Source organism: Chrysemys picta, chromosome 15 (genome assembly GCF_011386835.1).
Source record: "Chrysemys picta bellii isolate R12L10 chromosome 15, ASM1138683v2, whole genome shotgun sequence".
NCBI classification, from domain to species: domain Eukaryota; kingdom Metazoa; phylum Chordata; order Testudines; family Emydidae; genus Chrysemys; species Chrysemys picta.
The window spans coordinates 14,925,761-14,995,147 of record NC_088805.1 but is presented as its reverse complement, the minus strand read 5'-3'; the positions used below and the strand labels follow the sequence as shown (position 1 = coordinate 14,995,147).

Genomic DNA, 69,387 nt, shown 5'->3' with positions numbered 1-69,387 from the left:
ACGGCAAGATCTTTGAACGGACCTGGGCCCTGATGTGACTTGAGTCTGTAACTTTAGCTGAATCTCTCCCGCTCCCCATTGATGAGAGTAGCGATGTTATCTTATCTCGAGGAAGCTGACAGCTCCTCTGCTGCAGAAGTGTAATGAGGAGGGAGCAGTTATGAGGAAGTGGATTTTCTTGGGAGGAGCAGTTATTTAGGTGAAGTGTTACACTACACACCAAACTCTGCACCGTGTGACTTCTGTCTGGTGCTCCACAGAGCCTGATCTGTGGAATGAGAGGGCAGGTTTTTGTCTCACTTCCCCATCTGTCTGTGTCACAGTGAGGAGGAGCACTGCTACTCCCACTCCACACAGCACAGTAATAATCAGCCTCATCCTCTGCCAGTGCCCCGGAGATGGTCAGATAGCCGGCGTTACTGGACGTGTCTTTGGAACCAGAGAAGCGAGCAGGGACCCCAGAGCCCTGGCCCTTGTCAGAATCTGCCTAATTTCATTCTGCTTTAGCTATTCAATCTATACCATTGCATGCAGACACAAAATGACTGTCCTCTTCCTTTCTCTCTTTCTCCCCCCCTCAACCTTTTTTAATTTGAAATATATATAAACATCCCTGGGATAATCTTCCTTTTGTTTCTCCAAACCCAGTTCACCTGGCACAATGGACACAACTGACAAATAGCGAGAGGCAATTTTGAAGATTCCCTCCCATATGCCCTTGTGTCTTTGTATCGTGACGTGGAAGGAAATCTCTGGAGAACAAATTTGGTTTGATAAACCGAACCTGTCAAAACTTGATTACTAAAGAGTTACTTGTTTCCATATTGGTTTGGGGAGGGTGGAGCTAGACTCTATCCCATAATGCTCAGAGTCCCTACCTCCCAGGGGGCCCCCAGGGTTTCAGTGGGTTCTGTGCAGTCTCGTAAGCCACATGATGAAGCCAGTCCTGGGCTGGATAAAGGAGTTTGCTGATCTCCCACACTGGGTGCTGTGGCAGACTGGCCTGAGGCCAGTGTGTGGCGGGGGACTCTCAGATCCTTTCCCCGGTGTCCAGACTGCAGCAGGGTGGGGAGGGAATCAGAGCAGGACGTTACTGCCTACCGGCAAATATTTACCCCCAGTTTACTTCTGCGATGTTCACAGTTTCAAATCTGACTCTGCTCTCACCTGGAGGCTGGAGCTCGCCCCAGCGGCTCCTTGTCGGGGGCTGGTCCCCTCATGGCAGCAGGCAGGAGAGCTCTCCAGCATCACAGTGCACTTTTCAGGATGTTCCACATTTCAGCTGGACCCTGTTCTGTCATTTGGTCAAGCCAGGCATGTTTGGCAGTCCCCGGAGCGTCCATTAGCCGCAGGGACAGGACCCAGCTCCAGGAGCCCAGGAGTTCTAACCTCCCATCCACTTGTCGCTCCGTAGAGCTCTGTGCATGTCACAACCCTTATCAGTGACCATTGCTAATAGGACAGAGACAGACCCCAGTTTCAGTCATACTGCCCTTCATAGGAGGGGGGCTGTGTGTGGTCAGCATGTGAGAGGAATAGGACAGTCCTCCCACCAGCAGAGCTCCAAGCTCCTGGGTTGGGAATGGGGCTAATTCCACTGTCCTGCCTCTCTGAGGAAGGTTTATTTTGTGGGACAGACTGTATAACTTCTCTGTCGGGCCCTGAGGCAAAAGAGGGGTGATCTGTGTATGGAAGTGAATGTTTGGGCAATAGGTCCCAGCCATGTCCTTTTGCCAGGGGAGAGCTGACATCACCAGGGAGATATCTGAGCAGGCAGTTGGTGGGGCAATAACACAGAGCCAGACAGCAGGGAGGGGCACCAGGTTTTCCTTTCAGTGTTTATAAAGCCCGTAGATGAGGGTACAGTGCTTACAAAAACATCCCTCCTCCCAGCCCCCCCCGTCCTAAATACTGTCTGGATAAAAGCCCTGCAGTGTAGGGAGCTCTCCATGGGGACAGCGAGGAGGTGACTTGTACTCCAGAGCTGGCAGGAAAGGTTTCTGGGTTGACCGGAAACAATCTCCTTTCATGCTCCTTCCCCACCTCGGACAGACGCACTCAGTAAAGAAAATAACGTGACATGTTCCCTCTGAAACGGGAGGTTTGTGTCTCACTTCCCCGTCTGGCTGTGTCACTGTGAGCAGTGCTACTGTCACTATCCCACACCTGACAGTAATAATCAGCCTCGTCCTGCGCCTGGACTCCAGTGATGGTTAACGTGGCCGTGTTACCGGAGTTGGCACCAGAGAATCGATCGGGGATTCCGGAGGGTCTGCTGCTATCATTATATATAACGAGTACGGGGGCGCTGCCAGGTTTCTGTTGGTACCAGTGCACACCATAGTCTTCAATGTTGTTCCCTGAGCAGGTGAGTTTTGCATTTTGCCCTGGAGACACAGACACTGAAGGCGGCTGAGTCAGTACGTACTGGGCTAGAGAACCTGAGACAGGAGGAAAAAACACTAGGTTAAAATAACTCACCAACATTGACTTTATTCCCAGTTAACATGATCTGCAGGCAGCTAGGGGGAATTCTCCCCTTTGTAGTACCTGAGCAGTAAGTGAGCAGCGTGAGGAGCAGAGGGGCCCAGGCCATGGTGGGAATCCAGACGCGCTCGGCTTCCTGAGGCAAACGGGTCTTTGGCTGGGACCCTCCGATTCTCTCTTAAACCCCCGGAGCTGGAGAACGGCTCCTTCATGCAAATCAGCTCCCTGCTCATTGGCTGCTCAAGCATCTTCATTCACACATATGAGAGGGGCAGACCCAGGGGCCAATCTCTAGACCAATTCTTCTCTGTTTTTCACCAGTGTAAATCCGGGGTGACTCCGCTGAAGTTCATGCAGCCGAACTGTTTACAAACGGTGTAAGTGAGAGGAGAATCAGGGCCTCTCTGCGTAAATTCAAACATTTAACGAAGTATAAATATCATCCAGAGCCAAAGGCATCCTGCTGAGTCACTGAACCATACAGAGCCCATTGTTCATAGCCAGAAAAGGATCCTTTACACATTAGGGTTAGAAATATCCTATCCACACCGGCACTGCGTTGGGAGGCACTTTTATATACCTGGGGACCATCCACTGCCCCTTACAAAGTCTTCTGCCGTGTTAGCGAAGGAAGCTGCCGGTCTAATTGTACAGCAGGATAATAACCCATAATCTGTTGGATAGTTACACCCAGGGCAGTTCTGGACGCAAAGGGCTGAGTCCGATAGCGAGAGACCTGCACTCAGAGAGGGGATTTATGCCATTGGATTGTGGGCTAGAAGAGGAAAGGGAGGACTTTAGTTCCAGGGGAGCTCTGGTGGATTTCACTCTGGGCAGGTTTTTGCTCAATGCCCAAGTCCATATCCATGCTTAGCCTCTCTCAGCAGGTGGGAAAACGTATCAGGGAACCACCAACGAAGTATCCTCCCGAGAGATCACTGCACTGAAGGTATTTCTGTAGTGTTTACGGCGTCTGTATAAAGATGCAAGGGAATGAGGAGGTGCCAGCAGAAGGGACAGATCGTAGACAGGAAAGAGGAGGTGTGGGTGGTGGAACTCCAAAGCAGACTATTTCAGAGGGAGCCTGGCCTGCAGGTTGCAAGAGTGCTCTGGCAGTCAGGAGACAAAGGCTGGATTAGCAGCTCTGCCACAGACGTGATGAATGACGCTGGCCAAAGTCTAAACATCCCTGAGCCTAGATTTCCCCATCTATAAAATGAGGATCTTATCTTAGGGGTTCAAAGTGCCTCCCATCACCATCGTATCTGGGCTCTTTCCACAGAAAGTCCCCAGTGGCCAGCAGGGCCTTCCTTCCATTTTGGGGTAAAAACTATGCTTGGGGTAGGGTTTGCGGGTTTGGTTATTTTTAGAATTTATTAATTTTCTTTTCGTAGTTGGCTGCTTGGTTAATTTTTGTTTCATGTTAATTTGTTTCAGGGGATTATTTTTTACTTTTTATTTTTTGGTCAGCTGGGTTTTGTGAGGTAGAAGGAGTGTGTCGTGAGTGTCATTCGTCCTGCAGAAAGGCCTTCATAATACCTCGCATGGGTGTTGGGAAACTTAAATCATTGATAACTGTAAAGATCTTGAGGTTCCTAGTGGGAAAGTGCTCTATAATGAAGACCATTCGTATTCTAGTAATAGGATAAGCTTCAGGGGGAGTACTTGAAGCTATCAGGGTGAGATTTCTTAGGACGGATGAAAAGCCCTTGTAATCCAGACCCACTTCTGTATCTCAGCAGCTTGTAGTAGAAAGGGATTTTCTCACATCTTTCATACATTGTAGATGAAGAGCTCCCTCTAGTGGTTAACTTTAGAGTGCTCACATATCTGCTCTGACTGTTATCTCTTAACAGACAGTGAGGATCCCGGGACAGGGCCGGCTCCAGGGTTTTTGCCACCCCAAGCAGGCAAAAATTAAAAAAAAAAAAAAAGCCACGATCGTGATCGCGATCCGTGGCGGCAATTCGGCGGGAGGTCCTTTGCTCCGAGTGGGAGTGAGGGACCCTCCGCCGAATTGCCGCAGAATAGCTGGACGTGCCGCCCCTCTCTGGAGTGGCCACCCCAGGCACCTGCTTGGTAAGCTGGTGCCTGGAGCCGGCCCTACCCTGTGGGTATGGTAGGGGAGAGAGACCAAGAAGAGCTGTTTCCTTGCAGGCTGGGGAGGAACTGAAATACAAACACAAGAGACTCTCACCTGCTCTGGGGCTGCTTTACAAACTCAGAGCAGGGTCATGGAAAAGTCTGTGAAACCTCAGAACAACCCTGGGCCGGTTAATGGGTTGACGGTGAAATCACGGCAGACTCAGGGTGTCCAGACAAAACCAGCTGGAGCCCAGTGGCTGGGACTCAGATTCACTTTCAGAGTTTGGGAGTTCACTTGACACCGAACCGCGAAGGAAAAGGTGGAAGAACCTGACGCCACCAGCACCAGACCCAACAAACTCCTGACTCCCTGCACAGGGACACAGTGAGCGTCACGCAGTCAAGTCTCTGGTATCGACAGACGATGTCACAGCCAGACCCCACCCTCTGCAGCCAGCGCAGCTGAGAGCTCAGACCCAGGCCAGAGAGGATGCGATTTGCTCAGGGGATGTTTCTGTCTCACTTCCCCATGTGGGTGTATCACTGTGAGACACTCCCCCGCTGCTATACCACACAGCACAGTAATAATCAGCCTCGTCCTCTGCCTGGACATTGGTGATGGTCAAATACCAAACGTTGCTGGAGCTCTCCTTGGACCCTGAGAATCGGTCGGGGACCCCAGAGCCCCTGCTCATGCTGCTATAGTAATAGAGCAGGTATCGCGGAGGGCTGCCAGGCGTCTGTTGCTGCCAGGTCTGCTCATAGCTCTGCACAGTGACCCCACTGCTCATGGAACAGGAGATTTTGACTGTCTGTCCAGGGGATGCGGTCATGGAGGGCGGCTGAGTCAGGACAGGCTGGGCACTGGAGGCTGGGGATACAACGGTAAAAGGTGTTAGTGCCCAGTAAGGCCGGCAGATTGGATCTCTACTTGCAAGTTCTGCAAAATGAGAAACAGGAGTCTTTTAGCCATCTCCCCTTCACCTGTTCTCACCTGTGCACCACGTCCCCAGCAGGACGATGAGAGGAGCCCAGAGCATGGTGAGGAGATTTCAGGCTGTTGGAAGACTTGCAGCCAGGTACACTGAACATATAATACAGTATCTTGGCCTTATATTAACCCCCGTGAGTGATGAGCTTCCAAGCTCCACCTTTTATGTTAATCTGCTCTCTTCCAGTGGTCTATGTCACCACAGGGAGATGACCATGGGGGAGGAACAGTCTGTCAGCGACAAGCTTCTGGCTTATAAAAGCACTTTCAGTTGTGCTCCAGTAGTAACCACGGTGTCCCAGCCCTGCGACGGAAGCAATGTCAGCAGCTATTTTAATGATGAGACATAAAAATACGGAGCTCTGGACTTCACACTGATGATGCTTTAGGTAGGATGAGAGCCCTGATATTTTGGTGTCACATGATGTGCATGACCCAAAAAATGTAGCAGAACTGAGCCAAGCTGCCACAAAGGAAAAAGTCGGGGAGAGGCTGCCCCATGGAAGATTCCCTCATTACAATATCTAGAGCAGAATCACCCCATAAGTGTGTATTTCACCCCAGAGATTAAAATTAAACAAACAAACACCACCAGCAGAAGTTGTTCCCCAGGGATTCCAGACAGCCACATTTGTGATGTGTGATTGGTTGTCTAAGTCAGATGGTATTATTTCTGCTCTTTGACTGGATGGTTAAAATGTTATAACCAAGTGGACAGAAGTCAGAAAGATTCCAGGATGGCCGGGTGAACTCTTCTGCTGTGACTTGCCAGGCTAAGACAGTCACAGAAGAGTTTGCAGGGAGAGTCCATATAAGAAAAAGTGTCACAAACAGATGTTCATGGAGAGGAAATAAAAAGGTGTGTGAATCCCATATAGCACACATTGATGTCCATGAATAGTGAACTGCGCTATCCGTCCAATAGTACTAAAAGCAGCACTTCTACAGAGAAGGGTTGATTGGCCCCCGAATCAGTAACAGAGAGTGAATGTACGTGATTGTGAATTAACAGATGGGCAAGAGAACCTAATCAAGAGAAGAAAACACAGGGATAAAATGACTTAACATTGGCTTTATTGTCAGTGCAGGCTACCATTAGAAAAAACGAACCCTTCGAGTAGTCGTTTTCAATCTTTTTTCATTTGCACACCCCTAAAAAATTTTGAATGGCAGTGCAGACCCCTTCAGAAATCTTAGACATAGTCTGCAGACCCCCTCCCCCTGCCCTCCCAGGTCTGCGGACCACAGGTTGAAAACCACTGCCTTAAAGCACCCGAGCAGTAAGTGAGCAGCGCGAGGAGCAGAGGGGCCCAGGCCATGGTGGGGAATCCAGATGCGCTCGGCTTCCTGAGGCAAACGGGTCTGTGGCTGGGACCCTCCGATTCTCTCTTAAACCCCCAGAGCTGGAGAATGGCCCCTTCATGAAAATCTGCTCCCTGCTCACTGGCTGCTGCTGGCATCTCACTCAGCCTTCTGACAGGGACACAGGCAAAGGGGAGAGACTTTGGGTCTAGTTCTCATCCCACGGACACTGGTATAAATCTAAGGCCAGTGAAGCTATTGGAGAGAAATGGGTACAAGTGAGGAAACTCCCATATTGAATGAAGCAGAAAACGTTGCCTACTTTTCATTTACAAGGAGAAAATAAAAATAATCCCAGCACCCAGGATGTCCTGCTGGGTCACCTAATCACCCAGAGCCTGCCCCCGATAGGCACAAAACCAGCATTTATACATTATGGTTAGAAATAGCGGAGCCCCGCATTGGTGCTGAGCTAAGGGAAAAGTTTATATTCCTGGGGACCACCTGGTGCAGCCTTCAGAGCCTTCTGCAGCATCTCCAGCTACCAATCTCCCGGGCCAATGGGACAGGACAGAGGTAAACGGATTGCTGGAAATTTACATATTGGGAATGGGAGAAATAAAGGCCTCAGTGCAGAGGAGACAGAGCAGTAAACATAGAGGCGGCTGACAGCATCAGCCTGGAGGGAAGAAGCGGAGCAGGGAAAAGGGAGGCTGTTGGTCAGGGGAAATTCTCTTTCTGGACAGGATTTAGCTTGGAGCACAAGCCCCCAGACGGGCAGGTGCTTAGCCTCTATCAGCCGGCGAGAAAATGTCCTCAGAGAAATATCAAAAAGCATCTTCCTGAGAGAGGAAATAACGGCTTGTCGAGTTACTCGGGGGAGGAAAGGTTCTCCCTGGTTGAGGCACTGAGCAGGGATGTGTGAAACCAGGTTCAATTCCCCGCTCTGCCACCAACTTTCTGTGTGACTTTGGCCAGGTCACTTAGCGTCTGTGTGCCTCAGTGCCCCCGTCTGTGAAATGGGGGTGACAATGTTTCCCTACCTCACAGGGGTCCCCAGGAGGAGATGGGCACTGCCAGGGTAAAAGCACTATTGAAACATCATGAAAATCATGCCCCTATGGTCGCGTGGGTCCTGGGATACATATTGTTTACTGGCGTATGTGTGTTTCATAGGGGCCCTGACATGACCCGTGTCTGGCTGCACTTACTTTACCAGGGACAAGGAGAGAGAGTTGTTCATAGAAGGAAAGTAACTAGGAAACAGGGACACTGAGAGGCACCAGGAAAAAGGAGTTGTTATTATTTAGGGTCAGTTTTGTTATAAATCTGAGCTTCCTGAGGATACAGAAGGCTCCTAAATCTCCAACAGATTTCTGCATCCCCGAGCAGCTTCTAACCGAACGGGCCATTGCAACAGGCAATGGACGGTGGCTCCTCTCTGGCACGTCACAGACGACGAGCTCTCCCAGTATTTAGGGCTGCACTGGCAATACTCACTTACCCTACCTAACAGCTGTTCCACCACAGCCAATACCTCCCGCTGGCCCAGTTCTGCCCCTTGACTCTTGCTCCCAGGCCCAGATATTTCTCCCCGCAGACTTTCAAGCCCCCAGGAGCCACTCTGGACCTTAGCAGAACTCCACATTAAACCAACAGTTCCTGCTAAGCTCCTAAGGCCTGCGGCAGGCCCTGTGCACTTCAGAGATCCCAGAGAGAGACGGAGCTGGGACGGGGATGAGGATCGAGGTGTTGGGCGTTGGGCACCAGGGAAGGCTGGGAGCAGTGGAGACTCACTGAGGCTGGCTGGAGAGCGGTGGACCAGGTCCATGATCCCCGGCTCCCCATGATTCCCAGTGCCGCACGCAGCGCCCTCGAGTCCCCTCAGGTGACTTGAGCCAGGTCCATGGAGGAGTTGAAGATTGTGGCTGAATCCTTGAATTTTCTCCAGTCTTCAGCAGGAAACCAGCGCAGAGAGCAGTGCCCTGGGCTGGTGAGTAACTGGGCTGGATTTGTAGCCCCTGGACATTTGTGTGTGAGGAGACAGCACTACACCAGATTTGCCGTGAGGAAATGTCGGGATGGGGAGAAGCACCCTGCCCTTTCCTGAGGACGCCCTGGACTCCCATAGAAACATGCTCATATGAGCTGCTCCCAGCCCGCTGAATTGTAAAATAAGCAGCCACATCAGGGACCTTCTCCCCACTTGGCTTTCATGAGACCCCGCATGCTTAGATCCTACCTCCCGGGCCACTCTGTCAGCATCTCCTCTGGCAGCTCCTCCTCCTCCCTAGTCCCCTTCCCTTTGGGCATCCCACATTGCTCTCTGCTCCATCCTGTTCTCTCCTCCCTCAGCGCCTTCTCCCTGGGTAACCCTGTCCCCTCCCATGGGATCAGTATCACCTCAGCATTGACAACTCTCATCGAACACGCATCTCCACCCCAGACTTAGCTCCTGCAGCCCGCTCTTACATCTCACACGCGCTCTCTGGTCTCCCAGCCTGGCCTGGTTCCTGGCACCTCAAGCTCACCTTGGGCCAAACTGACTCACAGATTGTCCCTCCCAAACTCTCTCTTCTAGTCCCATTCTCCAGTCCTCCCTGGCATCCAGGCTCACGCTCAGGGGGCATTTTCCTTCCTAGCCTTCAGAACATCCAGTCATTGACCCCATCCAATCCCTCCCAGACCCTGCACAGCTCTGGGCACTATCTGACGTTCTCATCTTACATATACCCCTCAGCCAGTGATAGCAGCCTCACTGGTACTTCAGAGCCCTCCTCTACAACCCCAATCCCCTAACCATTACACACTCGCTCAGCTTCCTGCCCTTCCGGCCCTACTCCATTACAAATCTCAGCTCATAGATCCTTCTCTTTGCTGCTTGCCTTTGGTGAGATCTTTGAAGGACATGACCGGTGATGTCACTTGAGTCTATGGGAGAGGAGGGTGCAGGTCTCCCTCTCCCCTTTGAGGGGCTGCTCATTCCTAGGTAAGTTAAAGGCACAGAGCCCCCTCCTGCAGCAGGAGAAGGAAGAGGGAGCTGGGAATTGCTATGAGGCAGCGAATTTCCTTTGGATGAACAGCTGTATGATGTGTTATAGATCAAACTCTGCTGTCTATAGAGCTCCCCACAGAGCCCAGGCTGGGGGAGAGGAGGAGAAGGATGTTTTTGTCTCATTTCCCCATCTGTCTGTGTCGCTGTGACAAGCATTGTTGTGCCACACAGCACAGTAATAATCAGCCTCGTCCTCTGCCAGGGCCCCGGAGATGGTCAGATAGCCGGCGTTACTGGATGTGTCTTTGGAACCAGAGAAGCGAGCAGGGACCCCAGAGCCCTGGTGCTTGTCAGAATCTGATTTGTACCTCAGCAGGTATCGTGGAGAATTATCAGGTTTCTGTTGGTACCAGTGCACACGGTGGTCACTGATGCTGGTCCCACTGCTCAGGGTGCAGGAGAGTTTCACGGTGTTTCCTGGGGACACTGACACTGAGGGCGGCTGAGTCATCACAGGCTGCGAGCTGGAACCTGGGAAAAATATGTTGGAGACCTGTCAGACCCTCCCTGTCCATCCCTGGCCACTAGTGACACAGTTTGCACATTGGCTTCAGCAGCAACTCTAATGTGTATTGACCCCACTCCCCCCGTTCTCACCTGTGCACCACGTCCCCAGCAGGACGATGAGGGGAGCCCAGAGCATGGTGAGGAGATTTCAGGCCCTTGGGAGAAACACAGCGAGATCCACTGAGACTGCCTGACAGTATCTGCCCTTTATATTGAGCCTCTTGGGGAGGAGCCTCCAAACACCTCCTTTATGTTAATCTGCTCTCACCTGATTGGTCCCTATGATCCCAGGGAAATGGGCCTGTGAGCAGGAGACCATCCTTGGCGATGAGCTCCTGCTGTATCAGGTCACTAGTTCATCTTCATTCCAACAGTGACCACTCTGATCAGATAAATGTATCCTAATGTTCGCAGTCGCTTTTTGTGGTGTTTAGGCTGCATAAGAGTTTCCATTCTAACCCCTCATTTTCATTTGTTAGTAACTTCTGAAATCCTTCCCCTTTCAACCTGACATTTCCCCGCTTTGCCCGAACTCTATTATTCATTCACGATTTGAGCAAACACAGCTCAGGAGGTTTTTACAGACAAGGAGAGTGAAATGAATATACTTTGGGTATGATTAAAAAATTCAAAGTAATTGACCCCACCAAAGCAAAGGGAGCTAAAGAGGAAACGGGGGAATCCTGCAAAGTTATGAGCTCTCATCTTGAGAACCATATTGGAGGCTTTGGCTTTTCATGCTGGGGAACCCACCCGGTGAGTAGCGTTTTCTCGCTAGCAGTGATGATTTCTCCGATTTCCAGGCCCCACAGCAGGCTGCGTCCTTCAGTGTATTCCTTAGGAGTTTTTATTGGGGTAATGTGGCACCGCAGCCCCTTGTTGCTTGAGATCTATCGATGGAAAGTGCTTCATCGGTGTTAAGGGTTACTGTTAATGGTTAATAGTAAAGAGGAATGAGCCACCTCCCACCCAGCCTGTGGTGGGAAGGCATGGGGCAGAGAGAGTCTTCTTGGGGATACTCCGCCTCTTTCTCCCAGGGAAATGGGAACGTACCCACAAACACAGAGCAGCAACAGCCATCGAAAAGACCAAAATAATCTACTAGAAATAATCAACCCTGGCAGAGAGAGGCTAGCTGTTCTTCTGTTCACATGGCAGGTACACCTTGGAATATACATCTGATAGGGAAGAAATCACCAGGGCCAGGAACAGGAACAGATCAAGAATATTTATACACCCTGGCAGCATGAGGGACCATGTCCTAGACTTTATTTAGATGTGATAAAAATACAAATAGCTGATCAGTGGGGATCAGAGAAATGGAGGCTGGGTAGCTACCCTGATACCTCCAGTAACCTTAGCAAGCGCCTGGCTGGCATTGCTCATCTAAATATGGGGAGCTACCACCTCTTACAGAAAAGGGGGTTGTGCCTTGATGGGATCAGAGAGGAAGTGGAGGTTTCTGAGGTCAGAAAGCCAAAGGCCATTCCTTCCTCACCCAACACCCTGTGCAGTGAGATCCCCATGGGGACAATAACGAGGTGATGTGGATGCCACATTTTGAATGGGAACAAAAACAAAGAGTTTCAAAGTTTCCCACAAATTTCCCCATAAAATCTGGTTTGGGATCAAACGGTCTTGTTTCCATTTTGATTTTTTTCGTTTTAGATTATCATGCAAAATGCTTCACTTTGATCTTTAAAAAAAAAAACAGACACATTTTTGTTGACCTTTAGACACTGCTGTGGAAAGTTTCCATTTCAATGAAACGCGACTTTGTGACAGAAAAACAGGACATTTTGGTCCCGCTCTAATTGTGAGATTTTATTCACCAAGGTTTGTAAAGGGCTTTGGGGAAGGAAAGGGCTACAAAATGCAGAGCATTTGAATAATCATTATGATTCCACAGGATACTTTCTTAATGTTGTCAATATGAGCTATCTTAGTGTATATATAAAAGCCCCTATAACCCAGAAAGAGTTTGGTATCCTAGCAGGGTTAGTGTCTTACAATGGACAACGAGCACGTTCTCATCTTGGGCACATTATAGGCGGAGAGCTCTCCCTAGTGGTTAAAGTTACATTTGCAGTGATCATTTTTTCTGCCATCATTTCATTTTGACTATGAATATTGTATCTTAACCCATGGAGCTGCTGCCCTGCAGGGTGTGTCGGGGTAGCAGGTATAGCTCTTCCTCTACGTAACAGTGATGAGAGGAAATTCTCAATGAACTCCAGTGTGACTTTGCACTCCATAGCTTTTATGGAAATATGTTAATGAGTGTGAAGATAATAACAAGGAGTCCTTGTGGCACCTTAGAGACTAACAAATTTATTTGGGCATAAGCTTTCGTGGGCTAGAACCCACTTCATCGGATGCATGGAGTGAAAATACAGGCGCAGGTATAAATACATGAAAGGATGGGCGTTGTTTTGTCAAGTGTGAGGTCAGTCTAACGAGATAAATCAATTAACAGCAGGATACCAAGGGAGGAAAAATAACTTTTGAAGTGGTAAGAGAGTGGCCCATTACAGATAGCTGACAAGAAGGTGTGAGTAACAGTAGGGATAAATTAGTATTGGGGAAATTAAGTTTAGGTTTTGTAATGACCCAGCCACTCCCAGTCTCTATTCAGGCATAATCTGATGGTATCCAGTTTGCAAATTAATTCCAGTTCGGCAGCTTCACGTTGGAGTCTGTTTTTGAAGTTTTTTTATTGAAGAATTGCCACTTGTAGGTCTGTTATTGAGTGACCAGAGAGACTGAAGTGTTCTCCTGTTTTCAGTTAAGTTTGCAGCTTTGGGGGCGTGGTTCAGACCCGGGGTCTGTGTTGCAGCAGGCTTGTGTGTCTGGCTCAACAAGACAGGGTTCTGGAGTCCCAAGCTGACAAAGAAAACGGGTTCAGAGGTAGTTTCAGCACATCAGGTGATAGTCCCAAGGGGGTCTCTGTGACCGAACCCGTCACATCAGAATGTGTGAACTGTCTGCATGGAACCCCACAAGCAGGAGAGACTCTCATCTTCCCTGGGGTTGGACTTACAAACTCAGAGCAGGTTTATCAAAAGGCTGTGAAACTTCAGAGGAGCCCTGGATTGGATTGAGGGTTTACAGTGAACTCACAGGAGATTTGTGGTTTCCAAACAAAACCAGTTGAAACCCAGTGTGTGTGACTCAGCTTCACTTTTAGATGTTATGAGTTCATTTGACACTGAACCACAGAGCAAAAGTAGAAGGGCCTGACACCACCAGCATCAAAACCAGTGAAAACCTTTGCAGGACCCCTTGCAAAGGGACCAGTGAGTGGTAAGCAGTAAAACCTGTGATATAAAGGAGCAATGTTGTAACCATGCCCACACTTTACCCGGGGCAGCTGCCAGCTCAGACCCAGGCCAGGGAGGATGCGATTTGCTCAGGGGATGTTTCTGTCTCACTTCCCCATGTGGGTGTATCACTGTGAGACACTCCCCCGCTGACATACCACACAGCACAGTAATAATCAGCCTCGTCCTCTGCCTGGACATTGGTGATGGTCAAATACCAAACGTTGCTGGAGCTCTCCTTGGACCCTGAGAATCGGTCGGGGACCCCAGAGCCCCTGCTCATGCTGTTATAGTAATAGAGCAGGTATCGCGGAGGGCTGCCAGGCGTCTGTTGCTGCCAGGTCTGCTCATAGCTCTGCACAGTGACCCCACTGCTCATGGAACAGGAGATTTTGACTGTCTGTCCAGGAGATGCGGTCATGGAGGGTGGCTGAGTCAGGACAGGCTGGGCACTGGAGGCTGGGGATACAACGGTAAAAGGTGTTAGCTCTCAGACAGACCCGATCCTGGTACCTCACCTTGCAGGGGACTGAACAGGATTCTTTTAGCCATCTCCCCTTTGCCTGTTCTCACCTGTGCACCACGTCCCCAGCAGGACGATGAGGGGAGCCCAGAGCATGGTGTGGTGATTTCAGTCTCCCGCAAGAAACAAAGGTGGTCACACTGAGAATGCCTGGCAGTATCTGCCCCTTGTACTGAACCCGCTAAATAAGCAGTATGCAAGCCCCACCCCTTATGCTAATTGCCTCTCCTCTGAGCAGCCATGTGACCACCCGGAGCTGGCCCCATGGGAGGAGACACTGAGTTTTAGTGACAAGCTCCTGGCTTATAAAGGCAGACCCCACAGCTGGCCCAGCTGTGTAGTAGAAGACTCATGCAGAGATACCTTAATGAACCATATAATCATGTAGCTCTTTTCTTAATTAGCCCCACAGCTCTGATGATGCTTTAGATACCATTAGCACCCTGATGTACTCTTGTCACATGGTGTGTGATCCAAAGAACATAGCAGAACTGAGCTAGGCTGATGCACAGGGAAAACCCAGGGAGAAGCACCCACAATGGAGATTCACTCGTCACAATACCTAGACTCCCAGTCGCCCCACAGAGGATATATTGCCCCAGAGAGTCAAAAGAAAAACCTCAAGGATGCCAGACTGTCACATCGGTGACACTAAGGAGGCAGAGAAAAGCAGGAGAAATAGCACAGAGAAGGACTCTACTGTACAGAAACACAAATAATTATCAACCCATAAACTTCTACAGAGAAACCTGTTCGTTCAGTGCATTTATCCCCTTTTTCTCTTCAAAAATCATCCACCCAACTGTGGTTCCGATTTGTGTAACAAACACATTCTGTGACTGTGTCGCATCCCACAGGTCGCTCCTGAACGACGGGCTTTGCCTATTCCTTATTTGATTTGTTGTCTGTCTGGTCACCTGGTTTTACTTTTGCTCTTTGACAGAATGGCTGGACATTTAATAACTAGGAGGGGAGAAATCAAAGAGTTCAACACAACTCTGTGCAGAGTTGTACCCTGGACCATCGTGCCAATGCATTCGCAGGAGTGTTTGCGCCATTTCTTTCTTCCAAGCCCCCGTCCCTCTCTCCCTTCCCACTAGAGATGTTCATGGAGAAGAAATTGAAAGGCGAATGAATCCCATCCAAGCGCATAGATGGGGTTTGAGCCCAATGGAAGTTAATGAACATCGAAATACAACATTTGCCCATTGCTTCCAGAAACAACGTATGGAGCAGGGCAACACACACCACACCAGCAGTGCTCTAGGGACCACGGAGGTCAATGGGCGGGTTTCTATTGACGTCAGTGGGTGCTGGGTCAGGGCCGAGGAGAGCTCTACGGTGCCATGGCCTCTTGGATTTAGTAGGGAGTACAAGTGCTGAAGCCCTATGATGGGCCACAATCTAAATCCCCCCAAATTGATGTGAGAGAGAGAGGAGGGAGTGGGGCACGGTCTCCATCCGTTCTGGTTCAGGCCCTGGGATACTCCCCGCACACAAAAATCCTTTTCGGGCTCAAATGACTTTTATTCAGATGAGGGGAAATGATAAAACGAGGATGAGAAGCACGAAGAGTCTCCTGGGAGAGCGGCTATCATGACTAGGGCTGCGATTCTGTACAGAGGTCACGGATTCTGTGACTTTCCGCGACCTCCGTGACTTTCGCAGCTGCAATGGCTGGTGTGACTGATCCCAGGGCCACCAGAGCAGCCACCCTCGGGACCAGCTGCTCGGACGCTGTGACGTTGTGCAGTCTATATGGTTTTATAAAAACTTGATAATAAGTCAATATAATGTAACTGAGATGGTTTTAGAGAAAATACGGTAATAAGTGAATGTAAGTAACTGGGATATGCCTCACGCAAAAGGTCTCTTGTAAGGTATCATTACAAAGCTTATAATCTACTGAGTGTGATCATCTGATTTGTATAAATGTATCACTCTTGTATCTAAAACTAGAAATATAAAATGTAACTCTGAGGGCCTATTGTAATTGTGTAAAGTGTGGACCATTAATGATGGTTTGGAATCTTGATGACTCCCATTGTCTGCAGATGGCTGTATTTACCTGTGAGTCTTCCTGTATATGTGTGTGCTGGCAAGTGAGTAATGAAGTCTTGCAGTGACATGTGATCATGTCACCTGAACTGGAATCCATCTTTAACCTGGTGCTTTTCCAGTGAGGGGGGTGGGGGTGGAAACCCAGAGAGACAAAGAGTTCCCGCCTTATGCAAAAGATATATAAAGGGGGGAAGAGAACAGAGAGGGAGAGGAGAAGCCATCATGAAGAATCCCCTAGCTACCACCTGAGCTGCAACAAGAGCTGTACCAGGGGAAAGAATTGTGCCCAGGCCTGGAAGGTGTCCAGTCTGAGAAAAACTTACTGAAACATCTCTGAGGGTGAGATTATCTGTATTCAGTTTGATTAGGCATAGATTTGCGCATTTTATTTTATTTTGCTTGGTGACTTACTTTGTTCTGTCTGTTACTACTTTGAACCACTTAAATCCTACTGTCTGTATTTAATAAAATCACTTTTTATTTAGTAATTTACTCAGAGTATGTATTAATACCTGGGGGAGCAAACAACTGTGCATATCTCTCTATCAGTGTTATAGAGGGCGAACAATTTATGAGTTTGCCTTGCATAAGCTTTATGCGGGGTAAAACGGATTTATTTGGGTTTAGACCCCATTGGGAGTTGGGCATCTGAGTGCTAAAGACAAGCACACTATTCAGGTAAACTTGCAGCTTTGGGACAAGTGATTCAGACCCTGGGTCTGTGTTGGAGCAGATGAGAGTGTCTGGCTCAGCAAGACAGGGTGCTGGAGTCCTGAGCTGGCAGGGAAAACCGGAGCAGGGGTAGTCTTTGCACATCGGGTGGCAGCTCCCAAGGGGGTTTCTGTGATCCAACCCGTCACAGCCTCATGGCCAGCTGCACCGGGGGCTGCTGGAGCGGCCCCATGGCCAGCCTACCGGCCATTGCTCAGGCGGTCCCGGGGTGGTTGGCCCTGGGGAGCACCCGAGCAGTGGTCCTGGGGCTGCCCTGGGCCCAGCTGCACCAGCCACAGCTCGTGCGGCTGGCCCAGAGGGACAAATCCCTCTTGTCAGTCCTGGGGTGGCTGGCCCCGAGGAGCGCCCAAGCAGCAGTCCCAGGAGTGGCCCCGGGGAGCACCCAAGCAGCTGTCCCTGGGGCCTCGGAGCAGGGGAGTCTGAGGGCAACCAGCCCCCGTGGCCAGTGCAGGGGCTAGCCATTGGCCCCTGGTCCCCCACAACAGCAGTGTCCTGTGGCCCCCCAGAGCAGCAGCGCCCGGGGCCCCAGGAGCTGCTAAGTTTTGGTCAGAGGTATTTATATAGTAAAAGTCATGGACCGGTCATGGGCCGTGAATTTTTCTTTATTGCCCATGCCCGGTCCATGACTTTTACTAAAAATACCCGTGACTAAATCTTAGCCTCCATGAGCTGCCCCACAGTGCCCAGCACAGAGACGCCTGGCGTTTAGAGAGCCAGTGCGCAGAACGGTGAACGGGGAGGGGTCTCTCGCAGGGACTGATTCCGCTGATTGCTCTAGGAACCCATGGAAGGGGTAAGGTGGTTTCTATGGTTTCAAAGGCTGTGTCTAATGTTACCAGGGAATTGCCTGCTTCATTCCACGGCCGTACCACAGCAGGTGGGAGATCAGAGAAAGAACAAGAACCAAGCAGCAGGCAGGGCACAATTTGTCCCTGTCAGGGCTCAACAAGAATAAACCTGAGCTGCCTTTGATCTGTGAATTACCCGCCCTACTCCACAGAGAAGTTTGGTAAACAACTGGTGGAGAGAGATGAAAGCTGGTTTCCATGGGGATAAAATCTAGACAGGCGTGGGAAGATTTGGGGGCTCCACCCCACATCCTCTGACAGATGCCATGTGCCATGCAGGAATGAGGAGCACCCTCACTTCTAGAGGCTCCCGGCACTTGACGGTTGTTTGTGTCTCACTCCCCCATCTGGTTGTGTCACCATAGTCTTCAGTGCTGTTCCCTGAGCAGGTGAGTCGAGCGTTTTGCTCTGGAGACACTGAAGGCGGCGGAGTCAGCACATACTGGGTGAGAGAACCTGAGACAGGAGGAGAAAACACTGGGTAAAATGGACTCAACATTGACTTTATCCCCAGTTAACATGATCTGCAGGGAGCCAGGGGAAAAACCAAACCCCTCAGAGCACCTGAGCAGTAAGTGAGCAGCGTGAGGAGCAGAGGGGCCCAGGCCATGGTGGGAATCCAGACGAGCTCGGCTTCCTGAGGCAAACAGGTCTCTGGGTGGGACCGTCTGATTCTCTCTTAAACCCCCACTGCTGGAGAATGGCCCCTTCATACTCTCTCCTGGGGGGAGTGAATGGGCAGTGCGTGGAGCAGCGCCCCCCACTGATAGCAAGGGGTGGCTGAAATGTGTAAGGAGGAGCAGTCATTGTCTCATCGATTGCAGGCAGGAACCAAACTGTGCAGCCAGTGCCGAGCACAGGCTGGAGCAGGGGATGAAGACAGGGGAGGTTTTTGTCTCAGTTCCCCATCTGGCGGGATCACTGTGATTCACACTACCAGGCCACACAGCACAGTAATAGTCAGCCTCATCCTCTGCCTGGACCCCGGTGATGGTCAGGGCAGCGTTGTTGCCGGATATGGACCCAGAGAACCGGGCAGGGATCCCGGAGGGTCTGCTATTGGTGTAGTATATAAGCTGCCGAGGAGCAGAGCCTGGTTTCTGCTGGAACCAGGCTGGATAGTTGCCAGTGCTGATGGCTCCAGAGCTCAGACTGCAGGACAGAGTGACAGCCCCTCCTGGGGTCACCGACATCGAGGGCTCCTGAGTCACCACGGGCTGCGAACTGACCCCTGAAATCAACATTACAAACACACTCAGCACAAGGACTCCGGATCCTCACAGACAAACCTCCTCACCTGCAAGTGTCCTTCATATTTTTGTCACTGAATCAAACAATTCCCTCACCTGAGCAGTAAGTGAGCAGCGCAAGAAGCAGAGGGGCCCACACCATGGTGGGAAATCCAGACGAGCTCGGCTTCCTGAGGCAAACGGGTCTCTGGCTGGGACCCTCTGATTCTCTCTTAAACCCCCAGCGCTGGAGAACGGCCCCTTCATGCAAATCTGCCTGATGCTGGTGGTTTCTCATATCGAAGCTGAGCCCTGCAGATTGCCTGGGCAGAATCGCTCTCTAAGGTCCCATGTGACAGAAGGAAGAAAGGCCCCTCTGCTTTATCCTTTGCTCAGGGGAAGCCAATGTGATCCCAGTGCGGAGAGCTCCGACCGGGAAATGTGCTGTCGTCACTCATTTACCTGTACGAAGTACATGGATTATGATGGGATTTCATAATCACCCCCTCCCCCACATGCACACACACTGGCACTGCATTACCAGGGAGCGTTTCTGGTCCCAGTAACCCTGGGTAAAGCGTCACATCCCTCTCCTGCGTGTCCTGTGGGGATTCCCTGGACTGACTGGTTCAGGCTCTAGGGCACCGGATACAGCTCTGGTGACTGACACCTGGGGCAGGAGGTGGAGATGGGATGGGAGGAGGGAAGTTGGTGGGGTCCCATCTGGAAAATCTCTTGCTGGGAGCTCGTGTTCCTGCTCTGATCTCTGTTCAGATCCCAGCAGAGGGACAGGTCAGTGTCACCCCCGAGAATGACAAGTGCTGGGTCCCAGGAGAACTTTGAATTAAACTGTTGCTGCAAAAGTCACTTGGCTTTTAGCTTCGTACCCGCTCTGGGCACATGCCCCATCTGCACCCGCTTGCCTGCTGCTCACCCCTGTCTTCCCCTTTCCCCCAACCAGGAAGGAGGTGAGGGGGGTGCCTGGAATCCGAAGCAGGTTGGGGAGGGGACGGACCCTGGAGTGCAGAGGGCAGGGGGGGATGCCTGAGGCCGTTTTCACTCTATTGCAAATGGGAGATTTCTTTGTATAGATAAAAAACACACCCGAGAACCCCAGAGAGGCCTGTGTATCCCAGCTGTTGGTAGCCTTATGCTCCTCTGGCCTGGACAATGGACATTATGGATGAAGAGCTCCCCCTGGTGGGGAAGGTCACATTTACAGCAGTTCCAAGCAGTCACTCTAAGCTGCAGAACTCAGCGCTTTATAAGAATTGTCTCTAGCCCCAACGCTGCGTTGTGTGACCAGGATCTCTCGTCCCCTGGGATCTGGGCTCCTGGCAATTTATAACCCCACTTGGGGAGCACACGCCGGTGCTCAGGGCCTGACAGCTGCCCTCACTGCCGAGCTTTGGCATGGGAAGAAGGACAATTCTGCCTGATTCTACAATGATCAGCCGGGGAACCCAAGGGCTGAAGCAGCTGATGGCACCATTCCCTTCCCTCCAGAACTCCTTCCTTCCTGGTGAAACCTGCATTCTACTGGGCTCTGGGCCTCCCTCCACACTGCACAGCAGACAGCCAGGGGCGCTTTCAAAGGGGGTTTGGGCCCTGCTTTGCTTCTTCCTGCTGGATAACGTGGGGCTGAAAGGTTTGCAGCTAAGCCCAGACCCGACTCCCTGAGCTACGGGAGAATGGATCTGTGTTAGGACCGCGGGGCCTGTGAGACAGCGGGAAAGTTAGCTGGGAAATTCCCAGGTCTCACGGGCAGCGTTTGTGCCACCAAGGTTAGGAGTGGGGGTCTGTGACCCGAGATGGTCTTGACCTGTGTCCTCAGCTTTCTTATGCCCTGCTGCCCTCGTGTGTGTGTCTCTGAGGGCTGGGCCAGGACTGGGGGCCAGAGACCCTGATCAGTTCCCAGAATCCCTGGTTCTCCCTTTTGGCAAAGAACAAATGGGATTTTGACATAATCTATTATCTGATACATCCTATAACTGGACACTTTATCCAGGAATGGAAACAGCAACACACTAAGGGCTTGTCTATACTTACCGCGCTGGTTCGGCGACAGGCAATCGAACTTCTGGGTTCGATTTATTGCGTCTAGTCTGGACGCGATAAATCGAACTCAGAAGTGCTCCCCGTTGACTCCGGTAATCCTGCTCGCCACGAGGAGTACGCGGAGTCGACGGGGGAGCCTGCCTGCCGGGTCTGGACGGCGTTAAGTTCGAACTAAGGTATGTCGACTTCAGCTACGTTATTCACGTAGCTGAAGTTGTGTACCTTAGTTCGATTTGGGGGTTTAGTGTAGACCAAGCCTAAGTCATCTGATAGGTCTTTCTTTTATCTTCCAGGCCATTCAAGGTGTGTCCAGCAGGTGGGGTAACACAGGGGAACTGGGTTAGGGGAGACGTGTCTCTTTACTGAAGGAGCATGTGGCCGTCTGCTCCCAGTTTGACCAGGTAGTGGTGGCTCTGTAACACTGGGATCAATAGGGCAGCAAAAGCTGCTCCTGCTAGAAAGATGGAGCAGAGAGCATAACAGTGGCTGACATCTCCCCCAGGGCGAGTAAATGGGGAGTGGTGGAGCAGCGTCCCCTGCTGATGGCAATGGGTGGTTGAAATTCATAAGAAGGAGCAATTAGTGTCTCATGTATTGAAGGGAGGAATCAAACTATGCAGCCATTGCAGAGGCCAGGCTGGAGGGGATGACAGGGGAAGACAGGGGAGGTTTTTGTCTCAGTTCCCCATCTGGCTGGATCACTGTGATTCACATTACCAGTATGTACAACACAGTAATAGTCAGCCTCATCCTCTGCCTGGACACCGGTGATGGTCAGGGCAGCGTTGTTACCGGATATGGACCCAGAGAACCGGGCAGGGATCCCGGAGGGTCTGCTATTGGTGTTGTATATAAGCTGCCGAGGAGCAGAGCCTGGTTTCTGCTGGTACCAGGAGGGATAGTTGCTGGTGGTGATGGCTCCAGTGCTCAGGCTGCAGGACAGAGTGACAGCCCCTCCTGGGGTCACCGACATCGAGGGCTCCTGAGTCACCACGGGCTGCGAACTGACCCCTGAAATCAACATTACAAACACACTCAGCACAAGGACTCCGGATCCTCACAGACAAACCTCCTCACCTGCAAGTTCCTTTAATGTTCTTGTCACTGAATCAAACAATTCCCTCACCTGAGCAGTACGTGAGCAGCGTGAGGAGCAGAGGGGCCCAGGCCATGGTGTGGAATCCAGATGCGCTCGGCTTCCTGAGGCAAACGGGTCTCTGGGTGGGACCCTCCGATTCTCTCTTAAACCCCCAGCGCTGGAGAACGGCCCCTTCATGCAAATCTGCCTGAGCCTGGTTATATCATATTGAAGCTGAGCCCTGCAGATTTGCTGGGCAGAATCGCTCTCTAAGGTCCCATGTGACAGAAGGAAGAAAGGCCCCTCTGCTTTATCATTTGCTCCGAGGAAGCCAATGTGATCCCAGTGCTGAGCTCCGACTGGGAAATGTGCCGTCACTCATTTATCTGCACGGAGCACATGGATTATGATGGAATTTCATAACTCCCTGCCCCCCCCCCCCCCACACACACATGCTCACTGGCACTGAATCAGCAGGGAGCGTTTGTGGTTCCATTAACCCTGGCTAAAGCCGTTGTGGCCCCACACTCCTATTCTTCATTGTAATATTATTATGATACAAGTATGGCATAATTATGATGTATTTTGTGCAAGATAAGGCATATGCGATATCATTGAAAGGGTTCAAGTATCAGGGGGTAGCCGTGTTAGTCTGTATCTACAAAAACAACAAGGAGTCTGGTGGCACCTTAAAGACTAACAGGAATATTGGCTATATATCTGTATTACAAATATGTTTACACCTGGGGAATGCCCACTAGGATAAATGTAATCAGTCTCGATAGCTGGCTTGGAAGGGCCATTAGGGAGAACAGTAGCTGATTGCTCACTGGGGAACCTTCCTGAGGACACTAAACAGCCTCTGACTCATGGCCGCTATGACACTATGGGGTCATGTGACTAAGTCACCTGGTACTGGACTCCATCTTGGAATACCAGTGTTTGTCCACTGCAAGGTGTGGGAACTAAAGTTGGAGACAAAGGATTCCTGCCACATTCAAAAGCTATTCAAGGCAGGGGAGTGACATCATTGTGATTCTTCTCTGACTCCCCACCCAAGGAGACTGCTGGAAACACCGGAGGAACAGAGCCTGGACTAGGGGAGAAGGGCTGAACCCAGGCTAGAGGGATTTCTAGCCTATGAAAGGAATATCTGGGATTTGAAGCTGCAAGCAAGTGCAGCTTGCCCTCACAAATCTCTGCAAACTGCCTAAATCAACAGTTAGGGTGAGAATTTGCTACTCAGATACAATCTCTTTAGTATATTAAGCTTAGATTGTGTGTTTGTTTTACTTGCTAGGTAATCTGCTTTGATCTGTTTGCTATCTCTCAATCACTTAAAATCTCTCTTTTGTAGTTAATAAATTTATTTTTGCTTTGTCTAAAACCAGTGTGTGGAAATTATAACTTGAGGCAGAAAGCTGCTGCAGATCTCTCTCCACATTGAGGGAGGGGGGATTTCATGAGCTTATGCTGTACAGTTCTCTGAGCAACGCAAGACAGTATAATTTTGGGTTTACCCTCCAAAGGGGGGTGTGCACTTGAGTAACTGGGCAGTTCCTTAGCTGAGCCTTCCCATGCAGAGCTGATCTCAGCAGCTGTGTGTAGCTGAAGCGGGGTGTGTCTCTACCTGTATGTGTGCTGGAGGGGGCTTGAGAGCCTGTCACACCAGTACAGTGTAAAGGGAGCCCAGGCTGGGGGGTCAGGCTGGCTCAGTGGTACCCCAGTTGCAGGTGGCCCCCGGGGGGAACCTGTCACATCCTTCTCCCGCATGCCCTGGACTGACTGGTGCAGACTCTAGGGCACAGGATATAGCTCTGATGACTGACACCTGGGGAAGGAGGTGGAGATGGGATGGGAGGAGGGAAGTTGGTGGGGTCCCAGCTGGAAAATCTCTTGCTGGGAGCTCATGTTCCTGCTCTGATCTCTGTTCAGATCCCAGCAGAGGGACAGGTCAGTGTCACCTCCGAGAATGACACGTGCTGGGTCCCAGGAGAACTTTGAATTAAACTGTTCCTGCAAAGGTCACTTGGCTTTTAGCTTTGTACCCGCTCTGGGCACATGCCCCATCTACACTGGCCTGCCTGCTGCTCACCCCCATCTGCCCCTTTCCCCAAACCAGGAAGGAGGGAGGTTGCCCAGAATCTGAAGCAGGTTGGGGAGGGGACAGATGCTGGAGTGCAGAGGGTAGGGGGGATGAGTGAGGCTGGTTTCACACTATTGCAAAGAGGAGATTTTTTTGTATAGGACACAGGTGAACATGCCTGAGAAGCCCAGAGAGGCCTCTGTATCCCAGCTATTGGTAGCCTTGTGCTCCTCGGGCCTGGACAATGGACATTGTAGATGAAGAGCTCCCCCTGGTGGGGAAGGTCACATTTACAGCAGTCCCCAGCGTTCACTCTAAGCTGCAGAACTCAGCACTTTGTAAGAATGGTCTCTAACCCCAATGCTGCGTTGTGTGACCAGGACCTCTAGTCCCCTGGGATCTGGGCTCCTGGCAATTTATAACCCTGCTTGGGGAGCACAGGCCTGGTAACTGCCCTCACTGCTGAGCCTTGGCATGGGAAGAAGGAAAATTCTGCCTGATTCTACAATGAGCAGCCGGGGAACCCAAGGGCTGAAGCAGCTGATGGCACCATTCCCTTCCCTCCAGAACTCCTCCCTTCCTGGTGAAACCTGCATTCTACTGGGCTCTGCGCCTCCCTCCACACTGCACATCAGACAGCGAGGGGCGCCTTCAAAGGGGGTTTGGGCCCTGCTTTGCTTCTTCCTGCTGGTTAACACAGGGCTGAAAGGTTTGCAGCTAAGCCCAGGCCCGATTCCCTGAGCTACGGGAGAATGGATCTGTGTTAGTACTGAATGGCCTGTGACACAGCGGGAAAGTTAGCGGGAAATTCCCAGGTCTCACAGGCAATGTTTGTGCCACCAGGGTTAAGAGTGGGGGTCTGTGACCCGAGATAGTCTTGAACTGTGTCCTCAGCTTCCTTATGGCCTGCTGCCCCCGTGTGTGTGTCTCTGAGGGCTGGTCCAGGACTGGGGGCCAGAGACCCTGAACAGTCCCCAGAGTCCCTTGGTGTAACTTTTGGCTAAGAATAAATAAGATTTTGCTGTATTCTATTGTCTGATATGTACTACACCTCTACCTCGATATAAAACTGCCCGCGTGAGCCAAAAAATCTTACCGCATTATAGGTGAAACCGTGTTATAACGAACTTGCTTTGATCCGCCAGAGTGCGCAGTCCCGCCCCCTCCGGAGCGCTCCTTTACCGCGTTATATCCAAATTCATGTTCTATCGGGTCGCGTTATATCGAGGTAGCGGTGTATAACTGGACACTTCATCCAGGCATAGGAATGGGGATGCACTAAATGATCTCATCGGTCTTTCCTCTCACTTTCAGACCATTCAAGGTATTCTCTGGCTGGTGGGGTGACAAGTAAACTGGGTTAGGGGAGACATGTCCCTTTACCCAAGGAGCATGTGGCCGTCTGCTCCCAGCTTGACCCAGGCAGTGGTGGGTCTGTGACACACGGATCTATAAGGCAGAAAAGCTGCCCCTGCTAGACAGATGGAGCAAAGAGCATAAGAGTGGCTGATCTCTCCCCCAGGGGGAGTGAATGGGGAGTGGTGGAGCAGCGCCCCCTGCTGATGACACAAGGGGTGGCTGAAATTCCTAAGGAGGAGCAATTCTTGTCTCATATTTAGGGCACTACCACATTCACAGTCATGGGATTTTAAAAATCATAAATTCACTTATTTGAATCTGAAATGTCACAGTGTTGTAATTGTAGGAGTCCCGCCCCAAAAAGGAGTTGTGTGGAAGGAGGGTTTGGAAGGTTATCGTAGAGCGGGTTGCGATACTGCTACCCTTACTTCTGCCCTGCGGCTGGTGGCGGTGCTGCCTTCAGAGCTGGGCAGTAGGAGAGCGGCGGCTGTTGCCCGGGAGCCCATCTCTGAAGACGGAGCCGCTGCCACCAGCAGCAGAAGGAAGGATGGCCTAGTATGGTATTGCCACCCTTACTTCTGCGCTGCTGCCTGCAGAGGTGGGCCCTCAGCCAGCATCTGTCACTCTCCGGCCACCCGGCTCTGAAAGCAGCAGCACAGAAGTGAGGGTGGCATGGGATGGAATTGCCACCTATGCTTCTGCACTGCTGGGGGTAGGGTGCTTCTTTCAGCGCTGGGCGCCCGGCCAACAGCTGCTGCTCTCCGGCCACTCAGCTCTGAAGGCAGCGCAGAAGTAAGAGTGGCAATACCCCGACCCCCCCAAAGTAACCTTGTGAGCCCCCCTGCATCTCCCTTTTGAGTCAGGACCCCCAGTGTGAGAAACGCTGGTCTCCCCTGTGAAATCTGTATAGTATAAGGTAAAAGCACACAAAAGACCAGATTTCATGGGGGCAAGACCAGATTTTCACAGTCCACGATCCGTTTTTCATGGCCGTCAATTTAGTAGGGCCCTACTCATATTGCAGGCAGGAACCAAACTGTGCAGCCAGTACAGAAGCCAGGCAGAAGGAGATGACGGGGGAAGACAGGGGAGGTTTTTGTCTCAGTTCCCCATCTGGCTGGATCACTGTGAGTCCAACTACTACTGCTACCGATATACACAGCACAGTAATAGTCAGCCTCATCCTCTGCCTGGACACCGGTGATGGTCAGGGCAGCGTTGTTACCGGATATGGACCCAGAGAACCGGGCAGGGATCCCGGAGGGTCTGGTATTGGTGTTGTATATAAGCAGCCGAGGAGCAGAGCCTGGTTTCTGCTGGAACCAGGCTGGATAGTTGCTGGTGGTGATGGCTCCAGTGCTCAGACTGCAGGACAGAGTGACAGCCCCTCCTGGGGTCACCGACATCGAGGGCTCCTGAGTCACCACGGGCTGCGAACTGACCCCTGAAATCAACATTACAAACACACTCAGCACAAGGACTCCGGATCCTCACAGACAAACCTCCTCACCTGCAAGTCTCCTTCATATTTTTGCACTGAAGAAACAATTCCCTCACCTGAGCAGTAAGTGAGCAGCATGAGGAGCAGAGGGGCCCAGGCCATGGTGGGAATCCAGACGAGTTCGGCTTCCTGAGGCAAACGGGTCTGTGGCTGGGACCCTCCGATTCTCTCTTAACCCCCCAGCGCTGGAGAACGGCCCCTTCATGCAAATCTGCTCCCTGCTCACTAGCTGCTTCTGCCAGCACCTCCCTCCCTCCTTGGAGTCGGCCTCACTGGGCCAAATCCAGCGGGGGGCGGAAGGGGATGTCAGTTCCATGGGGGTACAGCTAGGGGTGCTCAGCTCTGAATTTGGCCTTTACTCTGTGAACGGCCGTTACGGGGCTGCTGGGAGGAGTCGTTAGCGTAACGTTAGCGCAGCACGTCTGACGTGTAGAGAGCATTGGACGAGCTTTGCATCGCTGGGCACACAGATATTTTCTATCACGTGCAGATGGAGAGGGGTCACTGCCGCCACCACTGCAGTGCAGCCGGGCCAGCGTCCCCCATGCTGCCCCTCACGCGTGGACACGCACCCTGGGAAAACCCCCAGAACTAACTCATTCCCCTCCTGCCACCCTCCCTCCAGCTCCCCTTTGCCGTGATGCCTAGAAACAAACTGACAGCAGTAAGGCCATGGATGTGCTGAGACCCTTCCCATCCCGCTGCCAGGATTGTCTCATTGCTGTCTTCTGCCATCCATAGGCCCGTCTCTGTGTTTCTACAGAGCCCAACACAACGGGGACCTGGGCCATGACCTGTCCTCCCAAGGCGCTACAGAAATACAGATACATAATAATCACAGTGATGCAGCTGCCTCTAATGGACATTCCTGGGCCAGATTTTGCAGAGATGTTCAGCATTGAATGTAATCTCTGTTAAATTACATACAAGTAAAAAAACACTTTGCAAATACACATCCAGCAATTACAAGGAGAAATAGTTCATAATTCTGCCACCTAAATCAGTACAATTGGGTGCCTCGGACCTCTTGTTTCTCCTCCTCCCCCATCACTCGGTCTGAATGAGGGATCTGAAAGGACGCAGCTGTTCAGACACCACGGTCTGTGCACCAGGCTCTTGAAGACAAATGTGTGTTAAATCGTTACTTTAATCCCTAGAAACTATTCACAATACAGACTGGTGCCCAGTCAGAACTGAACCACAGCACCCATCTGCAGAAGAGTACATGGGGAATATCCAGGTGCATCTCAAATCACATTTTATTCTCTCCAGTCTCTGGAGTTTAAGGAGAGATTCATTCCAGTTCCCAGCTGCACGCAGCTCAGGGTTACCCTTATGAACGTGTCTGCCTTCAGACTCCCCTTGTGTTCTAATATTTTGCATCAAGGGACATCAAGGGCCCAGGCACCCCCTGTAGCTCATCAGACAAGTACAGGGCAGGGTCCGGGGAGGGAGGGGGTGTGCAGAGGAAGGTTCTTTCTACTCAGTGGGTCTCAGTGAGGCTTTGGTCTCCGTTAACACAACCATTGGCAGGCTCACGCTTTCCTAACGTGGCCTGGACCTTGTTATTTCAAAAGAAACTGAACCACGTTTGCTTCAGGTGTAAAAGGCTCCTCTCAACCCCAGACACCATGTGCTGCCTTGCTCTGCCTTTGATATTTGTAAGGGGCTTTTCCCCATGGGATCTAAGGCTATCTGAACTCTGGCATGTATGGTTCATACCCCCACACTTAGTAGCTCTGTATTGGCTGAGGGGTGAATTAACACCCTTGTGCCTTGTTTAATTTGATCATTCAACAGGCTCACCCCTTCCTAATTTCACCAATTCTTGACATGCTGATGGAACGGTTGTTTCCAGACTTGTCTGGGTTTACGTGTATATATAAATCCCGCCTTTACACTGAGAAGGGGTTCATCAATCTACAACATAAGTCAATACATCTGCGTTCCGTCAGCCCTCTGTCTCATCCCTCCCCCACCCAGTGTGTCTGTAGGAGGGGTTTGAACAGATGCAGCTCTCTGATCACCACAGCCTGTTGCACACACCCTGGGAGGTAAATGTGTATTAAACAGTTACTGTATTTCATTACCAACAGTTCAAAAGTGCAGGGAGACAGCGCCCTCTTGTGCCCAGAGTCATAGCTGCACCATGTTGCTATACTGCCCTACAGCACTTGGGGAAAATCCAGCTGCTTCTCACATCCCATTGAATTCTCTCCAATCTCTGGAGTTGAAGGAGAGATTCATGACAGGTCCTAGCTACATTCAGCCCAGTTTGCCATTTGTGAGTGTGGCTCTGTGTTACTGTGTCCCTCCAACTCACCCCCTGGGCTAAACTTTACATGTAGGAGTAGCTAGGACTTGGGAACCCCTGTGACTCCTCAGATACACGTACAGCAGGCCTGGGGCGAGTGGTGGGGTTGATCTCAATGTGGCTTCTGTGATTTGTTTCACCTGGTCATTTTGCAGGCTCAGCGTTTCCTACCGGGGCAGATTGTATCATGGCCAGATCCGTCCCTTTCCTACCCTGGCTCTGCTTGTGTGTGAGATGCCTGGGCTCTGGGATCACCCCCACCCCCTGCAGACTCTGAGTTTCACTGAAGAATGAGCTGGTATTTAATAGACACAAACTACCTCCTCTCACAGCATGGATCTGGGAACTGGATTTTGGAACGTTTCCTTTAGTATTATAACTGAATCTCATTGCTGCAGGAGCACTGTATTGCCGGGCTCAAATACTGGTTCCATTGAAAGAAATGAGACAAAGACTTATGTATTATGGACACTCACTGATATTATGCTTTAAAGCCTGTGACTATAAGGTGTTTAAAGCAGACATGGCAGGAGCGGTTGATAAACAGGGTATCTCCAAACAGAGGAAAGAGACCAACAAACCAACCAGGTGTGGCCAGATTCAAGAGGCTATCCATTTGTATCAGAGGTTTGCAGGAAGAGACATTTTGCATTCTAAAAGTCACTAGTGGCGGGGTTAGGGGAGGCAGCATGCAGCCTGCACCAGATGGCTCCGTGTCCATACCCAGCAGGGAACAGGAACTTTATCTGGGATACATGTCAGACTCCAGCCCTGGCAAAGAAAAGTGCAGCAGGAATTCCACACTCTAGTGCTGAGGCACCACCTAGCGCCTGGGCTCCCAGGGACCTTCTTGGGAAACTTTCATTTGCTCCTTCTTTAGAATCCCTGTCAAATACAGGAGCCCCAGGGACACAATTCTCTCCTTTACCCCCAGGGAACCTGTCATCAGGCCAGGCTACTTCCCACACTCCAAAGCAGGCGCTGCCACACCCAGCCCTTGGCAAGGAGGGTTATTTTCCTTAGCAGAAGTTAACAAACAAACAGAAAAACAGTCTTTTAACTCATTCCCTAGCCTCAGGCTTCAGGGCCCCCTGCCAGGGCCTCTGACTCTCCTGTTCCGAGCAGCTTCCTCAGTTCACTCAGCTCTGCTGCCTTCCAGGAGCAGCTGCCCCAGAGCTGCTTCTCTGAGCCCAGGCCCCCTGCTCCAGGCACTCATCACAGGCACTAGCTCTACACCACAGTGACTTTCCCTTCTCCCCAGCACAGCCTGTCTCAGCTCATTACCCACTGACAGCCCTTTATAGGCCCAGCTGTAGCCCAGCCCTCTTTGATTGGCTGGATTGGCCCCACCTGCTCTGAGTAAACTGGAGCTGAGACAAGAGCAGTGTGTTCAAGCAGTGTCAGTCCCTGGCTTTGGTGGGAATCAGGGTCATTTTCCAACATGACCGTCACTTTTGTGAGTCTAAAACTCCCATCTTGGTGGGATCTAGGTGGTCCCACATAACACTCCGACCCCTCACCAAAAAACTGAACCCCCAAACAAACCCAGTAGTGTCCTGTCTGCTCCGTGCACTCCCTTCCCCATGTTAACAGCCCTGGTGATTAGCAAATCACCCATGGGTCTTACACCAGGGGGGTCTGCTGGGGCAGTTACCTTGTGGGTTGGGTAGATGGGAGACACGTGTGTCCTTACTTCTGAGGCAGCCATAGAACCAGCAGCCCTGTTCTGAGCCGTGAGCAAATTTGAGAGTAAATTTGTACAGCACGTATGACGCCATTCAGGTGATAGCTGGTAGATTTCCCCCAGGTCTTTCCCTGAGGGATAGAATGGAGGGGACAGTCCATGAGTGTCTGTTCAGCACAAACTCTGACCCCAGGGGAAAGTCTGAACAGAAACAGAGCCTCGGAACCAATTCATAGCATCAGTTTTTACAATTTCCTGGGTAACGCTGAAGTGAATCCTTTTTTAAATGTTGGACATTCTGGTGTTTCTCAGTTTGAATGTGCTGCAAAGAAGTGTTTATCCCGTGTTTTTGTTGCCTTCAACTGAGGAATCCGAGGGGGACCTGGAAGAGGAGAATAACTAGGCAATATTGACTGTTCAGGGTTGGGTGTTTTTATGTGTTGAACACAATGCTTGGAATGGCTGCTTTCAGAATAAATAAAAAAAACCAAACTAAATAAATATCCTGGGTATGTGTGGTGAGTTTCTATAATTTCTTGGGGTTCCACATTACTGTCCAAGTGATGCCTCAGAGAAAACTTCATTAGACAAAGGACAGAGGCAAACCCACAAGAAATGAGGTGAGTTTCTGGTTTAAAAATGAAACAACTTAAAATGTGTATTTAAAATGGAACCTGTTGGACAGTGGGAGTGTTGTCAAGTGGTTAAAACAGGTGGCTGCGAGCAAGGGCTCCTTGGTTCTGTTCGAAGCTTTGCCGTTGACTCATTGCAGGACCCCGAATGAATCAAAACTCCTCCATGACTCACTCTCCCATCTGTGAGGTGGGGGTGATGGGTTTTAGGGATGGGTGAGCTTCATGGAGTTCAAAGATTTGCAAACTACAGACAGACACCTTATTAGGGTTCACAAACGAGTCTGAGTTTGGGAATCTTTCCCCCTGATGGAATCTTATTCCCAGGGTATTTCCAGCTGTTTTCCAATGCTTTCATGCACAGAAGGCAGCCTGTGCAATGAATTAGGGACAGAAGAAACCCCTAACCACTAGCCTGGAACTGTGACTACCCAGTACTCTGTATAGACCATTCATTCAGTCATTAGACATTTCTTCTCCATCTCTCCGCTCTTCCCCTCACAGTTCCTCCCCTACAGGGCATTAACACTGTCATTTTATGGAAGGGGCCAAATTTTCAAGCTTGTGATATTTGAGTAGGTTAAAATTACAGCACTTGTGCTTGCCCGTCTCTCGTATTTACCCTTCGCCCCAGGGGGCTGGGAGGCCGCACTGATGTTTGTCAAGTGCATTGAGACACTAGAGTGACAGATGCTGCGGAAGGGCAGATGTGCCTGTGAGTGAACAGGGACTGGGGAAGAGTTGTTCCTCCTGCTGAAAGACAGGGAGGATGGATGGGGGAGGGAAGGGCTTTCCTTCGCTCAGCAGCCGAAATTCCCAGCAAAGAGAGATCACTTGTGTAATTTGCTCCAGAAGACCCCAGGTTCTGCAACCTGAACACTCCTTAACAGGGCACAGGCTGAGGATTTTGTCTCAATTCCCCATCTCCCTGCATCACTGTGGTTCCTGCCAGGTGCTACCACTGCCAAAACCTCCAGCACAGTAATAATCAGCCTCGTCCTCTGCCTGGAACCCGGAGATGGTTAAGTAGCCGGTTGTATTAGAGGCGTCTTTAGAACCAACAAAGTGACTGGAGACCCCAGAGCCTTGGTACTTGTCGGAGTCAGTGTTGCACCTCAGAAGGTACCTAGGGCTGTTCCCATCTTTCTGCTGGTACCCGGCGACACTTCCAAATGTGGATCCACTGCTAAGGGCGCAGGAGAGTTTAACTGTGTTGCCAATGGACACTGACACTGAGGGCAGCTGAGTCAGAGTAACCTGGGAGAGGGAACCTGGAAAGAAAGAGCAACTGCTGCATGATCGTCATGGCTTGGAGTTAACGCCTGCACATTTCCTGCTGAGCCAGGGGTCTGGGAATCAGGAATATGGAGAAATTCAGTGAAACGCTCCCCCTTACCAGAGCAGTAAGTGAGCAGCGTGAGGAGCAGAGGGGCCAAGGCCATGGTGGATCTAGACGAGCTCGGCTTCCTGAGGTAAGCGGGTCTCTGGCTGGGACCCTCTGATTCTCTCTTAAACCCCCAGCGCTGGAGAACGGCCCCTTTATGCAAATCTGCTACCTGCTCACTGGCTGCTGCTGTAGAGTTTGTGTGCCCCAGGGGGGTTCTCATTCGCGTTCTCAGCCTCCGCACTGCAAACACCTCCTGATCTGAGCGTTTCCTTCCTCCTATTGGTCACTGCTGGCTAGTTACCTTCTGTTAAGCCCCTTTGAGTCCTGGGTTCTTTTCAGCCCTCTCCCTTTTGTGTTTTGGGCTAATATTTTGTAGACCCCAATAAACTGGGGCTTGAACACTTCAAATAGGATGGGGCCAAACACAATGACTGACAGGGACAGTCTCTAAAGGGACGACTCCTGTTGCTAATTTGCTCAGGTTTGTATCAGGTCTGTATCAAGCCAGCTTGGCATTTTTCCTATAAGTTCCCATGGGTGTGGATTCCTTGTTCTCCAGCCCCTCAGCAGCGACAGGACAGTGACTGTAGCTCCCCCGGCTAGGGAAGAGAGAGAACGTTTATGTGGTAACAGTTAGGGGTGAAAGGTCCCGGGGCGGTCGGGGTTTGTTCTGAATTCAGTGCTGCCGGCTGCCGGCTGGGAGAACAAAACCCAGGGGATGAGGCTGCAGAGGAGCTGCGCGGCCCAGCTGAAGGGCGGGAGGATTGTGACGTGTGACGCACGGGGGAGGGGGGGGGCTGGGAGGAGTGTGACACTGGAGGCGGGTGTCAGGGGGGTTCTTGGGACCCAGAAGGTGCTACAATCTACAAGACCTAGTAGCTGCAGCTCAGCGCCTGTCTCTGAGTCGTGGGCCACCTGGCTCCCATGTGCTGTCCCAGGAAAAGGGTTGGTTCTCACAGTGCTCCAGCCACCCCAGCAGGGGGCGACAATTACACTCGATTTACCTACAGAGAGTGACCTGTAGAACCTGCTCTTCAGCAATCAGACTGTCCTGGGTTAGCTCTGGGCAGGGGCGGCTCCAGGCACCAGCGCACCAAGCGCACGCTGGGGGCGGCCTGCTGGTCGCTGTGAGGACGGCAGTCAGGCTGCTGTGGGAGGTCCGCCGGTCCCGCGGTTTCAGCGGCAGTTTGGCGTCAGGTACGCCGAAGTTGCGGGACCGACGGACCTCCTGCGGGCAAGCCGCCGAATCCACGTTACCAGCGGACCTCTCGCAGGCGCTCCGCCGAAGGCTGCCTGACTGCCGTGCTTGGGGTGGCAAAATACATAGAGCAGCCGCTGACTTTGGGTCACAGGGGAGTTCAGTTTTTACGGCCATTTAACTGATACCAGTGGTGGTGTTATTAGAGTTATTATCCTATCCCAGCGAGTGGTACAAGTTCTGTTGAACTGACTGTTAGATCTCAGCCTGGTTCTTTTGTAGCAGCTGATCATATACCAGAAAAAACCTGTTCACTTCTTAGTGTCTGTAGAGCAAGACAGAAGAGCTCAGCATTATTACACAGAGACATTTTATACTAGCTATAAATGGGCAGGATTACTGCACCCACCACTGCAGTGCAGCCACCTCTGCAGAACATTCCTGGGCAACTTTTTGTTGCACAGTTGGACGTTAAATGTACATGTTAAAAAAAATCTTTATAAATCAGTGTCCAGCAGCTACACCAGAGCAGTTATTTATAAATCTCCAACTTAACTCAATGCATTGGGGTTCCTTCAATGCTCTGTCTCACCAATCTGTCTGCACCAGGGATTGGACAGGAAGCAGCTGTTTGAACACCACAGTCTGGCACACACACAGGTGAAGATAAATATGTGTCAGTTACTTAATTCCATTGTAGACAGTTCACAGTGCAAATGCAGGGAGACGTTGCCCTCTGGTGCCCAGTCATAACTGATCCCCGTCACTGAGCTGCAGAAGAGTAGATGGGAAAATCGAAGTACCTCCCAAATCCCATTTTTTTTCTTTCCATCTCTGGAGTTTAAGGAGAGATTCATTGTAGTTTCCAGCTACAGACAGCCCAGTTTGTCCTATGAATGTGGCTATGTGTTAATGTGTCCCTTCAACTCCCCTCCTGTGCTACTATTTCAGATGCAGAGATAGCCCGGAGTTGGGAACACCCGGTGACATGTCAGGTACGTGGATAGCGGGACTGAGGAGTGAAAGTGCTGGGGGGGCTTTACTACTCAGTTGCTCTCAATGTGGCTTCTGTGTGTGGTGTAGCTTGATCACTTTGCAGACTCGGCCTTTAGTAATGGTTCTGTTCTTATTAGGGCCCAGGGTCTGTTCTTTTCCTGCCCTAGCTTTGTTTGTGTGAAATGCCTGGACTCTGGAACAAGGGTTTTGTCTAAGTTCTCTGTCTGGCTGCATTACTGTGCAGCATCCCACTCCCTGTGCCACAGAAACAAACAGCCTCATCGTCTGCTTGGTCGTCGGTGATGGTTGGGTTGCTGGTTATATTAGTCGCATCTTTAGAACCGGAAAAGCGACTGGGGACCCCAGTGTCCTTGTGTTTGGCAGCATTGGATTTGTACCACAGAAGATATTTTGGAGTATTTCCAATTTTCGGCTTGTGCCAGGTGGCGTGTGGGATCGGGTACCCACTGCTGATGGTGCAGGAGAGTTGAACAGTGCCGCTAGTTCCCGCTCGAGTTGCTGACAACAGTCATTTTCGTACCAGGTCTCGTCTTGTCTGAATCAGTTCTCGCTTTGGCTTTACAGCCTCCTCCATTATTGTCTGTCATGAGGCTTTCACCTCCCCCAGCTGTAACATTTTGCCTCCTGTAACTGTGTCTCCAGGGCCTGTAGTCATTGGCGTCTCTTGCCCAACTCTCTGGACCCACTGCCCCAGGCTGTCCAGTCCACACACCTCAGTCTAGCCTCTGGCCCAAGAGCCCATGTCAAAGTGAGGATCGTCCTATGGCCAGCTCGTCCAAGCAGTACCCGTCTTGTAACAGGGCTGGGACATCACTTTAGGCCAGTCTCTGCCTACAAACAGGCCAGGGAGGTCTCTTAGTAGCAGGGCTGGCTCCAGGCACCAGCTTAACAAGCAGGTGCTTGGGGCAGACAAGGGAGAGGGGCGGCACGTGCGGCAATTCGGGGGCGGCAGGTCTCTCACACCCTCTGGAGCCGATCGTGGCTTTTTTTCTTTTTTTTTTCCAATTGCCGCCGCCGATCGTGGCTTTTTTTTTTTGCTTGGGGCGGCAGAAATGCTGGAGCCGGCCCTGCTTAGTAGGCTGACCCTGCGCTTGTTCATCTGACCTTGTATTTCAATGTCTAGCTCCACTGCTGGGCACACTCCTGTCTCTCCATGGAGAGCAGGGGGGGATTTGGGACACAGCCACCAACACTCCTGCTTTGGCTAGGACAGCCCCGGCCTGCCCTGCAGCGGGACGCTGACTCTGCAGCCAGCAGATGAACTTTTCTATTGAGATTCTTATGCTGGACCCATCACTATGGTACCTGAGCACCAAGACTGGCCCACAGGGAACTGGACATGGCCACGGGCCAGTGGCTTGCTGGATTGCAGGGGCCAGGAGGAACAGAGACCATGGAGAAACTAATGAACTTCTGGAGAGGACCAGGGAAGCTGCAAAGCAGCTGGGATGAGGCCAGGGAGGATATCATATGTTATCTGATAAACACTGTATCTGGACACTTCATCTAGCCCTGGCAACTGGAATGGACTAAGGGATCTGATAGGTCCTTCCTAAGTTACCTCTAACTTCCAGGACACTCAGGGTGTTGTCCAGCCGGTGAGGTAACACAGGGGAACTGGTTAGGGGAGACATGTCTGTTTACCCAAGGAGCATGTGGCCGTCTGATCCCAGTTTGACCCAGATAGTGGTGGGTCTGTAACTAGGGTGACCAAATGTCCCGATTTTATAGGGACAGTCCGATTTATGGAGCTTTTTCTTACATAGGCACCTATTATTCCCTACCCCTTGTCCCGATTTTTCACACTTGCAGTTTGGTCACCCTATCTGTAACACGGGGATCTATAAGGCAGGAATGGTTGTTCCTGCTAGACCAGAGGTTCCCAAAGTGGGCAATACCACCCCCTGGGGGGCGCTGGAACGATCCAGGGGGGCAGTAGTAGCCTCGGGTGCAATTGGGGGGCATTGAATAAAAATAAGGGGGCGGTGGAAGCATAAAGAAGAGAATATAAGAAAATTTTGAAAAACCGTTCGTACATGTTTCATCTGTTGTGTAACATAGAGTTAAAGTTGTACTGATTACTTTATTTTCCAAATAAATTCACAAATTATAACCGATCAGGTGTCAAGTCCGCCAACAGCTCTTAACAAGCAAGTGTTGGCAGGCGAGCGTAGGGTGACCAGATCACCAAAGACAAATATCGGGACGCCGGGGGGGCGGGGGGGTGACGTGGGGGGGGGGCGTGGCGGGGGGGGTGGTGACGTGGGCGGGGGGCGGGGCCAAAAAAAAAAAAAAAAAAAAACTTCCTCCGCAAGTGCTGGAGGGAGGCCCGGGAGACTCAGGGGAAGCGCGGGGCCGGGGTGAGTAACAGTCCGGCCTGGTCCCGAGCAGGCAGGACTCAGTCGGGTGGTAGGGAGAGGAGGGGGGCGGCCCGGGGGGCCAGGCGGCGGCTGTTCTCCCCCCCGGGCAGCGGGACTCGGGAGCAGCCGCTGCTGCAGCTCCCACTGCCGCGGGGGAGGAAGCGGCCATGGCGCTTGGCGCCCGCGGCTCTGGCGCCCCCGAACCCCCCGAGCCGGGGCCTGCTGCGGGGACCCAGCAGCGCGTACGCTGGGCCCAGCCCCTGGCCAGTCGCGTCTGGGCTGCTGCCCAGCTGGTGCTATCGCGCGGCGGCCCCGGAGTGGGGGCAGCAGGCCCCAGCCCCCCCGTCCCGCAGGGGAACGAACGGGGCTGGGCTGCCGATGCCTCCACCCCGGGGCCACCGCGCGATAGCACCAGCTGGGCAGCCCAGACGTGCCTAGCCAGGGGCTGGGCCCAGCGTACGCGCTGCTGCAGGCCCCGGCTCGGGGGGTTCGGGGGCGCCAGAGCCGCCGAGCGCCATGGCCGCTTCCTCCCCCGTCGCCTGGCCCCGCGGGTCGCCCCCCTCCTCTCCCAACCACCCGAGTCCTGCCTGCAAGGGACCAGGCCGGACTGTTACTCACCCCGGCCCCGCGCTGCCTCTGAGTCTCCCGGGCCTCCCTCCAGCACTTGCGGAGGGAGGGGGAATGGTGAGCCCGGGGAAGAGGCGGGGATTCGGGGAGGGAGCCAATCGGGGGAGGAGGGGGCGGAGTCGGGGCAGGGGGGGGGGCGCGAGCACTTCCGGGCTCGAGGCTCGGGGCATTTCCTTGTTTGTCCGGTTGTCCCGACCGCACGTCGGTCGGGACGCGGGACAAACAAGGAAATATCGGGACGGTCCCGATAAAATCGGGACGTCTGGTCACCCTAGGCGAGCGTGTCGCGCATTGTCGGGAAGTCCAGCATGCATCGGCAGGAATATGTGCGTGTAATGACTTGTTTACAATATGATACTATAAATAGGCGACATGTATGAAATCTAATTTAGATTGTTTCTGAGTTGTGTAAAAAGCAGTTAACAATAGTGCAATAAGTATTTAAAATTTTTTATTCATATTCAATACCTTCGATCTTTACGGATTACGGATCACATACAAAGCAAATTGTATTATTGTTGTTTCAATAAAACAGCAATTTACACGTGAGTATTTTTATACATTTTCTTACATATCTACCGTACGTTTCTGTGTCTCTAGTGCTTACTAATAATAAAATCGTAGCAGGCTTGTGGCGGTACAGTACTATTTGAAGTGTACAGTCAATATATTTGTCATATTTTTTATTACAATATTAACAAAAATGGGAATGAAATCGTAAAAAAACTGTTAACTATTAACATTTATTTATATCTATCGAATCATCTGTGTTAATTGGTAAATAAGGCGTGTGTTAATAAGGAACAATTATTTAAATAAGGGCAAACTAAATTAAAACTATTAACTGATTTTTAATTGCATATTGATTATTTTTTAAATTAATTATTTCTTGATAAATTTAGTTTGATATTTGACAATTTAATATCAAATACATATATCTAATGCTGAGCAAAGAACAAAACCCAGTTTATTAGTTTCATTAGTATTTTAGTTTGGTTGTCTTTTGCCGTCTTACGCAAAAACCACTGTATACCTGATGTCGTGGGCGATATTCTAATAACACATCTTTCTTTACTATATTGTAGGACGTAGGTAGAAATATAGATACATAAAAGAATGCAAATTTGTCACTGCATCTTTCTGTTTGTTCGCTTAAAGAAGGTAGATTTCCAGGGGGCCGCTGAGTAATTTTATTCTGAAAAGGGGGGCGCTGAGTAATTTTTTTTCTGAAAAGGGGGCAGTAGGCCAAATAAGTTTGGGAACCTCTGTGCTAGACAGACCAAGCAATGAGCATAACAGTGGCTGACATCCCCCCCAGACAGAGTGAATGGAGAGTGGGTGGAGCAGCGCCCCCTGCTGACAGCAAACGGCTGAAATTTTTAAAAACGAGCAATGAGTGTCTGATGTATTGAAGGGAGGAAACAAACTGTGCAGCCAGTGCAGAGGCCAGGCTGGAGGAGATGACGGGGGGAAGACAGGGGAGGTTTTTGTCTCAGTTCCCCATCTGGCTGGATCACTGTGATTCGCATTACCCGTATGTATAACACAGTAATAGTCAGCCTCATCCTCTGCCTGGACGCCGGTGATGGTCAGGGCAGCGTTGTTACCGGATATGGACCCAGAGAACCGGGCAGGGATCCCGGAGGGTCTGCTATTGGTGTTGTATATAAGCTGCCGAGGAGCAGTGCCAGGTTTCTGCTGGTACCAGGCTGGATAGTTGCCGGTGGTGACGGCTCCAGTGCTCAGGCTGCAGGACAGAGTGACAGCCCCTCCTGGGGTCACCGACATCGAGGGCTCCTGAGTCACCACGGGCTGCGAACTGACCCCTGAAATCAACATTACAAACACACTCAGCACAAGGACTCTGGATCCTCACAGACAAACCTCCCCACCTGCAAGTTCCTTTAATGTTCTTGTCACTGAAGGAAACAATTCCCTCACCTGAGCAGTACGTGAGCAGCGCGAGGAGCAGAGGGGCCCAGGCCATGGTGGGGAATCCACACGAGCTCGGCTTCCTGAGGCAAACGGGTCTCTGGCTGGGACCCTCCGATTCTCTCTTAAACCCCCAGCGCTGGAGAACGGCCCCTTCATGCAAATCTGCCTGATGCTGGTGGTTTCTCATATCGAAGCTGAGCCCTGCAGATTGCCTGGGCAGAATCGCTCTCTAAGGTCCCATGTGACAGAAGGAAGAAAGGCCCCTCTGCTTTATCATTTGCTCGGGGGAAGCCAATGTGATCCCAGTGCGGAGAGCTCCGACCGGGAAATGTGCTGTCGTCACTCATTTACCTGTACAAAGTACATGGATTATGATGGGTTTTCATAACCACCCCCTCCCGCACACACACACACTGGCACTGAATTAGCAGGGAGCGATTCTGGTCCCAGTAACTCTGGGTAAAGTGTCACATCCCTCTCCTGCATGTCCTGTGGGGATGCCCTGGACTGACTGGTTCAGGCTCTAGGGCACAGGATACAGCTCTGGTGACTGACACCTGGGGAAGGAGGTGGAGATGGGACGGGAGGAGGGAAGTTGGTGGGGTCCCAGCTGGAAAATCTCTTGCTGGGAGCTCGTGTTCCTGCTCTGATCTCTGTTCAGATCCCAGCAGAGGGATAGGTCAGTGTCACCCCCGAGAATGACACGTGCTGGGTCCCAGGAGAACTTTGAATTAAACTGTTGCTGCAAAAGTCGCTTGGCTTTTAGCTTCATACCCGCTCTGGGCACATGCCCCATCTGCACCGGCCTGCCTGCTGCTCACCCCTGTCTGCCCCTTTCCCCCAAACCGGGAAACAGTGGGGTGCCTGGAATCTGAAGCAGTTTGGTGAGGGGACGGACCCTGGAGTGCAGAGGGTGGGGGGGATGCCTGTGGCTGGTTTCACACTATTGCAAATCGGAGATTTCTTTGTATAGATAAACACGCCTGAGAAGCCCAGAGAGGCTTCTGTATCCCAGCTGTTGGTAGCCTTATGCTCCTCTGGCCTGGACACTGGACATTGTAGATGAAGATCTCCCCCCGGTGGGGAAGGTCACATTTACAGCGGTTCCCAGCAGTTACTCTAAGGCCTGGTCTACACTACGACTTTAATTCGGATTTATCCGCTTTAATTCGAATTAACCCTGTAACCGTCCACACAACAACGCTATTTAATTCGATTTAAAGTGCCCTTTAAATCGATTTCTGTACTCCACCCCAACGAGCGGAGTAGTGCCAAAATCGATTTTAGCAATTCGAATTAGGGTTAGTGTGGCCGCAATTCGATGGTATTGGCCTCCGGGAGCTATCCCACAGTGCATCATTGTGACCGCTCTGGACAGCAATCTGAACTCGGATGCACTGGCCAGGTAGACAGGAAAAGCCCCGCGAACATTTGAACTTCATTTCCTGTTTGCCCAGCGTGGAGAGCACAGGTGACCACAGATACCTCATCAGCACAGGTAACCATGCAGGCTGATAATCGAAAAAGAGCACCAGCATGGACCGTGAGGGAGGTACTGGATCTGATCGCTGTATGGGGAGAGGATTCAGTGCTTGCAGAACTTCGTTCTAAAAGACGAAATGCAAAAACTTTTGAAAAAATCTCCAAGGGCATGATGGAGAGAGGCCACAATAGGGACTCTGAGCAGTGCCGCGTGAAAGTCAAGGAGCTCAGACAAGCCTATCAGAAAACAAAGGAGGCAAACGGTCGCTCCGGGTCAGAGCCGCGGACATGCCGCTACTACGCCGAGCTGCATGCAATTCTAGGGGGGGCTGCCACCACTACCCCACCTTTGTTCATGGATTCTGGGTCGGGGATAGTCTCGACGCCTGAGGATTCTGCCGATGGGGTAGAGGAGGAGGAGGAGGAGGAGGAGGATGAGCTTGCAGAGAGCACACAGCACTCCCTTCTCCCCAACAGCCAGGATCTTTTTATCACCCTGACTGAAGTACCCTCCCAAGCCTCCCAAGCCAGTACCCAAGACTCTGACCCCATGGAAGGGACCTCAGGTGAGTTTACCTTTTAAAATATAAAACTTGTTTTAAAAGCAAACGGTTTTTAATGATTACTTTGCCTGACTTTGCATTCGCGGTCAGTTCAGCTACTGGAAAAGTCTGCAGCTACTGGAAAAGTCTGTTAACGTGTCTGGGGATGGAGCGGAAATCCTCCAGGGACATCTCAATGAAGCTCTCCTGGAGGTACTCCGAAAGCCTTGCCAGAAGGTTTCTGGGCAGTGCATATTTATTCCCTCCTCCATGGTAGGACACTTGACCACGCCATGCTTGCAGCAAGTAATCTGGTATCATTGCCTGACAAAGCCTGGCAGCGTATGGTCCCGGTGTTTGCTGGCATTCAAGCAACATCCGTTCTTTATCTTGTTGTGTAATCCTCAGGAGAGTGATATCACTCCTGGTAACCTGGTTGAAATACGGGAACTTAATTAAGGGGACAGAGGTGGCCGTTCCTACTGGGCTGTTTGCCTGTGGCGGAAAATAAATCCTTCCCTGCAGTTAGCCAAGCGCAGATGGGAAATTGGCCCTGAGTTTTTCGCGTTTGGCTAGCAGGGATCTTCCCTGTTACCAGCCACGCGGTGGGGGGAGGGTACCGTGATCATCCCAGAGAATTCATGGCAAGGGGGGGGGCGGCGGCGGGGGGGGGGGTAGTTTGGTGCCTGCAGGGATCTTCCCTGATACCAGCCACGCGGTGGGGGGAGGGTACCGTGATCATCCCAGAGAATTCATGGCAAGGGGGGGGGGCGGCGGCGGGGGGGGGGTAGTTTGGTGCCTGCAGGGATCTTCCCTGATACCAGCCACGCGGTGGGGGGGAGGAGTACAGCGATCATCCCAGAGAATTCATGGCGAGAGGGGGGGGTTAGTTTGTTTTCTGGTGCTGCTGAATGTTAACAGAAAAACCGCAGCACTCTACTTGCCTGAAGGGGCCCAGACAAGCCCCACCACACTGCCCCCCCCCCCCAACTGGCTGAGATTGGCCAGGCTTCTGCAGCACTCTACAAGCTATGCTTGGTATGTGGGAAAGGACGGCGCAGAAGCTTACCATGGCCGCATGCAAGCCGAATTCTGTTGCCCAGACCTGTGATCTCTAGCAGCAAAGCCACAGGAACTCAGCATTAAGAGGCAAAATGCGACCTTGCACAGAAATCACATGTGCTATGTAATGTGAACAGTGTTGGTCACCGTGAAAGAGTATAAGCATTGTTCTGCAAAATGTAGCTTTTAAAACAATTCTCTCTTTTTTCCCCTCCCTACAGCAGCTGCAAATTCCTCAAGCCTCCCTCCTCCATCCCGAAGGTTATCAAAGATAAGGCGTCGTAAGAAGAAGACGCGAGACGAGATGTTTTCTGAAATTATGCAATCCAGCAGGAGTGACAGAGCTCATCTGAATGAGTGGAAGGAAACAGTTTCAAAGTATAGGAAAGAAGTCAGTGAACGTGAGGACAGGAGGGACCAACGTGAGGAGAGGAGGGACCAACGTGAGGAGAGGAGAGACGATCGAGATGAGAGATGGCGGCAGGAAGACCAGAGGATGAAGGATGCAACGCTGGGGCTGCTCCGGCGTCTGGTGGAGGTTCAGGAACGGCTGCTGGAAAACAGACTGCCGCTTCAGCCCCTGTTCCACCCTCCCCCCTCCCCATGTTCCGTATCCTCCTCACCCAGACGTGTAAGAACGCGGGGGGGGGGAGGCTCCGTACACCTTCCCATTCCACCCCAGTAGACAGCCCAAGCAAAAGGCTGTCATTTTTTTAACCTTTTCTTTGTGGCTTTTTCCTTCCCAGCAATCCTCCTCCCAAATACCACCCGGGTTCCCTCCCTCTTTTTCTAATCTATTAATAAAGAATAAATGATTTTTAAATGATAGTGACTTTATTTGGTTTGAAAGAAAGCTGGGGGAAGGGGCAGGGTGGGTTCCTTACAGAAAATCAGTCAGTAAACGGGGAGGGTTTTCATGAAGGAGAAACAAACAGATATTTCACACGGTAGCCTGGCCAGCCATGAAACTGGTTTTCAAAGCTTCTCTGATGCACAGCGCTTCATGGTGTGATCTTCTAATCGCCCTGGTGTCTGGCTGCGCGTAATCAGCAGCCAGGCGATTTGCCTCAGCCTCCCACCCCGCCATAAAGGTCTCCCCCTTACTTTCACAGAGATTGTGGAGCACACAGCAAGCAGAAATAACAATGGGGAGATTTCTTTGGCTGAGGTCAGAGCGAGTCAATAATGAACGCCAGCGACCTTTTAAACGGCCAAATGCACATTCTACCACCATTCTGCACTTGCTTAGCCTGTAGTTAAACAGCTCCTGACTCCTGTCCAGGCTGCCTGTGTATGGCTTCATAAGCCATGGCATTAAGGGGTAGGCTGGGTCCCCAAGAATAACTATGGGCATTTCAACATCCCCAACGGTTATTTTCTGGTCCGGAAAGTAAGTCCCTTGCTGCAGCCCTTTAAACAGAGTAGTGTTCCTGAAGACGCGAGCGTCATGAACCCTTCCCGCCCAGCCCGCGTTGATGTTGGTGAAACGTCCCTTGTGATCCACAAGTGCTTGCAGCACCATTGAAAAGTACCCCTTGCGGTTTATGTACTGGGTACCCTGGTGCTCCGGTGCCAAGATAGGGATATGGGTTCCATCTATCGCCCCACCACAGTTAGGGAATCCCATTGCAGCAAAACCATCCACTATAGCCTGCACATTTCCCAGAGTCACTAACTTTCGTAGCAGCACCTGAGTGATTGCTTTGGCTACTTGCATCACAGCAGCCCCCACAGTAGATTTGCCCACTCCAAATTGATTCCCGACTGACCGGTAGCTGTCTGGCGTTGCAAGCTTCCACAGGGCTATCGCCACGCGCTTCTCAACTGTGAGGGCTGCTCTCATCTTGGTATTCTGGCGTTTCAGGGCAGGGGACAGCAAGTCACAAAGTTCCATGAAAGTGCCCTTACGCATGCGAAAGTTCCGCAGCCACTGGGAATCGTCCCAGACCTGCAACACTATGCGGTCCCACCAGTCTGTGCTTGTTTCCCTTGCCCAGAATCGGCGTTCCATGGATAGAATCTGCCCCATTAACAACATGATCTCCAAAGCACCGGGGCCTGTGGTTTCACTGAATTCTGTGTCCGTGTCCATGTCCTCATCATGCTTGTCGCTGCGCTGCCACCGCCGCTGCCTCCTCTCCTCGTTTTTCTGGTCCTGGCTGAGCATAAACTCCACGAGAACGCGCGAGGTGTTTACAATATTCATGAGTGCTGTCTTGACCTCAGCGGGCTCCATGCTTGCCGTGGTATGGAGTCTGCAGTGTTCACCCACCCAGGAAAAAAGGCGCGAAAATGGTTGTCTGCCGTCCGTTGCTTTCATGCAGGGAGGGAGGGAGGGAGGAAGTGAGGCTGTACCCAGAACCACCTGCGACGATGTTTTTTGTCCCATCAGGCACTGGGATCTTAACCCACAATCCCAATGGGCACGGGAGACTGCGGGAACTATGGGATAGCTATGGAATTGCTACCCACAGTGCAACGCTGCAGAAATCGACGCTAGCCCCGGTACTCGGACGCACACCACCGAATTACTGTGCTAGTGTGGCCGCACTCATTTCGACTTTATACAACCTGTTTCTCAAATCCGAATTATCTAAATTCGGATTAATCCCGTAGTGTAGACATACCCTGAGTGGAAAACACAGGAGTAGCTGACATCTCCCCCAGGGAGAGTGAATGGGCAGTGCATGGAGCAGCGCCCCCTGCTGACAGGAAGTTGCTTAAATTCCAAAGAAGGAACAATCAGCGTCTGATGTATTGAAGGGAGGAAGCAAATTGTGCAGCCAGTGCAGAGCCCAGGCTGGAGGAGATGAAGACAGGGGAGGTTTTTGTCTCAGTTCCCCATCTGGCTGGATCACTGTGGTTCACACTACTAGCCCACACAATACAGTAATAGTCAGCCTCATCCTCTGCCTGGACACCGGTGATGGTCAGGGCAGCGTTGTTACCGGATATGGACCCAGAGAACCGGGCAGGGATCCCGGAGGGTCTGCTATTGGTGCTGTATATAAGCTGCCGAGGAGCAGAGCCTGGTTTCTGCTGGTACCAGCCTGGAGCATTGCTGCTGGTGATGGCTCCAGAGCTCAGGCTGCAGGACAGAGTGACAGCCCCTCCTGGGGTCACCGACATCGAGGGCTCCTGAGTCACCACGGGCTGCGAACTGACCCCTGAAATCAACATTACAAACACACTCAGCACAAGGACTCTGGATCCTCACAGACAAACCTCCTCACCTGCAAGTGTCCTTCATATTTTTGTCACTATAGCAAACAATTCCCTCACCTGAGCAGTACGTGAGCAGCGTGAGGAGCAGAGGGGCCCAGGCCATGGTGGGAATCGAGACGAGTTCGGCGTCCTGAGGCAAACAGGTCTGTGGCTGGTACCCTCCGATTCTCTCTTAACCCCCCAGTGCTGGAGAACGGCCCCTTCATGCAAATCCACTCCCTGTACATTGGCTGCAGGTTTTTAAAAAATCTTAATCCTCAGTTTTAACAACAAAGACACTCACATTTCAAATACAACTTCCAGATTAGGCTTTATTTTAAATAAGATTTGTTATTTTTTTTAAAAAGTACCTCCCTATAAATTTGTACATTTTCAATTATTATGTCAAGTTCAAATTGAAACAGGTTTTGCTAGTATTATTTATTGTAAGGGGTCCTTACTTTAACCTACTCCTTAAATAATATTTAACACAACCAGATGGTGGCATCACACAGACTCACAAGTTCTTTGTAACTGCCTGTGCAGGGAGCTGGATCTCAGAGAAATGTTTATTGTTAGTTATTGGGAAACACACTTTTAAAAGCTGCGCATGTAGCAGAGAAAATCTGATCACTACTTAGACTCTCTGACCAATTTCTTAGTCTGTAGGCAGCAGTTGCAACTACCTGCATGGATGCAAACATCAATATTACCTGGTGCCAAACACTCTGTAGTGACTGATAGCTAGATCATCCCCTGAGATCGAACAGGAGCGCTGTAGGGCTGAACAGGAGCATCTATATCTTGAGCCAAAGGACTAAGGGGCAGATTTTTAAAGGTCCCTAGTTAAATCTTTATGCGTCTAAATCCCTTTACAAATCGGGTTCTAAGTCCTGTCCTTGGTATCTGCGCCATGTTCTGGACAGACGGGGAAGCGCGAGCCACCCTGAATGGAGGGTGATGCTACAGCACCTCCCTGTGCCCCCTTGTCCCTGGCTTTTCTAGCTACTCCCCTGTCCTCCTGGCCCCTCACAGTGACAGTGAAACAAACTTGGATCATTCCCGCGGAGTCAGCCTCACTGGGCCAAATCCAGCGGGGGCGGAAGGGGATGTCAGTTCCATGTGGGTACAGCTAGGGGTGCTCAGCTCTGAATTTGGCCTTTGGTCTATGAACGGCCGTTACGGGGCTGCTGGGAGGGGTCGTTAGCGTAACGTTAGCGCAGCACGTCTGACGTGTAGAGAGCAATGGACGAGCTTTGCATCGCTGGGCACACAGATATTTTCTATTACGTGCACATGGAGAGGGGTCACTGCCGCCACCACTGCAGTGCAGCCGGGCCAGCGTCCCCCATGCTGCCCCTCACACGTGGACACGTGCCCTGGACACCCCCAGAACTAACTCATTCCCCTCCTGCCAGCCTCCTTCCAGCTCCCCTTTGCCGTGATGCCTACAAACATATTGCCAGCAGTCAGGCCATGGGTGTGCTAAGACTCTTCCCATCCCGCTGCCAGGATTGTCTCATTGCTGCCTTCTGCCACCCACAGGCCGGTCTGTCGCCCCGTGTTGTCTGTTGTCTCATACTGAGATTGTTCCCTCCTTAGCCATGACCATCTCTGTGTTCTGTGTTTGTACAGAGCCCAGCACAACCGGGACCTGGGCTGTGACCTGTCCTCCCAGGGGCTACAGAAATACAGATACGCAATAATCACAGTGATGCAGCCACCTCTGAAGGACATTCCAGGGCAACATTTTGCAGAGATGTTCAGCATTAAATGTAACGTTGGTTAAATTGCATGTAATGAAAAAAACACTTTGCAAAGAAATACCCAGCAACGCCATTGAGAAGTGGTTCATGAACCTAAATCAGTAAATTTGGGTGCCCCCGATTTTGTCTCACTCCTCCCCCACCACTCGGTCTGAATGAGGGATCTGAAAGGACGCAGCTGTTCAAACACCAGGGTCTGTGCGCCAGACTCTTGAAGACAAATTTGTATTGAAAAGTTACTTTTTTCAATTAGAAACAGTTCAGGATACAAGTGTAAGGAGACAGCGCCCCCTGGTGCCCAGTCGTAACTGAATCATGTCGCCCATCTGCAGAACAGTAGATGGGGAAAATCCAGGTGCGTCTCAAATCACATTTTATTCTCTCCAGTCTCTGGTGCCAAGAGTCAGAGCTGCACCACATCACTATCCTGCCCCACAGCAGCTCGGGAAATCCAGCTGCTTCTCGCATCCCATTGAATTCTCTCCAATCTCTGGAGTTGAAGGAGAGATTCATGACAGGTCCCAGCTACATCCAGCCCAGTTTGCCATTTGTGAGTATGGCTGCGTGTTATTGTGTCCCTCCAACTCACCTCCTGGGCTCATATTTGCATGTAGGAATAGCTAGGACTGGGGAACCCTTGTGACTCCTCAGATACACGTACAGCAGGACTGGGGCGAGTGGTGGGGTCTTTACTGGGAGGTGGCTCTCAATGTGGCTTCTGAGTCTTGTTTCGCCTGGTCATTTGGCAGGTTAACCCTTTCCTACCGGTTAGATTGTATCATGGCCAGATCCGTCCCTTTCCTACCCTGGCTCGGCTTGTGTGTGCAATGCCTGGGCTCTGGGATCTAACACCCTGCTCCGCAGACTCTGAGTTTCACTGAAGAATGAGCTGGTATTTAATAGACACAAACTACCTCCTCTCACAGCATGGATCTGTGAACTGGATTTTAGAATGTTTTCTTTAGGATTATAACTGAATCTCATTGCTGCAGCCAGACTGCACTGGTGGGGAGTGGGGGGGGGGAGGGAGGATGTGGGGAGGTGTCAAATCCTGGTCCCACTGAAGGTGATGATAAAACTGCTGTTCAGTTCAGTGGGACAAACATTTTGCCTTAAATTTCCAGAACAAGTTAGTGAGCTGTAGTGTGACCAGATGAACCTATTTTATAGGGACAGTCTCCATATTTGGGTCTTTTTTCTTCTACAGGTGCCTATTACCCCCCATCCCCTGTCCCAATTTTTCACCCTTACTGTCTGGTCACCCTAGTGAGCTGCCATCACAGGGGACTGGGGCAGAGCATGGGGACACCTCAGTGCTTTCAGACTGGGTGAATGATCATAACTTAGCGCTGACACATGATGAACTCATACAGCATTGAAGGAGGAAGGGGAAGGTTTGTGTCTGAGTTCCCCATCTGGCTGTGTCACTGTGCAGCACTCCCAGACCACGCAGTACAGTAATAATCAGCCTCATCCTCTGCTTGGACGCTGGTGATGGTTAAGTAGCAGGTTGTATTAGAGGCGTCTTTGGAACCAGCAAAACGACTGGGGACCCCTGAGCCTTGGTGTTTGTCTGACTCTTTGTTGTACCTCAGAAGGTATCTTGGGCTGTTCCCATCTTTCTGTTGGTACCAGGGGACACCTCCAAATGTGGATCCACTGCTGAGGGCACAGGAGAGTTTAACTGTGTTTCCAATGGACACTGACACTGAGGGCGGCTGAGTCAGAGTAAACTGGGAGAGGGAACCTGGAAAGAAAGAGAAACTGCTGCATGATCGTCATGGCTTGGAGTTAACGCCTGCACATTTCCTGCTGAGCCAGGGGTCTGGGAATCAGGAATATGGAGAAATTCAGTGAAAAGTCACTTTAAATTAAATTGAGACCAGAAACCCTCCCCTTTACCAGAGCAGTAAGTGAGCAGCGTGAGGAGCAGAGGGGCCCAGGCCATGGTGGATCCAGACGAGCTCGGCTTCCTGAGGTAAGCGGGTCTGTGGCTGGGACCCTCTGATTCTCTCTTAAACCCCCAGAGCTAGAGAACGGCCCCTTCATGCAAATCTGCCCCCTGCTCACTGGCTGCTGCTGTAGAGTTTGTGTGCACCAGGGGGGTTCTCATTTGCGTTCTCAGCCTCCGCACTGCAAACACCTCCTGATCCGAGTGTGTCCTTCCTCCTATTGGTCACTGATGGCTAGTTACCTTCTGTTAAGGCCTTTTGAGTCCTGGGTTCTTTTCAGCCCTCTCCCTTTTGTGTTTTGGGCTAATATTTTGTAGACCCCAATAAACTGGGGCTTGAACACTTCAAATAGGATGGGGCCAAACACAATGACTGACAGGGACAGTCTCTAAAGGGACGACTCCTGTTGATAATTTGCTCAGGTTTGTATCAGGTCTGTATCAAGCCAGCTTGGCATTTTTCCTATAAGTTCCCATGGGTGTGGATTCCTTATTTCCCAGCCCCTCAGCAGCGGTGGGACAGTGACTGTAGCTCCCCCGGCTAGGGAAGAGAGAGAACATTTATGTGGTAACAGTTAGGGGTGAAAGGGCCCAGGGCGGTCGGGGGTTGTTCTGAATTCAGTGCTGCCGGCTGCCAGCTGGGAGAACAAACCCCAGGGGATGAGTCTGCTGAGCAGCCGCGGGGCCCAGCTGAAGGGCGGGAGGTTCCATGGCAGACGGGCGGGAGGTTTGTGACGTATGATGCACGGGGGCTGGTGGGGGGGCTGGGAGGAGTGTGACACTGGAGGCGGGTGTCAGGGGAGTTCTTGGGACCCACCAGGTGCTACAATCTACAAGACCTAGTAGCTGCAGCTCAGCGCCTGTCTCTGAGTCGTGGGCCACCTGGCTCCCATGTGCTGTCCCGGGAAAAGGGTTGGTTCTTACAGTGCTCCAGCCAACCCAGCAGGGGGCGACAATTACACTCGATTTACCTACAGAGAGTGACCTGTAGAACCTGCTCTTCAGCCATCAGACTGTCCTGGGTTAGCTCTGGGCAGGGGCGGTTCCAGGCACCAGCGCACCAAGTGTACGCTGGGGGCGGCCTGCTGGTTGCTGTGAGGGCGGCAGTCAGGCTGCCTTCGGCGGCTTGTCTGTGGGAGGTCCGCCGGTCCCGCAGTTTCGGCGGCAATTTGGTGTCAGGTACGCCGAAGTTGTGGGACCGACGGACCTCCCGCGGGCAAGCCGCTGAATCCACGTTACCAGCGGACCTCTCGCAGGCGCGCCGCCGAAGGCTGCCTGACTGCCGTGCTTGGGGCGGCAAAATACATAGAGCAGCCGCTGACTCTGGGTCACAGGGGAGTTCAGTTTTTACGGCCATTTAACTGATACCAGTGGTGGTGTTATTAGAGTTATTATCCTATCCCAGCGAGTGGTACAAGTTCTGTTGAACTGACTGTTAGATCTCAGCCTGGTTCTTTTGTAGCAGCTGATCATATACCAGAAAAAATCTGTTCACTTCTTAGTCTCTGTAGTGCAAGACAGAAGAGCTCAGCATTATTATATTACACAGAGACATTTTATAATAGCTATAAATGGTCAGGATTACTGCACCCACCACTGCAGTGCAGCCACCTCTGCAGAACATTCCTGGGCAACTTTTTGTTGCACAGTTGGACGTTAAATGTACATATTAAAAAAAATCTTTAAAAATCAGTGTCCAGCAGCTACACCAAAGCAGTTCTTTATATATCTCCAACCTAACTCAATGCATTGGGGTGTCTTCAATGCTCTGTCTCACCAATCTGTCTGCACCAGGGATTGGACAGGAAGCAGCTGTTTGAACACCACAGTCTGGCGCACACACAGGTGAAGATAAATATGTGTCAGTTACTTAATTCCATTGTAGACAGTTCACAGTGCAAATGCAGGGAGACGTTGCCCTCTGGTGCCCAGTCATAACTGATCCCCGTCACTGAGCTGCAGAAGAGTAGATGGGAAAATCGAAGTACCTCCCAAATCCCATTTTTTTTCTTTCCATCTCTGGAGTTTAAGGCGAGATTCATTGTAGTTCCCAGCTACAGACAGCCCAGTTTGTCCTATGAATGTGGCTATGTGTTAATATGTCCCTTCAACTCCCCTCCTGTGCTACTATTTCAGATGCAGAGATAGCCCGGAGTTGGGAACACCCGGTGACGTGTCAGGTACGTGGATAGCAGGACTGAGGAGTGAAAGTGCTGGGGGGGCTTTACTACTCATTTGCTCTCAATGTGGCTTCTGTGTGTTGTGTAGCTTGATCATTTTGCAGACTCGGCCTTTAGTAATGGTGCTGTTCTCATTAGGGCCCAGGGTCTGTTCTTTTCCTGCCCTGGCTTTGTTTGTGTGAAATGCCTGGACTCTGGAACAAGGGTTTTGTCTAAGTTCTCTGTCTGGCTGCATTACTGTGCAGCATCCCACTCCCTGTGCCACAGAAACAACCAGCCTCATCGTCTGCTTGGTCGTCGTTGGGTTGCTGGTTGTATTAGCCGCATCTTTAGAACCGGAAAAGCGACTGGGGACCCCAGTGTCCTTGTGCTTGCCAGCTTTGGATTTGTACCACAGAAGATATTTTGGAGTATTTCCAATTTTCGGCTGGTGCCAGGTGGCGTGTGGGATCGGGTACCCACTGCTGATGGTGCAGGAGAGTTGAACAGTGCAGCTAGTTCCCGCTCGAGTTGCTGACAACAGTCATTTTCGTACCAGGTCTCGTCTTGTCTGAATCAGTTCTCGCTTTGGTTTTACAGCCTCCTCCATTATTGTCTGTCATGAGGCTTTCACCTCCCCCAGCTGTAACATTTTGCCTCCTGTAACTGTGTCTCCAGAGCCTGTAGTCATTGGCGTCTCTTGCCCAACTCTCTGGACCCACTGCCCCAGGCTGTCCAGTCCACACACCTCAGTCTAGCCTCTGGCCCAAGAGCCCATGTCAAAGCGAGGATCGTCCTATGGCCAGCTCGTCCAAGCAGTACCCGTCTTGTAACAGGGCTGGGACATCACTTTAGGCCAGTCTCTGCCAACAAACAGGCCAGGGAGGTCTCTTAGTAGCAGGGCCGGCTCCAGGCACCAGCTTAACAAGCACGTGCTTGGGGCGGCCAAGAGAGAGGGGCGGCACGTGCGGCAATTCGGGGGCGGCAGGTCTCTCACTCCCTCTGGAGCCGATCGTGGCTTTTTTTTTTTTTGCTTGGGGCGGCAGTAATGCTGGAGCCGGTCCTGCTTAGTAGGCTGACCCTGCGCTTGTTCATCTGACCTTGTATTTCAATGTCTACCTCCACTGCTGGGCACACTCCTGTCTCTCCATGGAGAGCAGGGGGAGCTTTGGGACACAGCCACCAACACTCCTGCTTTGGCTAGGACAGCCCCGGCCTTTCCTGCAGCGGGACACTGACTCTGCAGCCAGCAGATGAACTTTTCTATTGAGGTTCTTATGCTGGACCCATCACTATGGTACCTGAGCACCGAGACTGGCCCACAGGGAACTGGACATGGCCACAGGCCAATGGCTTGCTGGATTGCAGGGGCCAGGAGGAACAGAGACCATGGAGAAACTAATGAACTTCTGGAGAGGACCAGGGAAGCTGCAAAGCAGCTGGGATGAGGCCAGGGAGGATATCATATGTTATCTGATAAACACTGTATCTGGACACTTCATCTAGCCCTGGCAACTGGAATGGACTAAGGGATCTGATAGGTCCTTCCTAAGTTACCTCTAACTTCCAGGACACTCAGGGTGTTGTCCAGCCGGTGAGGTAACACAGGGGAACTGGTTAGGGGAGACGTGTCTGTTTACCCAAGGAGCATGTGGCCGTCTGATCCCAGTTTGACCCAGGTAGTGGTGGGTCTGTAACTAAGGTGACCAAATGTCCCGATTTTATAGGGACAGTCCGATTTATGGAGCTTTTTCTTACATAGGCACCTATTATTCCCTACCCCTTGTCCCGATTTTTCACACTTGCAGTTTGGTCACCCTATCTGTAACACGGGGATCTATAAGGCAGGAATGGTTGTTCCTGCTAGACAGACCAAGCAATGAGCATAACAGTGGCTGACATCGCCCCCAGAGGGAGAGAATGGGGAGTGGGTGGAGCAGCGCCCCCTGCTGACAGCAAAAGCTGAAATTTTTAAAAACGAGGAATGAGTGTCTGATGTATTGAAGGGAGGAAACAAACTGTGCAGCCAGTGCAGAGGCCAGGCTGGAGGAGATGACGGGGGGAAGACAGGGGAGGTTTTTGTCTCAGTTCCCCATCTGGCTGGATCACTGTGATACGCATTACCAGTATGTACAACACAGTAATAGTCAGCCTCATCCTCTGCCTGGACGCCGGTGATGGTCAGGGCAGCGTTGTTACCGGATATGGACCCAGAGAACCGGGCAGGGATCCCGGAGGGTCTGCTATTGGTGTTGTATATAAGCTGCCGAGGAGCAGTGCCAGGTTTCTGCTGGTACCAGCCTGGATAGTTGCCGGTGGTGATGGCTCCAGTGCTCAGGCTGCAGGACAGAGTGACAGCCCCTCCTGGGGTCACCGACATCGAGGGCTCCTGAGTCACCACGGGCTGCGAACTGACCCCTGAAATCAACATTACAAACACACTCAGCAGAAGGACTCCAGATCCTCACAGACAAACCTCCTCACCTGCAAGTTCCTTTAATGTTCTTGTCACTGAAGGAAACAATTCCCTCACCTGAGCAGTACGTGAGCAGCGTGAGGAGCAGAGGGGCCCAGGCCATGGTGGGAATCCAGACGAGCTCGGCTTCCTGAGGCAAACGGGTCTGTGGCTGGGACCCTCCGATTCTCTCTTAAACCCCCAGTGCTGGAGAACGGCCCCTTCATGCAAATCTGCCTGATGCTGGTGGTTTCTCATATCGGAGCTGAGCCCTGCAGATTGTCTGGGCAGAATCGCTCTCTAAGGTCCCATGTGACAGAAGGAAGAAAGGCCCCTCTGCTTTATCATTTGCTCGGGGGAAGCCAATGTGATCCCAGTGCGGAGAACTCCGACCGGGAAATGTGCTGTCGTCACTCATTTACCTGTACAAAGTACATGGATTATGATGGGTTTTCATAACCACCCCCTCCCGCACACACACACACTGGCACTGAATTAGCAGGGAGCGATTCTGGTCCCAGTAACTCTGGGTAAAGTGTCACATCCCTCTCCTGCGTGTCCTGTGGGGATGCCCTGGACTGACTGGTTCAGGCTCTAGGGCACAGGATACAGCTCTGATGACTGACACCTGGGGAAGGAGGTGGAGATGGGACGGGAGGAGGGAAGTTGGTGGGGTCCCAGCTGGAAAATCTCTTGCTGGGAGCTCGTGTTCCTGCTCTGATCTCTGTTCAGATCCCAGCAGAGGGACAGGTCAGTGTCACCCCCAAGAATGACATGTGCTGGGTCCCAGGAGAACTTTGAATTAAACTGTTGCTGCAAAAGTCGCTTGGCTTTTAGCTTCAAACCTGCTCTGGGCACATGCTCCATCTGCACCGGCCTGCCTGCTGCTCACCCCTGTCTGCCACTTTCCCCCAAACCAGGAAACAGTGGGGTGCCTGGAATCTGAAGCAGTTTGGTGAGGGGACGGACCCTGGAGTGCACAGGGTGGGGGGGATGCCTGTGGCTGGTTTCACACTATTGCAAATCGGAGATTTCTTTGTATAGATAAACACGCCCGAGAAGCCCAGAGAGGCTTCTGTATCCCAGCTGTTGGTAGCCTTTTGCTCCTCTGGCCTGGACACTGGACATTGTAGATGAAGATCTCCCCCCGGTGGGGAAGGTCACATTTACAGCGGTTCCCAGCAGTTACTCTAAGCTGCAGAACTCAGTGCTTTATAAGAATTGTCTCTAACTCCACGGCTGCGTTGTGTGACCAGGATCTCTCGTCCCTTGGGATCTGGGCTCCTTGCAATTTATAACCCTGCTTATAACCCTGCCGGTGCTCAGGGCCTGACAGCTGCCCTCACTGCCGAGCTTTGGCATGGGAAGAAGGACAATTCTGCCTGATTCTACAATGATCAGCCGGGGAACCCAAGGGCTGAAGCAGCTGATGGCACCATTCCCTTCCCTCCAGAACTCCTTCCTTCCTGGTGAAACCTGCATTCTACTGTGCTCTGCGCCTCCCTCCACACTGCACAGCAGACAGCCAGGGGCGCTTTCAAAGGGGCGCTTCTTCCTGCTGGATAACATGGGGCTGAAAGGTTTGCAGCTAAGCCCAGACCCGACTCCCTGAGCTACGGGAGAATGGATCTGTGTTAGCACCGCGGGGCCTGTGAGACAGCGGGAAAGTTAGCTGGGAAATTCCCAGGTCTCACGGGCAGCGTTTGTGCCACCAGGGTTAGGAGCAGGGCCGCCCAGAGGATTCAGGGTGTCTGAGGCAAAGCAATTTCAGGGGCTCCTTCCATAAAAAAAAGTTGCAATACTATAGTAACATGTATTTGGAAATGTAAAAAATAACCAGTGAAATACATTCAAAATAATTTTTAATAACATTATTTAAGAACATTAAATGGTTTAATGGTATGTATACATAAGCAATTACATAATGGGCTGTCGCTGGGTAATGGTGATGGTTGGTGCCAATGGGCTGTCGCTGCCTTGGGGTGGCGCAGCTGTTGCCCAGGGCTGGGTGGGGAGCTGGGCTCTGGGTTGGGGGGTTCCCGGCTTACAGGGGCTGGGCTCAGAGCTAGGGGTCAGGGCAGTGGGGGGCTGGGGTCAGGGGGTTCCCATCTCAGAGGGGCTGGGCTCAGAGCTGGGGGTCAGGGCTGTGGGGGGATGGGGCTGGGGGGTGCCCACCTCAGAGGGGCTGGGCTCAGAGCTGGGGATCAGGGCTGTGGGGGGATGGGGCCAGGGGGTGCCCAACTCAGAGGGGCTGGGCTCAGAGCTGGTGGTCAGGGCTGTGGGGGGATAGGGTCGGGTGGTGGGGTCCAGTTCAGAGGGGCTGGGCTTGGAGCTGGTGGTCAGGGCTGTGGGGGGATGGGGTTGGGTCAGAGGGTCCGGCTCAGAGGGGCTGGGCTCGGAGCTGGGGGTCAGGGCTGTGGGGGGATGGGGTCAGGGGTGCCCACCTCAGAGGGGCTGGGCTTGGAGCTGGGGGTCAGGGCTGTGGGGGGATGGGGATGGGGTCGGGTAGGGGGGTCCGGCTCAGAGGGGCTGGGCTTGGAGCTGGGGGTCAGGGCTGTGGGAATATGGGGTCGGGTGGCGGGTCCGGCTCAGAGGGGCTGGGCTCGGAGCTGGGGGTCAGGGCTGTGGGAATATGGGGTCGGGTGGCGGGGTCCAGCTCAGAGGGGCTGGGCTCGGAGCTGGGTGTCAGGGCTGTGGGGGTCCGGCTCAGAGGGGCTGGGCTCGGAGCTGGGGGTGGGGGGTGTCCGGCTCAGAGGGGCTTACCATGCCACTTCTTACCCCCACCTCCTCCATCTCCCGGAGCCCAGGGAGCTGCGTCCAGGCACAGCCCTGGACAGCGCTGCTGCGGTGTAACTCCAGCAGAGCCTGAGCTCCCGCCGCTCGGCCGCAGCTCGCAGCCCCGTCCCCTCACCCCGCGGCTCCGAGCACTGGGAGCTCAGGACCTGCTGGAGCTACGCCGCGGCAGCGCTGTCCAGAGCCGTGCCTAGACACGGCTCGCTGGGCTCCGGGAGAGGGGGGAAGGTGGAGGCAGACGGGAGCCTCCGACATTCTAGTGGGGGCCCCTGCGAGGCCTGAGGCAAATTGCCCCACTTGCTCCCCCCCCCCCCCCACTGGGCGGCCCTGGTTAGGAGTGGGGGGTCTGTGACCCGAGATGGTCTTGAACTGTGTCCTCAGCTTTCTCAAGCTCTGCTGCCCCCATGTGTGTCTAAGGTTGCCAACTTTCTACTCACACAAAACCGAACACTCTCGCCCCACCCCCTGCCCTTTCCCTCTTCTGAGGCCCCACCCCCGCTCACTCCCTGCCCCCCTCCATCTCTTGATCGCTCTCCCCACCGTCACTCACTCACTCATGTTCACTGGGCTGGCTCAGGGGGTTGGGGTGCAGGAGGGCGTGTGGACTCCCGAGTGTTGCCAGAAATGAGGAGTTCAGGGTGTGGAAGGGGACTCAAGGCTGAGACAGTGGGTTGGGATGTGAGAGGGGGTGAGGGCTCCGGCTGGGGTGGGGCCAGAAATGAGGGGTTCAGGGTGTGGGTGGGGGCTCTGAGGTGTGGCTGAGGATTAGAGGTTTGGGGTGTAGGAGGGTGCTCCGGGCTGGGACTGAAGGGTTCAGAGGGCAGGAGGGGGATCAGGGCTGGGGCACAGGGTTGGGGCGCAGGAGAGGGTCAGTAGTACAGGTGCTTACCTCTAGCGGCTCCTGGAAGCAGCAGCATGTCCCCCCCTCTGGCTTCTACGTGGATGCATGGCCAGGCGGCCCTTCATGCTGCCCCGTCCGCAGGCGCCGTCCCCGCAGCTCCCATTGGCCACCAATCCCAGCCAATGGGAGTTGCAGAGCTGGTGTTTCGGGCGGGGGGCAGCGTGGGGAGCCCCCTGGCTGCCCCTATGCATTGGAGCCAGAGGGGGGGACATGCCGCTGCTTCCGGGAGCCATGCGGAGCCACGGCAGGTAGGGAGCCTGCCTTAGCCCCACTTAGCTGTCAAAACCTGGACACCTGGCAGCCCTGTGTGTGTTGCTCCAATGGCTGGGACAGGGCTGCAGGTCTGTGGCCCTGGGCAATCCCCAAAGCTCCTGGGTCTAACTTTTGGCTAAGAACAAATGGGATTGTGATATAATCTATTTTCTGATACATCCTATAACTGGACACTTCATCCAGGCATGGGAACGGGGACCCATAAAGTGATCTCCTACATCTTTCCTCTCACTTTCAGGCCATTCCAGGTATTATTCAGTTGATGGGGTAACATAGGGGAACTGTGTTAGCGGAGAGGTGTCTCTTTACCCAAAGAACATGTGGCCATCTGCTCCTAGTTTGAACTAGGTAGTGATGGATCTGTAACACAGGGATCTATAACGCAGCAAAAGCAGTGGATGCTAGACAGACCAAGCAGAGAGCATAAGAGCGGCTGACATGTCCTTCAGAGAGAGTGAATGGGGAGGGGTGGAGCAGCGCCCCCTGCTGATTTCAAGGGCTGGTGGCAGAAATTCCTAAGGAGGAGCAATCAGTGTCTCATCTCTTGCAGGCAGGAACCAAACTGTGCAGCCAGTGCAGAGCCCAGGCTGGAAGGGATCAGGGGAGAAGACAGGGGAGGTTTTTGTCTCAGTTCCCCATCTGGCTGGATCACTGTGATATGTATTACTACTGCTACCGGTATACACAACACAGTAATAGTCAGCCTCATCCTCTGCCTGGACACCGGTGATGGTCAGGGCAGCGTTGTTACCGGATATGGACCCAGAGAACCGGGCAGGGATCCCGGAGGGTCTGCTATTGGTGCTGTATATAAGTGTCCGAGGAGCAGAGCCTGGTTTCTGCTGGAACCAGCCTGGATAGTTGCCGGTGGTGATGGCTCCAGTGCTCAGGCTGCAGGACAGAGTGACAGCCCCTCCTGGGGTCACCGACATCGAGGGCTCCTGAGTCACCACGGGCTGCGAACTGACCCCTGAAATCAACATTACAAACACACTCAGCACAAGGACTCCGGATCCTCACAGACAAACCTCCTCATCTGCAAGTGTCCTTCATATTTTTGTCACTGAAGAAACAATTCCCTCACCTGAGCAGTACGTGAGCAGCGCGAGGAGCAGAGGGGCCCAGGCCATGGTGGATCCACACGAGCTCGGCTTCCTGAGGCAAACAGGTCTGTGGCTGGGACCCTCCGATTCTCTCTTAAACCCCCAGCGCTGGAGAACGGCCCCTTCATGCAAATCTGCTCCCTGTTCATTGGCTGCGGGTCTTTTGAAAATCTAAATCCTATTAAAAAGTACATAGACACTCAAGTTTCAAATTTAACCTCAAATTCATTTTAAATAATGTTTTTTCTTAAAAAAAAGTAACTCCCCATAAAACTGTACATTTTCATGTATTATTTCAAGTTCAAGTTGAAACAGGGTTTTGCTGTTATTAATTTAATACAAGGGGCTTTACTTAAATCTACTTCCTGAATAATATTTAGAACAAGTAGGTGGTGCTAGCACACAGACTGACCAGTTCTGTCTAACTGCCTGTGCAGGGAGCTGGATCTAGGAGAAATGTTTATTTTTAGTTATGGGGAATCACATGTTTACAAGCTACACATATAGCAGAGTAAATTGTGGTCACGACTTCGTCTCTCTGACCAAATAATTTCTTAGCTGCAGCTGCTGCTTACAGCCTATCTACATGGAAGCAAACATATAAATGTTTCATGGTGCCAAACACGCTGTAACGATTGTCGTCTAGATTATCACCAGGGACTGAACAGGAGAACGCGAGAGCTAAAGCAGGAGCATCAATATCTTGAGCCAAAGGAGAACGGGGCAGATTTATAAAGGTGCCGAGCTACATCTTTGTGCATCTAAATCCCTTTACGCGGGCGGAAGGGGATGTCAGTTCCATGTGGGTACAGCTAGGGGTGCTCAGCTCTGAATTTGGCCTTAGTCTGTGAACGGCCGTTACGGGGCTGCTGGGAGGGGTCGTTAGCGTAACGTTAGCGCAGCACGTCTGACGTGTAGAGATCAATGGACGAGCTTTGCATCGCTGGGCACACAGATATTTTCTATCACATGCACATGGAGAGGGGTCACTGCCACCCCCACTGCAGTGCAGCCGGGCCAGCGTCCCCCATGCTGCCCCTCACGCGTGGACACGTGCCCTGGGAACACCCCAGAACTAACTCATTCCCCTCCTGCCACCCTCCTTCCAGCTCCCCTTTGTCGTGATGCCTACAAACAAACTGACAGCAGTGAGGCCATGGGTGTGCGGTGACCCTTCCCATCCTGCTGCCAGGATTGTCTCATTGCTTCCTTCTGCCACCCACAGGCCGGTCTGTCGCCCCCTGTTGTCTCTTGTCTCATACTGAGATTGTTCCCTCCAACTAAATCAGTACATTTGGGTGCCTCTGATTTTGTGTCTCACTCCTCCCCCCCACTCGGTCTCAATGAGGGATCTGAAAGGACGCAGCTGTTCAAACACCACGGTCTGTGCACCAGGCTCTTTAAAAGTGTGTATTGAACAGTTACTTTATTCCATTGTAAACAATTCATGATAGAAATGCAGGGAGACAACGCCCCCTACTGCCCAGTCCTAACTGAACTATGTCACCCATCTGCAGAAGAGTAAACGGGGAAAATCCAGGTGTATCCCAAATCCCATTTTATTCTTTTCAGCCCTTGGCTACACTTGCGAGTTGCAGCGCTGTAAAGCCGCCCCCAGCGCTGTAACTCACTCCCTGTCCACACTGGCAAGGCATTTGCAGCGCTGTATCTCCGTGGCTGCAGCGTTGCATGTACTCCACGTCCCCGAGAGGAATAGCGAGTATTGCGCTGCCGCTGCAGTGCTGTGGTGCCAGTGTGGCCGCCCTATGCATTGTGACTGGCCTCCAGAAGTATTCGGCAGTATCCCACAATGCCTGTTCTAGCCACTCTGGTCATCAGTTCAAACTCCACTGCCCTGGCCTCAGGTAACCAACCATGTGACCCACCCTTTACATTCCCCGGGAATTTTAAAAATCCCCTTCCTGTTTGCTCAGCCCGGCGTGGGGTGGAGTGCTATCAGTGAATCTTTCCAGGTGACCATACCTTCATGCACCAAGTGAGCCCCAGCATGGAGCAATGGCGAGTTGCTGGACCTCATCAGTGTTTGGGGGGGGAGGAAGCTGTCCAGTCCCCGCTGCGCTCCAGCCATAGGAATTACGATACCTTCGGGAAGGTATTAAAGGACATGATGGAAAGGGGCCATGACCGGGACGCCCTGCAGTGCAGGATTAAAGTGAAGGAGCTGCGGAGTGCCTACCGCAAAGCCCGCGATGCAAACGGCTGCTCGGGTGCTCCCCCCACGACCTGCCGATTCTACAAAGAGCTGGATGCGATACTTGGGGTTAACCCCACCTCCACTCTGAGCACCACCATGGACACTTCAGAGCCGGTGTGGGGGGGGAGGAGGAAGAGGAAGAGGAGGAGGAAAACGGGAGTGAGGGTGGTGGGCCAGATGGAGACACCCCGGAATCCCTGGAGCCATGCAGCCAGGAGCTCTTCTCGAGCCAGGAGGAAGGTAGCCAGTCAGAGCGACTGGTACTTGGTGGAAGACAAACAGAAGAGCAGGTTCCTGGTAAGTGCTTTTTTTTTGGGAAGGAATTTTTTCGGTGCGGGCTCTTTGGGAGAGGAGGGTTAGGCATGCATGCCTAGATGCAAAATAGTGCATTGATGTGGTTTATCACATCGCGGTAATGGGACTCGGTAATCTCCTCGAATGTCTCATCCAGAACGTGTGCAATGCGCTTGCGCAGGTTTATCGGGAGAGCCACTGTGGTCCTTGTCCCAGCCAGGCTAACGTGTCCGCGCCACTGTGCCGCGAGGGGACCATTGCTGCACACAGGCAAGCTGCATATGGGCCAGGGCAGAAGCCGCATTGCAGTAGAAGACCCTCCCTTGCTTCCCAAGTCACCCTCAGCAGCGAGATATCGTCCAGGACGAACTCCTGTGAAAAATATTGGGACAGTGTTCAGTGTAGGTGCCCCCTGAAGCTGTTGGCTCTCCCCAAGGCACAGAAACCCAGAGGACAGTGCAGCCCTGAAACAATCAGTCCCCCTTAATCACCATTTTGAGGCTCCCGTGGGATGTGCGCACTCTGTTTCGGACGGGAAAATTATGCTATTGTGTAGACCCTGTGTGTTTTCTACTCCTTAAGTGCGGGGGAATCATTACTCTGTCTGGTATAAACAATGCTGCCTCTGTTAAATGTTGCATTTTGCCTATACAGCTGCATCAACCTTGAGACATCAGCCGTCCCTCTTATCGCCTGTTCAGAGACTGCAAAGACTCAGGAAGAGACCGCGAAAAAGCAAAGAAGACATGCTGCAAGAAGTGATGCGCCAATCTATTAAAGAGAATGAGAAAGCACAGAACTGGAGGAAGAGAGAAAGCAGGATCCGCCAGGAAAACGCAGCGCAGGGGCGGCGAAGCACGAAGCACCTGCAGCAAAGCATGGATCGGCCCATAAGCATACTGGAGCGCCAAGCAGACGCTATCCAGGAGCAGTACCTCAAACGCAAACACCACCCCCCCTACAGCCCTTGTCCCAAAACTCTTTCCGTTATGCCCCACTGTCACCTCCAACCCACTTTCCCCAACTTCCGTGTTCTTCACGCCACCAGCTGCCTCCAATACCAGTATCTTCACCATCCGGCCCTGAAAACCATGACCCTTACCCTCTGCACTCAACCCCCATCACCATGCAGTATAGCTATCCTGAAGTGCAGCACTCACTGCACAGCACACCAGACAGGACATACGCGAATCTGTGATTATACTGTTCCCCACTCCAACCCCTTGTTTCTGTTCAATACATGGATTTTTTGGCTTTGAAAACATTCTTTATTATTGCATAAAGTAAAAGACTCCTTAGCCCAGGAAATAAACAGGCACAGCAAGTCTGCTTAGCAAACACTGATTCCTAAAGATTGGAACTACTGCACTTCACTCCCTTGCAGGGCACCAGATATCACTGCTGGTTTTCAGCCTCAAATTGCTCCCTCAAGGCATCCCTAATCCTTGCAGCCCCGGGCTGGGCCCCTCTAATAGCCCTGCTCTCTGGCTGTGCAAATTCAGCCTCCAGGTGTTGAACCTCAGAGGTCCATGCCTGAGTGAAGCTTTCACCCTTCCCTTCACAAATATTATGGAGGGCACAGCACGCGGATATAACCGCGGGGATGCTGTTTTCGGCCAAGTCCAACTTCCCATACAGAGATCGCCAGCGGGCCTTTAAATGGCCAAAGGCACACTCCACAATCATTCGGCACTGGCTCAGCCTGTAGCTGAACCGTTCCTTGCTGCTGTCAATGCTCCCTGTGTAGGGTTTCATGAGCCACGGCATTAACGGGTAAGCGGGGTCTCCAAGGATCACAATGGGCATTTCGACTTCCCCTACCATGATGTTCCGCTCTGGGAAAAAAGTCCCGGCCTGCATCTTCCTGAACAGCCAAGTGTTCCGAAAGATGCGTGCGTCATGCACCTTTCCGGGCCAGCCCGTGTTAATGTCAATGAAACGCCCACGGTGATCCACAAATGCCTGGAGAACCATAGAGAAATACCCCTTCCGATTAACGTACTCGGATCCTAGGTGGGGTGGTGCCAGAATAGGAATGTGCGTCCCATCTATCGCCCCTCCACAGTTAGGGAACCCCATTTGTGCAAAGCCATCCACTATGTCCTGCAGGTTACCCAGAGTCACGGTTCTTCTGAGTAGGATGCGATTAATGGCCCTGCAAACTTGCATCAACACGATTCCAACGGTCGACTTTCCCACTCCAAACTGGTTTGCGACCAACCGGTAGCTGTCTGGAGTTGCTAGCTTCCAGATTGCAATAGCCACCCGCTTCTCCACTGGCAGGGCAGCTCTCAATCTCGTGTCCTTGCGCCGCAGGGTGGGGGCGAGCTCCTCACACAGTCCCAAGAAAGTGGCTTTTCTCATCCGAAAGTTCTGCAGCCACTGCTCCTCATCCCAGACTTCCATGACGATGTGAACCCACCACTCGGTGCTTGTTTCCCGAGCCCAAAAGCGGCGTTCCACGGTGCTGAGCATGTCCGTGAATGCCACAAGCAATTTCATGTCGTACGTGTTACGCGTCTCGATAGCATCGTCGGACTCCTCACTCTCAGTGTCACTTTGGATCTTAAGGAATAGTTCAACAGCCAAACGTGACGTGCTGGCGAGATAAGTCAGCATACGCCTCAGCAGTTCGGGCTCCATTTCCCGCAGACAGATCGCATTGCAAAGAAACTGTTGAAAGATGGTGCCAAAGTTGGACGGAAACAAAGAGATTTCTGGGATGCGAAGCGATGCAACACGGGGTGTTGGGACAGGATCCAGAATGCCCCGCACCCACGCCCCCTTCCCGCAACTCACAGCGCCAGAATGGGAAGAGGTGCTCTGTGGGATAGCTCCCCATAATGCACCACTCCCAATGGCGTAGCAAATGCTGCAAATGTGGCCACGACTGTGCGCTGGGCAGCTGTCAGTGTGGACAGACTGCAGAGCTTTCCCTATTCAGCTGTACGAAGTCAGGTTAAACTCACAGTGTTGTACATCTGCAAGTGTAGCCAAGGCCTCAGTCTCTGGAGTTTAAGGAGAGATTCATGACAGGTCCCAGCTACCTACAGCCCAGTTTGCCATTCATGAGTGTGGCTGCGTCTTATTGTGTCCATCCAATTGGTCCAATTGGTCCCTCTGGGCTAATATTTACTTTAGGAATAGCTAGGACTTGGGTACTCCCATGACTTGTCAGATATGCCTATAATAGGACTGGCGCGAGTGGTGGGGTCTTTACTACTTGGTTGCTCTCAATGTCCCCACCATGGGGAGCCCCTTCTGTGTCTTGTTTATCCTGGTCATTTCGCAGGCTCGGCCGTTCCTCATGGTACTGTTCATACCATGGGCAGGATCTGTTCCTTTGCTACCCTGGCTTTGTTCTTGTGTGTGAAATGCCTGGGCTCTGGGATCTAACACCCAGCTGTTCGGGCTCTGAATCTCACTGGGTTGGCACTGCAGGGTGAGCTGGAATTTAACGGACAGGAGTCTCTCCTCCCACGGCATGCATTTGGGAACGGGACATTGCAGTGTTTTGGGGGGATTATCACTGGGTCTGGGAACCACAGTGAGGCTCCATAAAGGGTCTAATCCTGGTCCCATGGACAACGAACGGCAAAATGCCAATGGGTCAAGGGACCCAAGATTTGGCCTTCAATGTCCAGACCCTGATAGTCCTTAGTAGTGCCCCTTACTGGTGATTGGAATGTGCCTAGTTAAACCCCAACACATCTGTGTGGAGGAGCGTCGCGCCCAGACACACACAGACTGGAGCCATGCGCCGTACGGGCTGCTGGAACACAAGGGTTTTGTGTAAGTTCTCAGTCTGGCTGCATCACTGTGCAGCAACCCACTCCATGTGCCACAGTAATAACCAGCCTCATCGTCTGCTTGGACATCGGTCATGGTGATGGTTGGGTTGCTAGTTGTATTAGTCGCATCTTTGGACCCAGAGAAGTGACTGGGGACCCAGTGCCCTGGTGCTTGGCAGCATTGGATTTGTACCACAGAAGATATTTTCGGCTGGTGCCAGGTGGCGTGTGGGATCGGGGACCCACTGCTGATGGTGCAGGAGAGTTGAACAGTGCAGCTTGTTCCAGCTTGAGTTGCTGCCCACAGTCCTTTTCGTACCAGGTCTGGTCTTGTGTGAATCAGTTCTCGCTTTGGTTTTGCAGCCTCCTCTATTATTGTCTGGCATGAGGCTTTCACCTCCCCCAGCGCTCGGTTTGCCGCCTGTAACTGTGTCTCCAGGGCCTGTATTCGACTTGGCGTCCCTTGCCCAACTCTCTCAACCATCTGCCCCAGGCTGTCCAGTCCACGCACCTCGGCCCTGCCTCTGAGCCCCTGGCCCAAGAGCCCGTGTCCAAGTGAGGGTCGTCCTATGGTCAGCTCGTCCATGCAGTACCCATCTTGTAATAGGGCTGGGACATCACAGTAGGCCAGTCTCTATCTATAAATACAGGCCGGGGAGGTCTCTTAGTAGATGACCCTCCGCTTGTTCATCTGACCCTGTATTTCAATGTCTAGCTCCACTGCTGGGCACACTCCTGTCTCTCCATGGAGGGGGAGGGGGAGCTTTGGGACACAGCCACCATCACTCCTGCTTTAGCTAGGACAGCCCCGGCCCTTCCTGCCGCGGGACACTGACTCTGCAGCCAGCAGATGAACTTTTCTATTGAGGTTCTTATGCCGCCCCCATCACTGCGGTACCTGAGCACTGAGACTGGCCCACAGGGAACTGGACATGGCCACGGGCCTGTGGCTTGCTGGGCTGCAGGGTCAGGAGGAGAAGGGGCCAGGGAGGCACTAATGAACTTCTGCGGAGAATCAGAGAAGCTGCAGAGCCACTGGGACATGGCCAGGGAGGAGGTCCTAGGAAGGAGGCATTTTCATATCGTATATTATCTGTATCTGAACACTTTATATCATATCATATCAAACATTCTCTGCTACACCCTGTATCTGGACACTTCATGCAACCCCGGCAACTGGAATGGACTAAGGGATCTGATAGATCTTTCCTACATTTCCTCTAACTTCCAGGACATTCAGGGTGTGGTCCAGCTGGTGGGGTAACAAAGGAGAACTGTGCTAGGGGAGATGTGTCACTTTACCCAAGGAGCATGTGGCCGTCTGCTCCCAGTTTCACCCAGGTAGTGGGTGTAACGCAGGGATCTATAAGGCAGGAATAGTTGTTCCTGCCAGACAGACCAAGCAATGAGCATAACAGTGGCTGACATCGCCCCCAGAGGGAGAGAATGGGGAGTGGGTGGAGCAGCGACCCCTGCTGACAGCAAACGGCTGTAATTTTTAAAAAGGAGCAATCAGTGTGTGATGTATTGAAGGGAGGAACCAAACTGTGCAGCCAGTGCAGAGCCCAGGCAGAAGGAGATGACGGGGGAAGACAGGGGAGGTTTTTGTCTCAGTTCCCCATCTGGCTGGATCACTGTGAGTCCAACTACCACTGCCGGTAAACACAGCACAGTAATAGTCAGCCTCATCCTCTGCCTGGACACCGGTGATGGTCAGGGCAGTGTTGTTACCGGATATGGACCCAGAGAACCGGGCAGGGATCCCGGAGGGTCTGGTATTGGTGTATATAAGTGTCCGAGGAGCAGAGCCTGGTTTCTGCTGGTACCAGGCTGGATAGTTGCCGGTGGTGACGGCTCCAGTGCTCAGGCTGCAGGACAGAGTGACAGCCCCTCCTGGGGTCACCGACATCGAGGGCTCCTGAGTCACCACGGGCTGCGAACTGACCCCTGAAATCAACATTACAAACACACTCAGCACAAGGACTCCGGATCCTCACAGACAAACCTCCTCACCTGCAAGTGTCCTTCATATTTTTGTCACTGAAGAAACAATTCCCTCACCAGAGCAGTACGTGAGCAGCGCGAGGAGCAGAGGGGCCCAGGCCATGGTGGGAATCCAGACGAGCTCGGCTCCCTGAGGCAAACGGGTCTGTAGCTGGGACCCTCTGATTCTCTCTTAAACCCCCAGCGCTGGAGAACGGCCCCTTCATGCAAATCTGCTCTATGTTCATTGGCTGCAGGTCTTTTGAAAATCTAAATCCTATTAACAAGTACATAGACACTCAAGTTTCAAATTTAACCTCAAATTCATTTTAAATAATGTTTTTTCTTAAAAAAAAGTAACTCCCCATAAAACTGTACATTTTCATGTATTATTTCAAGTTCAAATTGAAACAGGGTTTTGCTGTTATTAATTTAATACAAAGGGCTTTACTTAAATCTACTTCCTGAATAATATTTAGAACAAGTAGGTGGTGCTAGCACACAGACTGACCAGTTCTGTCTAACTGCCTGTGCAGGGAGCTAGATCTAGGAGAAATGTTTATTTTTAGTTATGGGGAATCACATGTTTACAAGCTACACATATAGCAGAGTAAATGTGGTCACTACTTCGTGTCTCTGACCAAATAATTTCTTAGCTGCAGCTGCTGCCTACAGCCTATCTACATGGAAGCAAACATATAAATGTTTCATGGTGCCAAACACGCTGTAACGATTGTCGTCTCGATTATCACCAGGGACTGAACAGGAGAACGCGAGAGCTAAAGCAGGAGCCGCAATATCTTGAGCCAAAGGAGAACGGGGCAGATTTATGAAGGTGCCGAGCTACATCTTTGTGCATCTAAATCCCTTTACGCGGACAGAAGGGGGTGTCAGTTCCATGTGGGTACAGCTAGGGGTGCTCAGCTCTGAATTTGGCCTTAGTCTGTGAACGGCCGTTACGGGGCTGCTGGGAGGGGTCGTTAGCGTAACGTTAGCGCAGAACGTCTGACGTGTAGAGAGCAATGGACGAGCTTTGC

The 69,387-nt window shown here is 52.0% G+C and overlaps 4 protein-coding genes across 4 annotated transcripts; 1 reads left to right on the top strand and 3 right to left on the bottom strand.

The window, feature by feature from the left end:
* Nucleotides 1-18,417: 18,417 nt before the first annotated feature.
* LOC135975842 (immunoglobulin lambda-1 light chain-like) lies at nt 18,418-22,428 on the bottom strand. The gene is made up of 3 exons (XM_065568529.1): nt 22,325-22,428; nt 21,916-22,209; nt 18,418-19,187 (listed from the first exon to the last, which is right to left on the bottom strand). Exons 1-3 carry the CDS (start codon nt 22,368-22,370, stop codon nt 18,715-18,717), a joined length of 813 nt encoding a protein of 270 aa, XP_065424601.1. The 5' UTR covers nt 22,371-22,428; the 3' UTR covers nt 18,418-18,714.
* A 10,357-nt stretch (nt 22,429-32,785) lies between these two features.
* On the bottom strand, nt 32,786-46,790 carry LOC103307417 (uncharacterized). Its single transcript, XM_065568528.1, has 5 exons — nt 46,745-46,790; nt 46,253-46,629; nt 40,383-40,497; nt 39,959-40,267; nt 32,786-33,123 (listed from the first exon to the last, which is right to left on the bottom strand). The coding sequence occupies exons 1-5, from the start codon at nt 46,788-46,790 to the stop codon at nt 32,786-32,788; spliced, it is 1,185 nt and encodes a 394-aa protein (XP_065424600.1).
* Nucleotides 41,572-44,260, top strand: LOC135975815 (SRRM2 protein homolog rsr-2-like). Its single transcript, XM_065568364.1, has 2 exons — nt 41,572-42,424; nt 43,684-44,260. The coding sequence occupies exons 1-2, from the start codon at nt 41,881-41,883 to the stop codon at nt 44,145-44,147; spliced, it is 1,008 nt and encodes a 335-aa protein (XP_065424436.1). The 5' UTR covers nt 41,572-41,880; the 3' UTR covers nt 44,148-44,260.
* Nucleotides 46,791-49,856: 3,066 nt separating the features above from the next.
* LOC135975841 (immunoglobulin superfamily member 1-like) lies at nt 49,857-68,474 on the bottom strand. Its single transcript, XM_065568527.1, has 5 exons — nt 68,429-68,474; nt 68,032-68,314; nt 59,617-59,927; nt 54,667-54,960; nt 49,857-50,179 (listed from the first exon to the last, which is right to left on the bottom strand). The coding sequence occupies exons 1-5, from the start codon at nt 68,472-68,474 to the stop codon at nt 49,857-49,859; spliced, it is 1,257 nt and encodes a 418-aa protein (XP_065424599.1).
* Between the last annotated feature and the right edge of the window lie 913 nt (nt 68,475-69,387).

Excerpts from the sequence above, each read along its gene's own strand:
- LOC135975815 (XM_065568364.1), top strand. The coding sequence starts at position 41,881 with ATGCAGGCTGATAATCGAAAAAGAGCACCAGCATGGACCGTGAGGGAG. Across the intron at positions 42,425-43,683 it reads CCCCATGGAAGGGACCTCAG|CAGCTGCAAATTCCTCAAGC; the intron begins GTGAGTTTACCT and ends CCCTCCCTACAG.
- LOC135975842 (XM_065568529.1), bottom strand. The coding sequence starts at position 22,370 with ATGGCCTGGGCCCCTCTGCTCCTCACGCTGCTCACGTACTGCTCAG. Across the intron at positions 22,210-22,324 it reads GCTGCTCACGTACTGCTCAG|GGGTCAGTTCGCAGCCCGTG; the intron begins GTGAGGGAATTG and ends TGTTGATTTCAG. Across the intron at positions 19,188-21,915 it reads TTACTGTGTTGTACATACTG|GATCCGGAGTCCTTGTGCTG; the intron begins GTAATGTGAATC and ends TTTGTCTGTGAG.
- LOC135975841 (XM_065568527.1), bottom strand. The coding sequence starts at position 68,474 with ATGGCCTGGGCCCCTCTGCTCCTCGCGCTGCTCACGTACTGCTCTG. Across the intron at positions 68,315-68,428 it reads GCTGCTCACGTACTGCTCTG|GGGTCAGTTCGCAGCCCGTG; the intron begins GTGAGGGAATTG and ends TGTTGATTTCAG. Across the intron at positions 54,961-59,616 it reads CAGTAGTAATACATATCACA|GGGTCAGTTCGCAGCCCGTG; the intron begins GTGATCCAGCCA and ends TGTTGATTTCAG.
- LOC103307417 (XM_065568528.1), bottom strand. The coding sequence starts at position 46,790 with ATGGCCTGGGCCCCTCTGCTCCTCACGCTGCTCACGTACTGCTCAG. Across the intron at positions 46,630-46,744 it reads GCTGCTCACGTACTGCTCAG|GGGTCAGTTCGCAGCCCGTG; the intron begins GTGAGGGAATTG and ends TGTTGATTTCAG. Across the intron at positions 40,498-46,252 it reads TCTCCTCCAGCCTGGGCTCT|AGAGAATCGGAGGGTCCCAG; the intron begins GCACTGGCTGCA and ends TGGGGGTTTAAG.